The following is a 69,573-nucleotide window of genomic DNA, read 5'->3' as shown; positions in this document are numbered from 1 at the left end:
ATGCAGAACTTAAGCTAACCACAGCACAGCACACCTAATCCAGCCCCACTTCATACAGGCAGCTTTGTTTCACAGTCTGAACGTACCTCACTACTTGGGATGAGGCAGGGAGCAAAGGCTAGAGCCGATACAGCCAAGCGGGAGGAAGGATTCCACCTGAGTCAGTCACACTCTGATTACCACTTACTAGCAGTGTAACCATAGGCAAGTTACTTAAACTGTCTAAGCCTCAGTCTCCCCCTTTTGAACAAAGATTGTTCTAAGACTGACATGAAAATGCAGCTAAGCACTAACACGGTGCCTGGTTTGTGGTGTCTGCCAAATAAACGTTAGCTTTGCCAAATGAGCACAGGTATTTGAAATTCCTCATCTTTGTTCTAGTCTAAGGTCAAGAGTCCAATTAGTTAACTATCAATCTCCCCGCCATCACTAGGTCAGCGACATAGCAATGATTCTTCCATTAAAGCTCTTTGCAAAGCAAGTAGTGAGACAGGTATGTCCTCTTCTCCTGCAGAATGTAAAAAACCTTATGCCGTTCCTGCTCTGGGATTTAAAGAGGTCATTGACTCTATTTCTTATGTATGTGGATAAGGAATAGTCAATGACTACTATGTAGATAAGAAGGGTGGGGTAGCTGACCTGAGGGACAGTAAGGTTCCAGGAGATGGACTTGCCCCAGCCCCCACTGTACATCAGGAACAGAGCCTGACTGAGTTCAGGATGTTTGGCGGCCCTCCCCCTGCCCCATCCTCACTGCCTCCTTAAACTGGTCTAAAGCACCAAATGTTTCTGTCCTTAGTTGTGTGTGTTAAATACTAATAAAAATTTACAAATCCAAAGGAAAATCAAAGAACAGTTTTGGCTTAACAGAAATAATCTACTGACAATGAAAAGTTAGTTGGATTAAATAGCACACCAAAGGTACTCAGTGCTAGCACAAGAAAGTAGGTAAGATGAGTCTTTTTTTTTTTTTTGGTCTTCACTGTACAGAAGCAACATATACAGTCTTAGGAGCCTGGTCTGGATCCAGCTTTTCATTTTCCTGAGGTGTTATTTTGCTGTTGCTGCTCTGCCAGGGCTTGCTGAAGGCGCATCCGCTTCCGGGAATAGTGCTGCCAGTGCAGAATTTGCTGCTCATCAATAAATTTCGCACACTGAGCATTCACCAGCTCCTTGCGGAAGTGTTCGTACTGGAGTAGTTCTAACATGTGTAAACACTGAGGGTACCTGGGTTTAAGTTTATCAATTAATGATTGGCATAATTTAAGTCAATAACTCCAAGCTCTAATTCAGTTACTCATGAAATGATCTTTCAGCTACAATTTCTGTAACATTAACTTAGAACACTTTGGTAGCATAGTTCTTTTTTTCCTGCTCTGGCAAAGAAACTAGTGATTTTTAGTAATTATGTGTTTAATTGATAACTATTGGCTTTCCATCAATAATGATAAAAAGTCAGAGTCAATTTCAGAAAGAACTATGCACAAATATTATACTCTAGTTTTTAATCTACTCTGGTGGTTTCCAAAGTGAGGAATAGGAACACTTTTAATTTTTAGTAATACTGTGGATAAAGAGTCAAATTCCTGGCTATCATAAAAAGAAACATGAGGAAAGGGAGAAGGCAAGAATGGACCCTATTTTTGAGCAGGAACTGAAAACAGCAGTATGAACTCATGACTTTTTAGACAGAAACATAGAGCCAGACACAGATATGTGTTCTCAGTTTGTGTGCTGACAAGGCGTAGGAACAATGACATAGTGGTACTAACAAGCACAGTTTAGTGCCCAATTTGTGGGTTTTAAATAGCATTTTCCAGAGTTCCTTGGAGAAATGGCTGATTCCGGGCTAAGGCAAGGAAAACACAAGGTGAGCCTGGGATAGTGTGTAGTGCCAAAGAAAAGTGCTCAAAAATTATGTCAGAAGTACTCCAGAGACCATCTGAAGGGGCTCCTAGTGGCCATAGCTGGAATCACTAGAGCAAGGACATACATCACAATAATCTACAAGATAAAAATTAAGATTCCAAGAGTCCATAGTGATGTAACTTTTAAAAATGAATGAATAAATTGGGAACAAGGGAATGTTCTTTACAACTGAATTCCAACTAGTAAATGTAGAAAGAATGATGGAATTGGAATTAGAAAATCACCACAGTAACAATTCTTTGAGGCAAGTATCTTCAATAGATAATTAGTGGGTAAAAGTATGAAACATAGTTTCAAAGTATTTCCTCACAACATATTAAAAAGAAAAAATAGTAACTTGATATAGAGAAAACTGGCAGCTACCACCGAGTGATCAAAATTAACATCATCAGTGGTGGGTAAATTGACTTTTATGTCACAGTCATGGAGGAAAAAAAAGACTGACGAACTCAGATCGAAGGAGACTAAGACATGACAAAATGCAGCATATGAGCCTACACTGGATACTGTACCAGACATAGGGCATTAGTAAGACAGCCTGTGAAATTTGAAGTCTGTAGATTAGATAAGGTTAGACAGTATATTGTTAATGTTCTAATTTTGATCATTGTACTGTGGTTACATACGATTTTTAATATTTAGAATATATGGGTGAAGAATATATAGGGATGCTCTTTACTATTTTTCCAAGCTTTTGTAAGTAAAATTATTTCAAATAGAAAAGAGATAAAGTTTAAATGAGTAAATTAAAAAACACTAAATCAGCCCTAGCCAGTTTTGGCTCAGTGGATAGAGCATCAGCCTGTGGACTGAAGGGTCCCGTGTTCGATTCTGGTCAAGGGCACATACCGGGGTTGCGGGCTCAATCCCCAGTAGGGGTTGTGCAGGATTCTCTCTCATCATTGATGTTTCTATCTCTCTCTCCCTCTCCAAAATAAATAAAAATATATATTTTAAAAAAGTAAATCATATAGGGAGTACACAGAGCCAAAACTGGACCAGCGGTAGAAATGACACGTTTGGGAAACAGCATACTCCTGCAGTGCTCAAGGGAACCTCGAGCCATAGTTTAGATGACCATCTCAGCAGTGTGGTGAGTGAAATTAAACTTGTGGTGTCTAATTCAGTGTCCATCACTGAGTCTCTAATCTACATACATACATGTTGGGATCTAATAAAGTATTTTCTGTGAATTATTAAATGAATAAGTGGTTGTTTATAAAGAGCCAGGAAGGGTACAAAGGATCCTGCAGGCAGCTTCGTGAATCAATTATTAGACCAGTGGTTCCCAACATGGGGCACATGCCCCTTTGATTAAGGGGAACAATTCAAGAATGGAGTTATTAACAGTGAATTTTTTGCATTTCTTATGGTTCTAGGGGCTTCACATACAGTATATAAATATATATTGTGGCCGAAACTGGTTTGGCTCAGTGCTCTATTATATGTTTTGAAACTATTTGCTATTTTTTCATATCACTTCACATTTTTTTAACAATTTCTTAGTGATTTCTTCCTCAGTATTCAACTGTCCTTTTGTTCTTTTATTTTTCTCTTTCATGGACACCATGTTCTTTGGAAGCTTATCTAGACTTAGTGGTCTTTAGGCTTCCTCCATAGGAGTTCACTTTTTGAATAGTAAGAATTATATGGGGGGGGGCAGCATTAGGATTTTAGAGATGCTTAGGTGGGGCATGGCCAAAAAAAGGTTGGGAACCACTGTATTAGACATAGATCAGAAAAGTGACTTGGATAAAAAGTGCAAGTTTGAAACATTTTCCTCTCAAACTTTGTTTGTTTAGAAAAAAAACAAAAAGTTTCATTATTGCTTTTTGACTGCCTAGTTAAGACAAAGAGGCGTGAATTCAAAGTTTACTTTTTTACCAGCAAAAAGGAATGCTTGTGATTATAATATGCTTCTTGCAATTTAGTAACCATTAAAATGACATCTTTTGCACAACCTAAATTATGTGTGTGTGTGTGTGTGTGTGTGTTCATTTATTTTTAAAATGGGCACAGTACAGCACATAGGAGGCCCTAAAAAACCAGTAGCTATTAAGACGCTGGTAAGGTTACCTCCTCCAGAAAACCGTCCTTACAAGTACCCCTTTCTACATTCTTAAATTTTTAGCGTATAGCTCTGTCCCTGCATTTATAGAATGTGGGTTCCTTGGGGTCAGAAAACCAGTGAGATGGGGTGAATAGTACAAGATAAGGTCAGATAAGACAAAGCCAGATCATATAGAACTTCAGCTCAAGAGACTGAATTTTATTGTGGATGCACTGGGAAGCCATTGAAAGATTCTAAGAAAGGAACACGTTGTGATTTACATTTTTAAGAGGTCAATTTGGCTTATGTATAAAGAATTATTTTGCTTTGTTTGGCTGGGGGTGAGGGGGGCGGGTGGAGAAAAAAGGCAAGAGTGGAAGCAAAGATAACCAGTGGGCAGATCACTGCAATAATCCAAGTTAGAGATAAGTGTGTCTTATAAGGTGGTTGCAACTGAAAGTGGAGAAATGGGTAAAACTAAGAAGTCTGTTAAATATCAGTGTTCTGGAGTATAATAAAATATATACATATTTAGGACTATTAAAATTAAACTTACTTTAGATACTTGGCATATTCTGGTTCTTTCCAGTAAAGCAAGTACTTAAGATAATTAACAAAAGCTTTGTCTTTGAAGTAACCTCTTTGGGCAAGAACTGAAAGGCATAAAAAAAAAAAATGCATCTGTAGAGCAAACCAATCCTTGAACCACTGATTTGTGACTTCTAACAAAGAATTTACACACATAACATCCCACCACCAACACACATTGAATTCATAAAACAAGTCCCAGTTTGCTCAATTATATACAGTATATACACCAGTATAAGTGCAGCAATAATTCCGTTCAATTGAGAATGTATAAAAGCAGACACTAATATGAACTGCAACTCATCTGTCAGAAATCATTCATTCAATGAGGTGCTCAACAACTTACAATTAAGATAATTTGGGTTAGCTAAACACTGCACAAATTCCAACTCCAACTGAAACCGAAGTCGATTTCCAGCATCATCTAGGAGAGAAGACAACGAAAATCACCCAAAATAAAGGTAACTTTTTATATTAACTTGTAGAAAGAAAACAGCAGTAAAGAAGCCCGACTAATGCTGATACACATTTCTACATGAAGGGCAGGTGATGATGTTTTTTTTAAAACTGCGTGAGAGGGGATAAACCTTTACAAGGGTAAGAAAAGCAAAGCCCTGATTAAAATGATTATTTCTCTAAAGTTTAAAGTCATCAAAGAAAACAGGAACACACGGGGGGGGGGGGAGGGGCAGGACATATGTAGAGTGACCACTGGGGTACGTAGTAATAATAACTGTGCCTTCCCCTATATGAATACTGCGTTAAAATGTTAATGGGATTAAATTAAGCAAAAGCTAAGCGAATGCTAAGTCAATCAGAAAAGAAAGTTTAGAATTCAAGCTGAAAAAGAGACGGAACGTGTGCAAGATCAGGGAGCGCGTGGGTATGTGAGAAGCGTCAGTGGCAGAAAAATACACAAGTGTGGCGGCGATATTTCAAACTTATAGACAAGTTCATCTGAGACGCAGAAAACAAATCGAACGCCTCCGGGTTAGTCTCGCCCACGCCAGGAAGCCCGCGGGGTGGGTGTTTGACCAGCAAGTGAGGAAAAAGGCCTGCGAACAAATCAGCCTCTGGAAAGGCCAAACTCGCTTAGCTTTTCCAGCCGCGACAAGAGCCCTCACGCCCCCGGGTCCGCACTGTCACCCCGCGGAGATGAGGCCTGCACGGCGTCCCGGGAGCTGGAGCAGGTGTCCCGGCCCGGACCCGTCTGTCCGCGGAGACTCGCGGCTCCGAGCGCTACTGACCTGTCTCCATAGCGACAGCCGCGGCCATCACCGGCTAAAAAGCTCAGCTGCCTCCAGCCCCACACAGCCACCGCCAGGAGTGGAGGAGGAGGTTCCGGAAGCCGCGGCTCCGCCTTCCTGTCGCGGGGCAGTGTGGGATGCGGGGGCGGGCACAGCCTAGCGTGGGAGCGGGAGGCTCTGCCCATCCCGGGCCCGCCCAGGCTCGCCCCGGCTCAGCCGCTGACACGCCTGCGCGGACCCCCTAAAGGCGAGGGCGAGGAGCAGGGCCCGCGGAGCGCCGCGGGGCGGGGCCCGGTATTTGCAAGGGAGAGAAAAGCCCGACAGAACCCGGTGCCTGCATGCCATGGTGTTGGGGCACTCTCGTCCACCCCTGTGCCTGCGGTGACGTGACACGCCATTGTGACATCATCCCTTCCCTTGTGATGTAACCCAGAGGCGAGACTATCGGGGAGTGTTAGGCTGTTGGGCCTCCCGAGGTCTCGTGGCCTCCCACCTCCTTTCCACCCGTAGAATGGCCTCACCCCTTCGGGGAAAGACCGCTTCGCCCCTGGTGGAAACCACCCGCTACAAGGAGACATCGACGGTCCGCGTGGAGACCTCGTCCCACCGCGTGGAGACCTCCTCCCGGCGGGTGCACACGTCTTCCCGGCAGGTGGAGACCACCCAGGTCCCCTCTGGGAAGCGGCTTCCTCGCATCCTCGAGGTGTCCTCCCAGCACGTGGAGACCTCCTCGCAGCGCACAGAAACGTCCTCCCGCCACGTCAGGGCCTCGTCCTTGCGCGTGGAGACGTCTCTGCACCGTGTGGAGAGCCCTCCCCGGAGGGACAAGACGGCAGCCAGCCAGAATGTAAAAATGTCCCGATGAAACACTTCCCAAAGGCCACGAAAGGGCCATGGCCCTCGGCCAGGACCACATTGCCTCCAGTTTGCAGCCACCAAGCTGCCAGGTGGACCAATCAGAGCAACCGCCTATACATCAGCCTAAGAAAGGCCAATCCGCAGTTTCCGGACTCAGCCAACATTTATTGCCCACGCTGCACCTTGGACCTTCCTGCCTTTGACCCAGGCAACTGTTTTAACTGGAAGCCAGCACAAGTGTCCAGGTCCATTCTCCTGTATAAATTGAGTTGATGGATAAGAGGCTGTTTGAACCTCTGAACCAGGTGAGTTTGAGATTCATAGTCCCTTCACTGCCTAGGGACAGGATGCAACCAGAAATGATGCCAGTAGTATGCTTATATGCCTGCTAAAAACCTGAGGGGCGTGGAGCAGACTTTCACTCATTCAGTAATTGGCCTTTGTTTGTTTCAAAATAAGCAGGTTTTGGGTTTGTTTTTTTGTACTAAGCCCTGTACATGGTAACCCCAGCTGTACTTTTTAACATAGTTCTACTATAGTTAGAAATGAAGGTCACCAGTTAAGAATAATCTTAGAGCCCTAGCTGGTTTGACTCAGTGGCTAAAGCATCGGCCTGTAGACTGAAGGGTCCCGGGTTGGATTCCAGTCAAGGAGCACATGCCTGGATTGCAGGCTCGATCCCCAATAGGGGGCGTGCAGGAGGCAGCTGATCAATGATTCTCTCTCATTGATGTTTCTATCTCTCCCTCCCCCTCCCTTTCTGCAGTCAATTAAATTAAAATTAACAAAGTAAGATATTTTCTTAAAAAAAAAAAGAGCAGTGGTTCTCAACCTTCCTAATGCCGCGACCCTTTAATACAGTTCCTCATGTTGTGGTGACCCCCAACCATAAAATTATTTTCGTTGCCACTTCATAACTGTAATTTTGCTACTGTTATGAATCATAATATAAATATCTGATATGCAGGATGTATTTTCATTGTTACAAATTGAACATAATTAAAGCATAGTGATTAATCACAAAAACAATATGTAATTATATGTGTTTTCCGATGGTCTTCGGCGACCCCTGTGAAAGGGTTGTTCGACCTCCAAAGGGGTTGCAACCCACAGGTTGGCGACCCACAGGTTGAGAACCGCTGTCTTAGAGCCTTGGCTGGTGTGGCTCAGTGGGTTGAGCATCAAAGGGTCTCTGGTTCGATTCCCAGTCAGGGAACATGCCCAGTTTGCCGGTTCGATCCTTCGTTGGGATGTGTGCAGAGAATAATCTTAGAAGGGAAACCTGACCTGAGATATGAGGAGGTGGAGGGGAGGACATTTTGAGTACCTACTCTATCCCGGATGGAATTCTAGCACTAGAGCTATAGCAGAGAGCCAGATAGACAGGGTCTGGCTCTCCAGGAGAACAAGACAGTTCCCTATTATGATTAGCACTGTGGAGGAAATAAACCAGTAATGTGGTAGAGGATGGAGGTCAGTGGGCTCTTCAGATAGGATGGTCAGGGATGGCCTTGCTGACTAAGCATTATTGGAGCTGAGATTTCTGTGCATGAGCAGTGAGCCATGCAAAGATCTGGAAAGAGTGTATTCTAGGCAGAGGGAACAGCAAGTGCAAAGAGTGGATGGGTGCAAGCTTGGAATGTTTAAGGACCAGAAAAACCCGTGTGGCTGGAGTTTAACGAGGGGGAGTCATGGTATGGAAGAGAGGATGTTAGAGAAGTAGGCAGGAGCCAGTTCGTAGAGGTCTTGTAAGCCAGGCAAGGAGGGGTTTTACCGTAAGGTCAATGGAGAGACGTTGGAGGGTTTTCAGCCCGAGAGTGACATGATGCAATTTATATTTTTAAAATATCTTGCCTTCTGTGTGTAGGATGCAGGGCTGTGGTTCTCAGCTGGGGGGTGGTTCTGTCCCCTCACAATGTCTGAAGACATTTTTGTTTGTCACAGTTTGGGCGGGGAATGGGGGAGAGTTTTGCTCCTGGCATCTGGTGGTTGGAGGCAAGGGATGCTGCTAAACATCCTACAGTTCATGAGATAGCCCCTCCCCACGATATACACCAAACAAAGAATTACTTAGCCCAATATATCAATAGTGTGATATTGAGAAAACCTGATGATGTAGGGGACAAGCAAGAAAACAAGAACTAGTTAGGAAGCTAATGCAGTGGTCTGGTAAGAAATGATAGTGGCTCGTACTAGGGTGGCAGGAGTGGAGCTAGAGAAAAGAGGCAGATTAGGGATGGGTTTGGAGGCAGAGCTGACATGACCGATGGATATGGAAGTGAGAGAAAGAGAAATAGGAGAATCAAGGATGACTTTAGTTTGGGCTTGAGCAATTTGTTGTACGGTGGTCTGGCCATTTATGAGAAATACCAGAGGAGGATCAGGTTTAGGAGGGAAAATCAGTTCCGTTTTGGCCATGCTGAGTTTGAGATTCCTGTATAAGACCCAAATGGAGACATGGATTGGCAGTTGAATGCAAGAAGCTGGCTTCCATGAGGGAGGTGAGGATTGGAAATATAAAATGTGGACCATGGCTGGTGTGGCTCAGTGGTTGGAGTGTTGGCCGGAGCACTGGGGAATCACGGGTTCAATGCCTGGTCGAGGGCAGGTGAGGATTAGCAACAACAAAGAAATATAAAATGTAGGGTCATCAGTACATAGATGGTATTTAAAGCCATATGACTAAGCAGCTATCGTCTGCCAGCCTGTCTCACTCATTTTATGCTGCCCGAGTGAATTTGAGATCTTTTTCTCCAGTTTTCCCTGAACACCTCTTCCCTCCCTCTCATCCCCACAGGGCCTGGCTTGACCTACCTATTTTTTCCTTGCCTATTGTCCTTTGGCAGCCACTCATAAGTGAGAACATTTGCACTAAAATGTTAGATAAATGCTTCAGGAAACTTGACTTTCATGCGTCTTAAAACAAAGTTTAAAAGTTCAAGTTTTGTGGGGGGGTTTTGGTGGTGGAGGTGGGGCACATGGACATTAATGTGTAGTCCTAGCCCCAGGTTCTTATGGGTTAGCTGAAGAACAACGAAATTGATCTATGGCAGTGGTTCTGAACTGGGGACAATTTTGCCCCACAGTGGACACTTAGCAATGTCTGGAGATATTTTTGTCACAACTGTGGGGGTTGGATACTGCTAGCATCTAGTGGGTAAAGTTTTGGCTTGAGCAGTTTGGTATGTTGTATGCCACCAAACATCCTACAATGCACAGGTTACCCCTTACCCAGCCCCTGACAACAAAGAAACACTGGGTCCGAAATCTCTATAGGACCAAGGTTGAAAAACCCTGACGATTCTAAAGCATGATCCATCGAGGAAGCACCCCACTCATCATAGGATTATGCTATGGGAGAGGTTTACAGGTAGTGACCTATGTCACATCTCAGGCAGGAGCTCTCAGAGGAGAGGGATATGTTGCCCTTTGAGGAGACCATACATCTCTGCTTTCAATAATTTATGTGATATTTACCCCAGGAGGAAGCTGATCCCATCTAACAGGAAGTAATTGACCTTGATTCTGTGGGACCTTTTTGTGAGGTAGAGTACTAAGTGCTAAGTCATCACCCACATGACTTCATTTAATTACAGGGGAGGGCACTGGGCTGCCCAGTAGAATAGGGGCTCAGGCAAGAGGAAAGTTATGAACCCAGAGGCTCCCCTCATGCTCCTGTCTCATAAAACGTCTGCTGTTAACTAATAATTAGACTTTGGCATTTTAGTCTTCAGTGAGCTTACTGGTTCTTGTAAATATGACAGACCATGTACATTATATACAAACACTCTCTTGATCAGTGTTTTTTTTTGTGTGTGTTTTAAATGAATAAGGTAGTTGCTTTCTGTATCAGTGTTCTTTATTAATGTATATTACAGAAGTGATATGTGCTTAATGTAACAGATGAAATAATTCAAAGATGTGTAAGGAAAATTTAATAATTTGTCATCATCCCTTTCCACTTTCATCCTTTGGAAATAGTGTCAGCAACCTGGAGTATATCCTTCTAGACTTTACTGTGTTACCTGCTTTGATTCCCCCTTCTTAGTAGTACCTGTAAGACTGGTTGGAAGGTTACTGTGAAAAAGCCAAACGCTAGGTTTCTAGATGATTGATTCTCCTGGGAGGATACAGAACTATGGTACCTTCTTTCTTTTTGTTATCCTTGTTACCTAGGTTTCTTCCTCCAAATTTCACTTATCCATGTTTCAAAGCAAAAAGACAAGAGACATGAAGAAAAGGATGTTGACAAGATATTTGCCATACATACTGGTTTACACATCAGATCCCACAGCTCAAGATGATCCTGTATATTAAAGCAGCTTATATCTGTCACAGTTTTAATGTACCTGCTGCATATAATAAGCGTGTGCTGCGCATATTGTGTGTCCGCATTCTCCCCACAGAGTCCTCTCTCGGAAGCTTCAAAGGAACCCAGGTGCTGTTGTACCTGTGACCTGGTATATAATGCTGAGCACTTGTGTGCAATGAAGAGCAGAGCGCAATACTGTCCCCTCCATTGCCAGCTAAGAAAGCCGCTAATGGCTCCATCTACTAATCCCTCGGATTTGTTGAGCTAGGAAATAGCTGTCATTTGCCTTCGGTTGTTGCCAATCAGGTCACTTTGAAAAATTAAATAAGTACAAGTCAGCACCTGTCATTCTCCCCATAATCCGTTCATTTACATATGAGCTAAGGGCAGCTTATAAAATTCACATCTATATTTGCTGTCAGTTGTTGAAAATACTTCAAGTGAAAGACTGTTGTTAATAGAATACTCTTTCCCCAGATCACACAAGTCAGGGGAAGAATTAAGAGCCTGACCAGCAAGGTATTTGGCTCAAGTTCTCATTTAGATCTCCTAGGATTCCGGGTCCTCCATCCTTGCTTTTGCTCCCATCCCAGTATGGCTAGTACCAGTGCCCAAGCCCTGGATAGTTGACCCAGCCTCCATGGTTCCATGTGCTTATATGGGTTCAACATGTTAATAGGCTGGGGAAAAAGTCACTGTTTAAACTTTTTTTTTTTCCAAAACAGTTGACCTTCATGGTACAGATGGAAAAACAAGTCCAGAGAAGCCAAAATAACTTGCCACCACTATCCACTTGCAACCACTATTTACTGCCTCCCAGGATGGTTTCCTTTGATAACCATACAAAGGTAGGTGTAGTATCCTTATGTTTAATTTACAGTGAGCATAATAGATGATACTAAAAATAGAAAAAGAAGAAATAGAGACTCTATTTATATGGAATCCTGCAAAGCACTGTCATTCCTGTGAGGCCCCAAAAACATCTCGTTAGTATTTGGAAGATCTGTTATCAAGTGCATAAATATTTAGCATCATCATTTCTGCTTGATAAATTGGCCCCTTTATCATTATAAAATGACTTTTTTGTATCCTCCTCTGAGGATACTTTTCCATTGATTTTTATTATTTTACTAGAGGCCCGGTGCACGAAATTCATGCACCTGCACCCTCTCCAATCCGGGACCCCCTCAGGGGATGTCCGACTACCAGGATCGGACTTAAACCGGCAGTCGGACATCCCTCTCACAATCTAGGACCACTGGCTCCTAACTGCTCACTTGCCTGCCTGCCTGATCGCCCCTAACTGCCCCACTGCTGGCCTGGTCACCACCAACTGTCCCCCCCACCCCCCCGCCGGCCTGGTCACCCCTAACTGGCTCCCCGCCAGCCTGGTCACCTCTTACTGCCCCACATGCCAGCCTGGTCGCCCCCATCTGGCTCCCCCACCGTCCTGGTCACCCCTCATTGCCCCCCTCTGCCGGCCTGGTCGCCCTCAACTGCCCCCCACTGCGGGCCTGGTCGCCCCACGCAGCCTGCTGCTCAGTCATTTGGTCATCCCTCACTAACCCCCGACACAGCCTGTTCGGTCGTCTGTTTGGTTGTGATGGTTGCTTAGGCTTTTATATAGAGAGATTTTTAAAAATATATTTTTTGATTTCAGAGAGGAAGGGAAAGTAGAGAGAGACATAGAAACATCAGTGATGAGAGAGAATCATTGATCAGCTGCCTCCTGCATGGCCCCTACTGAGGATCGAGCCTGCAACCCTGGGCATGTGCCCTTGACCAGAATCGAACTCGGGACCCTTCAGTCCCCAGGCTGATGCTCTATCCACTGAGCCAAACCAGCTAGAGCTCCATTGATTTTTAGAGAGTGGAAAGGGGGAAGGAGGAGGAGAGAGAGAGAAAAAAAAGCCCCCACAAAACATCGACATGAAAGACACATCGATTGGTTGTCTCCCAGCAACCAAGGTACATGCTCTTAATCCCTTAACTGGGAATCAAACCCAGGACCCTTCAGTCTGAGGGCTGACACTCTAACCACTGAGCAATCTGGCCATGGCTGAAGTGACTTTCTTATTTCCCAATAATATTCTTTACTCTGAAGTCTATTCTATTTGATATTAACATAGGAACTCCAGTTTCCTTTTTAAAAAATCTTTATTGTTGAGAGTATTACAGATGTTCTCCTATTTCCCCCCCATTACCCCCCTCCACCTGGTTTCTGCCCCGCCCCATCCAGCTTTCTTTCTGTTATTGTTAGGATGGCGCATCTTTCCCCACCCTTTTACTTTCAGCCTACTTGTATCTTTATATTTAAAATGGATTTGTTGTATTATATAGTTGGATCTTGGTGCTTTTTAAATCCAACCTAATAATTTTTGCTAATATGGGAATCTTTATACAATTTATGTTTTCTGTAATTATTGATATAGTTGGGCTTAAATTTAGCTGTTTGTTTTCTATTTGTTCGCTCTAGTCTTTGTTTCCTTTTCTTTTGTGTTAATTTAATATTTTTTAATTAGTTCATCTCCTTTGTTGGCTTATTTACTCTTTTTGTTTTATCTTAGTAGTTTCAATAGGGTTTATAGTATACATTTTTAACATCATATTCTACCTTCACATGATGTTATGTTACTTGACATCTATAATAATAAAAGTGTAATATGCAAATCAACCAAACGGCCGAACAGTGGAACAACTGTTGGACTACCATGCTATGACACCCACTGGTGTCAGGCCAGCCAAGGTGGGTGTGATGCGATTGGTCAGAACATGGCCATCGCCCCATGATTGCCCTGCAGAGGGAGGCCCAGGCCACCGACCGGTGGGCTGTGGCGGGTGGGCAGGGCCTCGGGCCTCCCTCTTCGGGGGTCCCAGACTGTGAGAGGGCACAGGCCGGGCTGAGCCCCCCCCACCCCCACCCAGTGCATGATTTCATGCACTGGGCCTCTAGTATAGTACAAGAACCTTACAAAAGTATACTTCCATTTTTCCTGACCTTTTTTCTATTGTTGTCATACATGTTATAAACCTCACAGTACACTGTTAGCATATTTGCTTTAAACAGTTGATTAGCTTTTAAAGAAATTTAAATAATTTTTTAAAGCTCTTTATTCACATAGTTAGCAATTTTGGTACTCTTAATTTTGTGTAGATCCAGATTTTCATCTGGTAGCATTTTCCTTCTGCTTCAAAGACTTTTTTTAAATCCTCACCTTTGAATATGCATCATTGATCTTAGAGAGAGAGGAAGGGAAAGAGACAGAGAGAGATCACTCAGTTGCCTCCCACATGTACCCCGACTGGGGATTGAACTTGCAACTTAGGTATGTGCCCTGACCAAGAGTCAAACCTGCAATTTTTTGGTGTATGGGATGACACTAAACCAACTGAACCATACCAGCCAGGGTTCAAAGACTTTCTTAGTCATTTCTTCTAGTATAGGCTTGCTGATGATGAATTCTTTCAATTTTTGTATGTTCAATAAAGCCTTGATTTTGCCCTCATTTTTGAAATACAGTTTTTCTGGGTAAAGAATTCTTATGTTATTTTCCTTTTAGTATTTAAAAAGTGTTAATTCCACTGCTTTCTGACTTGCATTATTTCCAACAAGAAATCTTGCTCTATCCTAATCTTGTTCCTCTATACAAAGGCTTCTGTATGACTTCTTTGACTCTGTCTGTATATCATTAGTTTTAAGTAATTAGATTATGATGAGCCTTTGTGTGGTTTTCTTCATGTTTCTTGTACTTGGGCTTCATTATGTTTTTAGGATCTGTGGTTTTATAGTTTTCATTAAGTTTGGAAAATTTTGGGCTTTTATTCCTTAAAATATTTTTTCTGCCACACTATCCTAATGTATTCCAATTAAAGGTATATTAGACACTTAATGCTGTCCCACAGCTTACTGATGTTCTCTTTCTTTTTTCCTCAGTTTTTTATCTCTGTATTTTACTGTACAGTTTCTATTGCTATGTCTTCAAGTTCACTACTCTTTTATCTGCAAGTTTAATTTGTCATAAGTACCATACAGTGGTATTTTTTTTAAAATCTGAATAATCTCTCATAATTCATTTTGCGTCTTTTTCATATTTTCCATATATCCTTTTTATATCTGCCAGACATATTCCTTTCCTCTATTTCTTGAACATATGCAACATAGTTACAATAGCTATTTTATTGTCTTTGTCTACTAATTCTATTATCTGTGTTATTTCTGGGTCAGTTTTCATTGATTGATGATTCTCTTCATTATGAGTTGTATTTTTCTGTTTCTTTGCATGCCTGGTAATTTTTGTTTCCATACCAGACAAATTAATTTTACCTGGTTGAGTGTTGGATATTTTCATATTCTTATAAACATTCTCAAAATTTGTTCTAGGACATCCTTAAGTTACTTGAAACAATTTTATTCTCTTCAGGTCTTGCATTTAAATTTTGTTCAGTGGGGCCCTGGCTGGTGTGGCTTAGTGATAGAGCATCGGCCTGTGCACCAAAGGTTTGCTTCCCAGTCAAATGGATTGATTCTCAGTCAAGCATACATACCTGGGTTACAGGTTGGATCCCTGGTCCCAGTCAAGGAGGGTGTGGGAGGTAACCAATCCATGTGTATCTCTCACATCAATGTTTCTCTCTCTCCCTCTCTCTCTCTCCCTCTCTCTCTCTCCCCCTCCTAAATAAACAAATAAAAGGATTTTAAATTTTGTTCAGTAGGTCCAGAGTAGTGTTAAATCAAAGGCTGATTGTTTCACATTACTGAGGCAAAACTCTCCTGAATACTCTGATATTATGGGGTTTTCCACCTTGGCTGGTGGGAATAGGCACGATCCTCAGCATTATGTGAGCTTTGGGGAGTGTTCCTTCTCCTTTCCAGTACTTTTTTTTTTTCCTGTCCTCACATGGATGTGATAATCAGTACTCAGCTGAATACTCAGTGTTAGGTTTAATGTAAGGTTTAATCTGAGATTTAAGATTTAATCTGACCAAAGCCAATAAATTGACCAAGACAAGCAGGGTAAGAGCGAAATATCGCGTTTATTGGAAGCTCTCGGGTGAGGTCCCACGGTCTGGAGGTGCAGGCCGGGGGGAGTCACACCCGCCTATGCCTGGCAGAGATTTTTTGTGCTGCTGTTGGACCAATCAGGTTTATCTGAGGTAGCTTGTGGCGGGTGATTGATGAGCGGGAAGTTGGTGCAGCTGCACCCTGGCCATCTTGAGAAGTCTCCGGTGGTTATTTATTGGCCGTCAGCACAACAGGATGCTCTGGTGGGTCCCAGGATGGCAGCTATTGTCCAGCAGGATGTGGCTCGGCAGTTCTAGGTTGTTTTGTCCAACTCAGCTGGTGGGATCAGGAAAGACCCTATTTTCCCAGCCCCAGACCTTACACTCAGGGGAACCTCTGCTCATCTCCAGCTCTCTCTCTGTGCAGCTCTCTCTCTGGTACACTGGTTCATGGGTTGACACTCAACCACTGAGCCACACAGGTAGGGCTCTTTGTCTTCTTGAGGTTTGAATCATTTAAGTATTCTGAGTACAAATTCTCATTTGCATTGCAAACATATTTTCAAAGTTTGTGGCTTGGGGAATAATTAAATTTTTAATTATTTTTTTAAGTTTCAAAAGACAGTTACTCAATTCCTGCCCTGTGCCAGGTATTCAGGAAAAGTAAGCACTCTTTGGCCTTTATCTTACCTGGTTTCCTTCTCTCGTTTCATTTCTTAATGGCAGCAACGTGTTTCTGTCTTAACAGACTGCTATCCCCATGGCTTTTAAGCTTCCAGTCAAAACCATTAAATACTGGTGAACTCAATTTAGTGGGTCACAATTAGCATTTTTAAAAATAAAATAGAACAGAGCAGAAAATATCAGAGTACATCGCACCGTTAACACATTAAGCACCCAGTCAGTTACCAGTGACAGACACTATACTTTCCGTCTTGAAGACAAAACAGGCTGGGCGCTTAACGGAATGAATGGAGGGAGGGGGGAAGCTTAAGACAGTTTATAACTCAGTGTCAAAGTTCTTTTTTCTTTTCTTTTTTTCTTGGTAAGAGAACATTTATTAGGTAAATTACAGAGGTAGAAAAAGTAATTCCTGGAAGAAATGGGCTTAGGAAACAAGTTATAGAGGTAAAGGAAGGCGCTTGGGAGTGAGGGAGCTAATGGTAAGGTGCCTGGGTGTGGAGGGGAAGGGAAGGAGAAGGAAAAGGTGGGGGTGTGCCCCTGCGAAGCAGAGCCCACTGGGTCCTCTGTCCTAAGGGTTTTAAGGCTGGAGATTTTAGAGGAGGTTCCAGGGGAAGATTTCAATAGAATATCCAGTAGCTTTCCAGGTATGTCCATTCAGGGTTGTGGTCTCTATTGATTGATTGGCCGGCACCAGGGCAGGGGGTCATTATTCCACGCAGCTGGTCCTGAGGTCAGCAGTGGCTGGTTTTGTTGCTTTTCTGGGCCTGGAGCTGAAGTACAACTGAGGCCTAGATGTTATCTCTAGGGAGGAAAGGTCATGGGGTCCAGCTATATGCTAGGGGAGGAAAGGTCACCCTGGGGGCGAGGTCCCACCCTACAATGGATTGTCTGTTGCTAAGCACCTGGGTCTTTCCACCCTCCTGACCTTATTTCAATCTCATGGCAAAGGAAGAGGCTTCTACCTGGTCAATTCAACAAGTACCTATTGGGAAGGACATTGTATAGGAAAAGAGAATGGTTAGATAAGAAAAAAGTTCTGGTTAAGAATTATTAGATTTATTGAAAGACAGATAAAGGCCGTTGGGTCCCTCCCAAAGCTGAGCACATAGGTAACTGATTTCTCAGAGGTCTTATTACCATGAAAATTCACCAGAAAATTGCTTAAGCATTTTGTCAGAAATATATTTGATTCCCAAGAAGAGGTTTGTGGATTACATCCCCAAAACATCCCTGACCCAGCCCAAGTGTAGGGCAGTATTTTCTTTTACAGTATAAAGGTGTTTTGTGAACACATGTTTCAGTACGAATGTACTCTGGCTTGCCGTGAGCTTTATTCTTTCCTGTGCACCACTGTGAAGAGGTTTGAATTCCTTAGAGCTGAGATCTGATCAAGGCCTGGAGGATATGAGAACCTGCCCTGGTCTGCAAAAAACCTCTGTCTTTGCAGATCCCTAGGGGACATTGTCCTGGATGTTTTTACTCACCTTCATATCTGTTGGTTTCAGAGGGCTGATCAGAGCTTTGTCCTTTGTGGAGCTGGCCTGCTATTTGCCTGATAATGAGAATTCATTTGCAAAAGGGCCCGGATGCTAAAATAAAACCTTTGAAAACCATCAATCTATTCTAATATCTTTGTTTTACTTAATGAGAAAGCTGAGGCCCAGAGTGAGAGCACCTTGTCGGTCACTGAATATTTATTCAGTGTGTATTGGGGGGGAAATGCAGCTAGCCCTCAAATGTGTAATTTCACCACTATTTTACTTACGCTCTCGTGCAGTGGTTCTCAACCTTCTGGCCCTTTAAATACAGTTACTTATGTTGTGACCCAACCATAAAATTATTTTCATTGCTACTTCATAACTGTAATGTTGCTACTGTTATGAATCATAATGTAAATATCTGATATGCAGGATGGTCTTAGGCGACCCCTGTGAAAGGGTCGTTCGACCGCCAAAGGGGTCGCGACCCACAGGTTGAGAACCGCTGCTCTAGTGGGTGTTTAACAATGTTTCGGTGCACTGGTTTAAAGAAAACATGAGCAGTTAGCCTTCAGTGTGGCCGAAGGTGTGACAGGGACATGGTGCACACTGACTGGAGTTGGGGAACTAGGGAACCAACTCAGTAATGTCTCGTGAACTTCAGGAGAAAATCTGGGGCTGTGACACCAATTCTGTGGGTTGCAATCAGCATTTTTCTTATTATTGAAATAAAATAGAAAAATGTAGAGTCTATCAGAGTGCTCACACACATTAAAGATAAGAATGGCTTTGTGGGAACTTCGTGTACAGTTACCGTGTGAAATATATTCATACTGGGAGGCACTGTCAAAACAGTTGGAGAAAGTGCATGTCTGAGGTCTCATGGCCGTCTTCACGTTGGTGCCATGACACTCAGTGGACAGCAGAGGTCAGACCACCCTTGCACAGCAGTGAAGGCTGATTCTTGGACGACCAGAAACCTAGGCCGAGTGCCAAGCAGGACAGAGGCCCGAGGGGACAGTTGTTGACAGAAGATCCCGCTCACTTGCCCGCAGGAATGACAGCTTCTGAGGGGACTCTCCAGATGGCTTTGCTGCGGCCACTTTGCATTCTCCGTCCCGGACTAGGTTCTGGTCTCTGACTTTCAAACACCCCGGGGGTGCTTCCCGGGCCTTGTTTTTCTCAGACCAGCTTCCTCTGATTCAGGAGCGGGCCCTGGCCATGCTGGTTCCTCTGGGGACATCGAAGCATTTCCACGTGGCATGCCCACGTCGGTTTAGGCGCAGTGGTTCTCAACCTTCCTAATGCCGCGACCCTTTAATACAGTTCCTCATGTTGTGGTGACCCCCAACCATAAAATTATTTTCGTTGCTACTTCATAACTGTAATTTTGCTACTGTTATGAATCGTAATGTAAATAACTGATATGCAGGATGTACTTAGGCGACCCCTGTGAAAGGGTCGTTTGACCCCCAAAGGGGTCGCGACCCACAGGTTGAGATCCGCTGGTTTAGGGGAACTCCTGTGCTTTATATTCCCTTCCAAAAGGAGCTTTGACACCTGCGAGCAGTAAACATGCACCGAGCACTGACTTTCCCCTGGACACTGTTGGAAGCACTACATTCTAATCCACGCATCCGCGGGACCTTGGGGCAGAGAGAAGTGTCTTATCCAGGGTTACCTGTTAGGGAGGAGCAGAGCCAGGATTCAAACCCAGGCTGGCTCTTAACCACTCGTCTGCTGGTAGGAGAGGAATAGGTAGCTGTTCCCCTAGTAATGTATCTATGTTAAAGGCTAGTGAGGCTGCAGGGTGTTCAGGAGAAATCCTGGAGACCCCAAAAGAGCAGGGATGTTAAAGCCTGAGACAGGAAAACAAGGTGGGCCCACTGCCCTCCGCTGTCTGAAGGAAGCCTCAAGAGCAGGACAAGAATCAAAGGGTAAAAAGCTACAAGGAGGTGCATTTGGGCTCAGCAGAAGGAAGATTTTCTTAAACGTATTATGAGATCTATAGCCAAACACAGAAAGCCCAGCCCCATTGAAGTCCCAACACTGTGCCACGTCTGTGTCCGACCTCCAAGGAAAGCTTTTCTAACCGTGGAGCCAGCCCCACGATGGACGAGGCTGCCTGCCCGCCGTGCAGTAGTGCGCTGTCTCCCTGAGCAAGGACAGGTGGAGGCCAGGCCACCACTGGGGAAGAGATGCCTGTTGGGCAGGAGGGCGCAGGAAGCCTGAGGTCTGAGTGGGGAAAGGAGAAGAAAGAAGTGGGAAGTCCGTGGGGCACCTCTCCCTCTCCTGCTACATCTCCCCTGTTCCCAGCCTGGACTCCCTCTTCCCCATCCAACCCTATCCTACCCCTAAGCCATGCTTCATCTTATTTTATTCTCTCCCAGACTTCCTCCAAGAGCTGTCTGCCCTTGCTGCTTAAGCTTCCCCACCTGATGTCATTGTCTACCCCTGCAGCCTCGCTGCACCAAAGCTGTCCTTCCCAAGGTCTATTCCTACTGTGCCCAGTCTTAACTCCAGTGGCCTCTTCTCAGCCCCGTCCTCGCCGACCCTTCTGTAGCATTTGAAACTGGGAGCCATCCTTTCCTTGAAATGCTCTCCTCCGGTGGTTCCCATGCGCCGGCCCTGCGGCCCAGTCTCCTGTCCCTCCACCCCACCAGCCCCTGATGCCTTCTCCACCTTGCTGGCCTTCATGCTAATCATTAAATAGGCCAAGTTTATCCCTGTGTTTGCACTTTCCATGTGTGCTGCCTAGAATGCTCTCCCCCAGATTCTTTTAATGATGTTTGCCTCTTCACATCATTTAGATGTTAAATCAGATATTGATTTTACTGATTAAATACCCCCTCCTACTCCCCCACCTTCATCACTCTTATCCACTATTATATATTTCTCCAGTGTGAATTTATTTTGTCACTTGTCTGTTGTCTATTTTCCCCATTGGAAGGGCACAGACCTTGACTCGTCACTGTATCCCCCAGAACCTGCAAGAGTGCCCAGCACAGAGCAGGTGTGCAGTAAGTGTTTGTGATACGAGCAAACTAAGGAATGAATGAACGGTCATGGTCAGTTTCAGTACCCTCCGCCCTTTGAATCAGGCTGAGACCACCACTGCACTCTCCTCAGAGGTCTGGGCAGGATGGGTCGTTGGCAGGCCCCCAGGTGAGAAGCTGGGGAGGCTGAGGCGGACTCCTGCACTTGCCCCTGGCCCCTGATGTTCCTTCTTCCAGGTAAAATCCTGCTGTTCTCCAGGCCCTGCTCCATTTCTACCTCCCCAGGGAGCCTTGCTGGGCCCTCCACCCCATCCTGAGCCCACTTCCTGGGTGTTCTCACTCCCCAGCGCTGCAACCTCTTCACAGCACCCACGTGGTCGCTCCTTGAATTATTCTTCCTTGTTTACTCCTGCCTCTCCCTGAGACTGAAAGCACGTCAAGGGCAGGGACCATGATGAAGCCTCTGTGTTCAGTCCCTTGCATGGATTGAATGAACAAGGTTAGGCTTGTCTGGACACGGGCCTGGCCACTGAATGTCCTCAGCCCCTGTGAGGCAGGGACGTGGTTCCTCTGGAGCACCATTAAGGGCATGTTTGGAGAGCCAGACAGGCTTTGAATAAGCATTGTTTGGTGACACATGCTCATTCATGCCCCATGTGGTCTCTTCCCTTGTCATTCACCCTCGAGTTAGTGAGTTCTCAGTCACTGCCACTGCGGGGACGGCCACTAGAAATGAGGGGAAGAGGGAGAACTGGTGGTTCAAGTTCAGAATCCCAGCTGTGCCTCCTGGGGAGCAGGCCAGGAGGGGAGCCCCACGACTCCTTCCTCTGCCTGCAGTCTGTTCTAAAGTGCCTTCACCCCAGGATGCCCCAGCTGGGAGCCCAGACTTCAGCTGGCTTACACAGAGTGCTGTGCTCCCAAATAGCAAGACATTTCAAAGCCTGAAACATCACTTTATCCCTTTTCTTAAAGGAGGACCCGACTCCACCGCGTCTGTTCTGGTTTGGCTCCGTGAGGTGTGACATTGGAGTGACCCAGCGGACATCACCCAGACGCCTCAGGACCCCAGGGCAGCTGCCTAGGTGGGCAGGCTTGGCCAGGACTGTCTCCCCACCAGTCTGAGGTCTGTGGGTTAGGCCTCTTGGTTAGAGAGCTCCAGACGGGGAGCGGCAGGGAGGCCCCTAGGGAAGACAGGAGTGTCTGTGTGGCCAGCGGGCGCCAAGGACCACCGGTCACCAGCAAGGGCGGGGCTGCCGGGCATCCAGGCGGCTGTTTTGTGTCATTGTCAATTTCATACGGATAGTGTTATTGTCTGCTTTTTGCACATATCATAAGGATCCTTAAATGCTATTATTTAGCCTTCATATTCCCTATTTTAAACACATTCCCGGCGCCTATTGACCATAACGGATAACACTGCGCTCATCATCTCTGATGGACAAGCCTGTCATTTTTCTGTTGAATTATTTCCTCGCAACACATTCCAAGAAGTGGAATTACCACAGAATGAGAGAGGAGCATTTTAATAGCCCTGGAGCCGTATTGCCCAATTTCTTGCCTAAAAGGCCAAGCTAATTTACAGGGCCATGGGCGGTGTGTTTAAGCTGGTTTTACCACAGCCTGGCAGCTGAGACGGTATCATTTGGTTAATGGGTGCTAATTTAGTAGGCGTAAAGTGGCACACCGGCTCCTCTAATTGCGATTCCCTGATTGCAGCCAGGATGAGTGTTCTGGGCGCTGGTCTCCTGGGAGTTCACTCCTGGGATGGCCTCCCTGCCCGCGCTGGGCCTCAGCCTGTCCCTCTCCCCACCTCTGCCCTTGCTGTGTGTCATCTCGTGCTCTCTCTCTAAGCCTGTCTGTCCGCCATGGTCTTTCAGCTTCTGATTCGGGGACTTCCTCTGGTTTCTAACTGGGCAGGCACGTGGCTGGTTCGTGGCGGTCCTGGACAGGCCCTGACAAGCTGCTGGCTAGACCCCTGGCCTAGAGGGCCTCTCTCCCCCACCGAACTCATATGGGCCCCTTTCTTCCTCCGGGGGCTCTTCAAGAACCCCTTTTATCTCTCCAGGTGGCCTCATCTGGGCTGATCTCCCGAGAAATGGCGGGAGTGACCAGGCTGTCCCTCAGTGACCCCCTCCAATGAAGTGTTCCCAGCTCTCCACCTTCAGAACAAATGGACCTGCTTGTCCTGGCAGTGGGGGATGTGGGTCCCCAAAGTCCAGATGTGGATAGCAGAGGGGCCCACAGCGGTGACCGCAGCTCAGCCTCTCTTCCCGCTCCGAGCCCCTGGCCTGAGGTGGCAGAAAGAGCTCCCTTCTCAGGCGAAATCCACTTGTCCCGGTGGATGCAGTGGATGCGCGGCCACCAGCACTCCATGGTGCGGCAGGGACAGAGCGGGCTGGCGCACTGCCCACTTCCAGCGGCGTTGAAGGTTCCCAGGCACCTGGGGAGATTTCAGGAAGACTTCAGAAAGGCAGCTGACCTCGCGGGAAGTCGGCGCAGATGCACGTGGGAGCCTGTGGCCGGCGAGTTGCCGACTCCGGGCACTGGACCTGCTGCGCGTCACTGAGGCAGGCGGTCTCCACTGTCACCTCTCAGACACCGTGGACCTTGCAATTGGAGGCCGTTAAAAGCTAGAAACTCAGACATCGAGTTCTAGCTTCTCATTTTATTTAGACCATTTTTAACACTCATCTCTTTTAAAAATGATTATAAAGTAGTGCATGCCTATTCTAAAATATTTGGAAATACAGAAAACAAGACGAAAATATATAACCCTGTAAGGTCACCAAAGATAACTGCTGCTATATTTCCACCTCAACTTTTTTCCTGTGGTCGTGTATGTTTTTATTATCATAAAAACACATATAATTTGTATCTGTTTTCTTTAAATATAAGCATTTTCAACATAAAAATGTTCTTTATAAACACTTCTAATGAGTGCCTAAGTGTGTTTTGAGTGGATACACCATGAATACTTACTGTTACCTAAATATTGGGCATTTTATATTTTCAGTTCTTCGAGAGCATAAAGACACATTGAAGTAAACATCTTTTAAACATACATCTTTGTCCACAGTTTGACTTTTCCGTTAGGTTCGATTCCTACTCCTATGATATAAGCATGTTTTGCGTGTGTATTTCTACTTTGTTTCCCAGAGGCTGAACTAATGCTTGCCCACCTTACAACACAACCAACTACACCAAAAAATACCACTTTAAAAACATTTACCAATTTGAAAGGCAATTAGACTATTGATTCCTTTTACCAGGTGAACGGAGACTTGGTGAGGGAAAGGGACATGCCTAGGGTCACCATAGGAGTGTGTGACCTCATTCCACCCTCACGACAGCCTGTAGTCGTAGTGGAGGAGCTGAGTCACATCGACAAGGTCACCTGCCCAGACCCACACTCAGCTCACCAGCCGAGAGGCCTGAGTGTGACCCATGTGGGCCACCCCAGGTCCCATGTCCTCAGAGCTGCTGTTCCCAAATAGGTGCTGAAAGGTGGTTTGGGGCCAAGAGATGAAGGGACTTGGGTTTGGATTTACCCTGTAGGCAGAGGGGCGCCATGAAGCATCAAGGCTGTGTTTTACAAAGATGTTTTTGGTGGACTGGCCGGGGGAGGCTGGAGAGAGGACGGCCAGTTGGGGAGATACGACATGCAGATGATGTGAACAACAAAGAGACTGCCCAGACGCGTGTGGGCTGTGGGCTGTGGGCAGTCAGGAGCGTCAGGGGTCCAGGGAGGCCTCCCGCTGTGTCCTTTCCACTTGGCAAGGGCCATGTTTATCTGCTACACGTCAGGCAAAACCTGTGCCAACCACCAAAGACTCCACCTCAAGTCTAGCAAATAAGAGAGAGGACGGTATGGATTACGTTATATTTAAAACAAGCCCACACAATGCCTGTAATTTTTTATCCTGACTCCGTAATTATAGCTCGAGACCAGTTAGATCATAGTTATCCCTACACTGACCTGCTGTTGGGACACGTGGAATTAAAGGCTTTGCCGCGCGAGATTCTATTTTGGATGCCGAGCACTGGCAGGTAACGGGCCTTTCGCAAGGCCCATCTTGTTGGCGGTCCTCCTGGGCAGCCTGCATCAAGGCCAAGTCAGCACCGGCGCTCGAGGAGACCACCGGTGCTGTGAACAGTTGGGGTGCTGCAGCTTTGCCCTGCGGAGTGGGGGTCTGGAGATCAGAGGAAGCGCCATCCCTGGAGCAGGCCAGCCTCCCGGGTCAGTCCCATCTCAGAGCCTCGGCCTCCTCCCCAACTAACTGGGGTCAGATGAGCCAAGTCCTGGCTGTTGGGGTACACTTGTCACAGACAGGCTGGCATTGCCCAAATTCAGAAGAGAAAAAGACAGAGGAGCCAGGCTTACGCAGACAGCCCCTGTGACAACCAGGCCTGGGTCAAGGCAGGCAACCCTCCCATTGGGGTACACCCCTCCCTGTTCAGGGACCCACCAGAGAACACCACCTCTCCGCATAAAGATACCCCTGACAGCAAGGGTGGGCTTGGGTGTATAGACCACCGTCCCTTCCTCCAGGGGCTCTCCCACGACCAGTCCTGCCTCCTGTGGAGGAGAGAGAACAGCGTCTCTTTATCAGCAAACTGCAGGAGACCTTGTGCACACGTCTCATTTACTCACATCACTCATGCCGAGTTGGTGTGACCACTGTTACCATGAGCACATGGAGCTCAGAGAGGTGAAGCGGGGGGCTCAAGGCCACCCAGCTTGTACGCGAAGGAGTAGGAGCTGGAATCCCATTGTTCAAAGCACACGGCTCATCCACGGACAACTGGACTGAAAACACCAGTCCCACACACTTGGCTGCTGGGGCAACGCGCTAAGCAGTTGGACCTAAGAAAGCCCAATCCAAGTGCCTATTTCTTTTTTAAAAATATATTTTTATTGATTTCAGAGAGGAAGGAGGAGAGAGATAGAAACATCAATGATGAGAGAGAATCATTGATTGGCTGCCTTCTGCACGCCCCACACTGGGGATCAAGCCTGCAACCCAGGCATGAGCCCTGACCAGGAATCAAACCATGACTTCTTGGTAATCAAACTGTGACCTCTTGGTTCATGGGTCGATGCTCAACCACTGAGCCAGGGCGGCCAGGCCCAAGTACCTATTTCTTAGCACAACTCTCCTGCTGCACACAGCTCCCCTGGCCTCAGCCACGCCCAGGACAAGCCAGCCCCTGTTCTTATGTCCCCACAAAGAATGGATGGTCCCTCCCCGACCCCTGATGCATCTTACACTCACTTCTATTTTAACATTTAAGACATTGTTGTCACCACTCACATGACTGTCCTGCTGGACTTCTCAGGGCAGGGCCCGTGGCCTGTCTCTCTGTTCCGAGTTTGACACCCAGCACATAGTAGGGGCTTACTGTTTGTTATAAGAAATAAAGGAGACTCTGAAAAACTCATATTCATCCTTCAAAGCTCTGATTACACAAGACCCTGGAGCCTTTCCTGGTTGGCAAGGGCCGAGTTAACCTGTCCCCCCTGTACAATCTGGAGGAGGCCTGCCTCACCCTCGGGGGCAGGGACAGGACCTGCTTCTTCCCGTGACCCATTCAGCACAGACCAGGCCCCCACGGGCAGTCAGTAAAGGCAGAACTGGATTGCCCTTTGCATCTGACACCAGAGGAAGGGCACCTGACCTGACTGGTCAGCCGCCCGTGTCGCCAGGCTGAAACCACCACGGACTGGCACGCTGGTTGTTTGCTGAGGAAGGGAACCCTGAAATAAATCCCAACTTGAAGAGGAAACACACCCAACAGGTATTCTATTTATATGAACATCAGCTCCGTTTTTAGGTATCTGCCCTCCTGCCTCACCTCCCCAAGGTGGGCCCAGCCCCCCTCCCATGGGTGCCTCCACACCCCACCCAGTAATCATGGCCCTACCTGCCCCCACCCCTCCCCTGTTTGCTCTCTGGGGTTTCCCTCGATTGCAGGGTGTGAGCTTCCAGACGCCCAGAGGCCTGTCTCATGCCTGGCCCCAGACTCCCTCCCTCTCAGACCTGCTCTTCTAGTCCCAGAGTTCCCAAAGAGCAGGCAGAGCCAGGGCCAGGTGGGGAGGGTAGGAGAGGAGTCCATCTGTACACCCCAAAACTGAGTCAAAGTAGGCAGATTGCCACTGGGTGCCCAGGAGCCAGGCCCTGCTCCTCGCAGGGCTCTGGCAAACCAGCAGGACCCCAGTCCCCAGTTCAACAAAAGTTGGGGTCCACTTGGCACAGGCTTTGGAGTCAGGCTCATGGTCCTGCTCCAGGCTCCACCGAGGCTGCCAGCGTTCAGACAACTTGCTTCCCTCCCTAACCTCTCCCAGCCTCGGACCCTGCGTGCTGAACAGAGACACATCCATCTGCTGAGAGGAGCACCACGAGGCTGGGGAGGCCGCTCTGGCATGGGGCTGCATGGGAAACCCCACAGGGTAAGGGATTCACATTGCAGAACAGCAGCTGGATGTTTCCTGTTTGCTTATCAAGTAGCAACCCCCAGGCACCCAGCCCTGGCTGTAAGCCCCTCTCCAATCTCACCCTCACCCTCACCCGCTCCATCAGCTCCCTGTCCCAGAGACCCCTGCGACACCCACTCTCTGGCAAGGTTCCCGCTGCTCATGGAGGCCCGTGTGGCAGGGGTGCCGGGGGACCCTCCACATCCAGCAGCTCCTCCAGAGAGCAGGGCCAGCCCTGGGCGGGGGTTCCTGGGAAACTTCGGAGCCTCCCTCAGCTCAGCGCTCAGGCAGGCACCCAGCTCACCACAGCTGCGGTGCAGAGAGCCAGGCCTCCGCCAGGGACAGTAAACTGAGAAGCCTGCAGCTATAAATGTGAAGTGGGGAACCGCAGGACACTGCCATGGCCCCATGGGGCCTGCCGCCTGCCGCCCTGGGAGCCGCAGGGCCCCGGCCAAGCCTCTCAACAGCCCAGACCTGCCTGCTGCGTGTCCTGACTGGGCTCTGAGCAGAGCCACCGGGGCCCCCATGGTCCCAGGCAGACATGACACAGCGCTTTGTACACCAACAGTCAGCACCTAAGGTCTTGCCTCCCCAGCATATCTTGTTTTATGTTGACTTACACAGGAGGAGGGAGCTGGGTGCTTCCACGGGTCTTCCTCCTGCCGCGGGTGGCTCTGGGTCACAGTTTCAGGCCCTTCTGAGGCTGCCTCAGGCACAGTCAGGGGGCTGGGGTGGACTGCAGCTAGCGTGGTCCTGACAGCATCCTCATAGGGACTGCCGGAAAGGACACCCTGGAGACTGGCATCCATGGCTGACGAAATAAGGACAGCCTTCTCCAAAAAGTGCCCAGTGTGTGCCCAGCCCAGAGTTCTCAGAACCTCAAAGGGTTCTTGTGGCCATTTCCCAGGAGGAGGGTCCAGAGCTGGCCTCTGCCTTGCGTCTCCCTACCACTCCCAGCTCAGGCCTGGGCGAGAGTGCAGTGCGAGGTGGGGAGCAGGGGCCCATCTGCCAGGATCTGGGGAAACAGAGGCAGGGAAGGAAGGCCCTCATTCTCGGTCCTCTCAGAGGCTGCCAAGGAACATCTCTCCTCCAACACCCTACTCCACTGAACAGACCGTGCCTATCACAGCCCCTCCCAGCAGATTAGGGAACCAGCCAGGACAGGTAAGCCCCCTTGGGAGCAGGAGGGGGATGGATGCTTGGGAGGCTCCATCAGCCACGGCAGAGGCCCTCCCAGGAGACTGAGGAAGAGCTCTGGACTGGGTGGTGGGGAACAAGGGGCCTCCAGACATCACTGCAGGCCCCAGGGTTACCCTCCCAGAGAAGCCACTGCTGACAGCCATTCCGCACCCACGTAAGTCAGGCAGTTCCGCTTCCCAAGTCCACTAGTAAGAACACTAAAAACCAGTCTGGGCAGAAGTTTACTATAAAAATCATTTGGAATTTCTTATTTGTAAGAAACTTTAAAATTGTACAGGAAGACATACGTAAAAGTAAGCTTTAATATATGGAAAACACCATTTTACTGTGTAGGATGAGTCAAGATGTCATCTCTCCCCTAAGCCAACCTACAAGTCTATTCTTCCAACTCATTCATTCATTCAATATTTATTGAGCACCTACTATGTACCAGGTGTGTTCTCAGCACAAGAGAGAACAAAATAGATAAAAATCTTGGCCCGTGTGGGACTTATACTCTTAAAGGAAGGGGAGAGACGGACAAAATAAAGGCCTAAAGGAGTAAATTATATAGTATTTTAGAAGATAAAAAGCGCAATAAAGGAACATCAGGAACAGTATAGAGAGAGTGGGGCAGGCAGGGGAACTGTGGTCTGAAATAGGCTGAGAAGGAACATTGGAGCAGAGATTCAGAGGAGGCAGGAGTGTGCTCTGCCCGCTCTAGGAACGCTGAGGAGAGCCATGCAGCTAATCAGAGCGAGTCCCTCAGAAGTTTGGCACTGCCTGCCCACATTTTTCATTGTCACAACCAGGGTGGGGGGGGGGTGGGGGGGTGGGGAGGGGGTGTAGGGTTGCTATTGGCATCTGGTGAATAGAAACCAAGATGCTGCTGAATACCCCACAGTGCACAGAACTGCTCCCGACAAAAAAGGAATTATTGGGTCCCAATGCCAATAGTGCTGAGGTCAGAAATCCTGGAGGGAGAAGGAAACAGTAGTAGGAGAGAGAGCCAGAGGGGTAAAGGCCAAGCAGGTTGTTTTTGAAACTAGAGAAAGCTGATTCAGAAATTCTTATGGAAAAATATGTGAGAATAGGTAGGGGGAATAAATTAAAAAGAATAAACAGTAACTAGCTTCACCAGAGCTTAACATAAACTATAACTTCCTGTGACAAATGACTAATTTCCTTAATATATAAAGAGTTCTTACAAATGAGTAAGAAAAGGCCTTTTAAAAACTCTCAAAAATGAGAAAAAGAGGGAGTTTACCAAAAAAAGATACACAAATGGATTATGAATATGTGAAAAATGTTCAATGTTATTTGCAAATCATGAGATGGCATTTTTCAACTATCAGCAGAGACTGGGAAGTTTGATACACACAGAGTTGCTAAGGGTGTGGGAGAGTAAGGTCTCAGGCACAATTCTTGAGAATATATCCTGGCACTACATCTTTGGAGAGCAGTTTGGCAATATCTGTCCCGTATGTAAATACACACACTCCCCGAGCCAGCACTTCATTCTAGGAAAGTATTGTCCTCACATAGGCACACACAGAAGCAAACACAGACGTGTTTAATTACAGTACTAGAGGCCCAGTGCACAAAATTTGTGCACTGGTGGGGTGTCCCTCAGCCCCGCCTGCACCCTCTCCAATCTGGGACCCCTCGGGATTAGGCCTAAACCAGCAGTTGGACATCCCTCTCACAATCTGAGACTGCTGGCTCCTAACCACTCACCTGCCTGCCTGCCTGATTGCCCCTAATCGCTTCTGCCTGCCAGCCTGATCGCCCCCTAACCACTCCCCTGCCAGCCCAATCGACACCTAACTGCTCCCCTGCCGGCCCAATCGCCCCCAGCTGCCCTCCCCTGCCAGCCTGATCACCCACCCACAACTGCCCTCCCCTGCCAGCCATCTTGTGAATACATGGGAGCAGCCATCTTGTGATGACGTGAGGGTGTCACACGAGGGTGTGAGGGCCACCCAAGCTTTTATTAGTATAGATTAGCAAAAGGCTGGAAAAGGCCCAAATGCCCATCAGTAGGCACTTGTTTCTTATATGGTATAGACGCACAATGGAATGCTGTGCAGCTCTTAAAAAGACTGAGGCTTATTCATGGGCATATGTACAAGAGAAATGAAAACATATCCTCAAAGAAACTTGTTCAGAGAATTTAATAACAGCTTTCTTCATAATAGCCCCAAACTGGAACAACCCGAATGCCCATCAAAGGAGAACAAACAAATTGCGGCTTATCCATACAGTGGAACACTCCTTAGCAACAATAATAAAAGGAATGAGTGGATACACACCACAACAGGAACGGATTTCAAAAGCATTTTGTTAATCACACACAAAAGAGTATGTACTGTAGGGTTCCATTCATAGAAGGTTTAATGGGCAAAACTAAGCCATGGAGCCCTAGCCGGTTTGGCTCAGTGGATAGAGCGTCGGCCTGCGGACTCAAGGGTCCTAGGTTCGATTCTGGTCAAGGACATGTACCTCGGTTGCGGGCACATCCCCAGTGGGGAGTGTGCAGGAGGCAGCTGATCGATGTTTCTGAGTCTCTCTATCCCTCTCCCTTCCTCTCTGTAAAAAAATCAATAAAATATATATTTTTAAAAAAACACAAAAAACTAAGCCATGGAAACAGAAGTCAGAACAGCGGTTGCCTGGGGAAGGTGCAGACTCCTGGAAGGGGCAGGAGAACTTTCACGGGGGGGAGGGGAGGAGATGGAAATGGGGTGTTGCTGACACAATGGACACAGTTGTCTACATCACTGAATTGTACACAGGAACTGCATTTAATTCTGGCTCCGTTTAACAACAAAATTTATTGAATTAAAATAAAACACACCCTAGTCAAACTTCACATGTCCTGAAATGGAACGATCCCCGAATAAATGTAGCAGGGTTGGGGTGTGGGCATGGGGTGGGCGGTGGAAGCAAGGGCGGGAAATGGGTATGGTGCTCCCGTCTGTGACAGAGGATGTGCACCTATTCCAGAAGCTCTCAGACGGTACCATCTCTGGGAGGACGCGGAAGGCACTGCTGACGGTGCCTGTCTCTCTGGGGGATGGAGGCCTCAAGCCTGAAGTGGGAGGGCCATGTCTCAGTACTTTTTGTACTGTTAGCATTTCTTTGACCCTGTTCATATTTTTTTAAATATAAAAATTAGTTTAAGCCCAGAGGGTGTGGCTTAATGGTTGAGCATCGTCCCAGGAACCAAGAGGTCACCCATTTGATCCGGTCAGGGCACATGCCCGAGTTGCAGGCTCCATCCCCAGTAGGGGGTGTGCAGGAGGCAGCCCATCAATGATGTTTCTCTCTCATCAATGTTACTATCTATCTCTCTCTGTTCATCTGTCTCTGAAAAATCAATATATACATATATATATATTTTTAATTAGTTTAACTTTCTTGATAGGATAACAGGGTGCTCCGAGATTGAATTTGAGTATTCCCCTCCCCTCCGGAGCTGGAAGCAGCGGCTACGTGCTGCTCTGGAACTACCAGGGGTCGTGGCTTGTGTCTCTGAGGGAGGAGGGGTGTTTGGACAAGCAGATCCAGGAGAACATTCCTTGGGCTGGGAAGTGAGAACGAGAGCCCTGAATCACGACACCAGGGGAAAGAAACGGAAGATCTGATTGCAAGGATTTCAGCCTGAAATGACAAGCTTTCTGTGAAGGAATGTGAAAACCCATCCCACGGTGAGGGAGATTCATCTGGATGTAATATTTTTTTTAATATAAAAGACGCTTCCCTGGTGGGTTGGGGGACAAAGCTTTTAAGAGGCTGTGGGACTAGGGGGAGAGGGTTCTTAGGTAAGATTAGGATGCAATGTCTGGTTTTTAATTGATCAGCATTTGGTCTTTATTTCTGCAAACAGGAATGTGCCATCAAGGGCCTTACCCAGGAATGTCCGTATTGATTTTGAGAATTGGAGTGCGCTACTGACATGATTCCCTGCTTGGAGTCCAGACCAAACACCTCACTATCCATTATTTTTGTTGGTGTGTGAGATGAGAGGGAGGAGAGAGAACTTCACGTGTCCCAGGATGTGCCCTGCTCCCTGGTCCTGCCACAGGAGGAGGCCCAGGCCTTTCCCTAAGGAAGTTCTCAGGTCAGAGGGTCAGGGAAGGATCCCACTTGGGGGATCAGAGCGGAAGGAACCCCAGGTTCTGATCTTTGGAAGGCATAGGATCCGTGTGGGCTCCTGGAACACAGTTGAGAGCAGTCCTGGTTAGGATTCTGTGTTCAGCCTACCTTGGGCCCAAATGACTGATCCAGATGCCTTAGAGCAGCGGTTCTCAACCCGTGGGTCGCCAACCTGTGGGTCGAGACCCCTTTGGGGGTCAAACGACCCTTTCACAGGGGTCGCCTAAGACCATCGGAAAACACATATATAATTACATATTGTTTTTGTGATGAATCACTATGCTTTAATTATGTTCAATTTGTAACAATGAAAAGACATCCTGCATATCAGATATTTACATTATGATTCATAACAGTAGCAAAATTACAGTTATGAAGTAGCAACAAAAATAATTTTACTGTTGGGGGTCACCACAACATGAGGAACTGTATTAAAGGGTCCCGGCATTAGGAAGGTTGAGAACCACTGCTTAGAGCAAGCATGTCAAACTCGCGGCCTTCTTGTTTATTTGGCCTTTGTTAGCCTTTGAGTTTGACATGCTTGCCTTAGAGAGAACTGAAGGGTCTTGGGTTGAACCTCTTTACCAAGTGTAAGAGGCAAGATAGGTCCTTAGGAAAAGGTCTGAAAGGGTTTTCAGCAAATGGCTAAGACCCGGATGGGCACAGGGTGGGCTGTGCAACAGAATCCCCATGAGACCGCATGGGGACTGCATCTGGCCCAAGCAGATGGAGGAGCAGATGGGGTAAGGGAGACAGGACTTACACATCCTCTGGTCCAGCCCCTTCCTGATAGAAACTGAGGCCCAGAGAGTGGACTGACTGGTGTCAGATGTCAGGACCAAGCTCAGTTCATGACTCAGGCTCTAGCCTCCCAATCCAGTGGGTCCCCTGGGGAGTCCTGGCCTTTGGGAACTGGAAGCAGAGCTGACGCGAAGCCCTTGACCAGACAACCAGGTACTCTCTTTCCTCCTAGGCACATGTTTCACTGAGTCCCATGGAAAGGCAGCCACTCAGGCAGCCTGGAGTAAGGGCTCCTCTGAAAGGGTCCTAGCACCCGACCGTGGACATCACCTACCCAATAGCTCCCCCTCTTTTTTCCAGCAGAACCCAGGTTTTGTAGTGAGTGGAAATCTCTTCATTTCAGGAAACAGGCCAGTTCCCCAAGCCCAAGAGACGAGTCCTAATTAGCCTCATGGTATTCCAATAGCATTCCAATTACCCTTTGTCAGTGATTGGCTAAGGGTGGGCATATGACCTAGTTCTGGCAAATAAGATATGAAGGGAAGTCTGTAAGGGCTTCTGAGAAAGTTTTTGCTTTCCTAATAAAAGGGAAAGATGAAGCAGACACTGTCATGCCCCCACCCCACACCTCTTTCTTCCTGCCTTCAATACAGATGTGTATGTAGCATGAGGGTCAAGCATGGAGTAAAGAAAGGCAAAACACCCTTAGAATGGCAGAGTGGACGGTAAAGCCCAAGCCCTTGGTGGCCTGAGTGAGCGGCTGGACCAATATCAGCAGCTGTCTACCTCCAGACTTCTTGTTAAGTAGACATTAAAAGCCCTTATGGTTTAAGCTACCGTTAGCTGGGTTTCTCTCTTACTTGTAGCCAAAAGCAATCCTGATTGGCACTGGCCATAACTGTTAGTGTGACTCCAACCAACTTCAAGAGAAGTTGTATAGAAGCAGCCTTTGGTCAGCCTCTCCAGCCGTGGGATCTGCTGTCCTGAAGCCCCAACCCAGCTTGCTTGTCATCCGTGGAGCACATGGAGTCCAGTAGAGCCCTCCACCCACCTCACCACATGCCCTCAGCAGCCTGGCCAGTCCTACTCCTCTTTCAATGCGAACCTTGGATGGCCTTTACTGACCTTGCCCTTTACCACAAAACATACAGCTAACAGACCTCACTGATCACTTGTTTATTTACCAATGACACGTATGGTGGCCTGCTCTGGGTCAGTCACAGAGCTGGCACTGGACCAGCAGGCAGGGTAAGTCCTCAGGAGCCCTGAGGCTGGTGTGGCAGACACGTCCGCAGCACCCGAGTAGAGAGCAGAAATGACAGAATGGATCAACTGCTTTGCTTTTTTGGGCAAAGATCAGCCCTTTCTGCCCCAACAGTGTCCTGAGCCCGTCTCAGAGGAGGTGGCAGAAAGGGGCTCTTGTTGGGTGATCTTCCCTGAAGTGGCAGGGCCTTGGGTGGACGTGCTCTTGGCCACTCACTTTTCCACACAGGCCTTCTAAGGCCAAGGCCCTTAATGACTCGAGGAAGGAGCAGTGGTCACGAAGGCTGAAGACCTAGATTGGAACCCTAAGTGCTACTAACTAGATGTGTGACAGGACATATGACTTGCTGGTTTCTCAGAGCCTCAGGGTTCTTGAGAGACAACCAAGGATACTAACACCTGCCTGTCTCATAGGGCTGATGAGATAAATAGTGGATAAGGTCAAATGAGATAAGTGGTGGCTGCACCAGGGAGGCTGACACAGGAGGTGGGCAGTGAGTAGTGTTCATTCATCCGCCGGCCCCTCCCCACCCTCGAATGCCAGACAGGCAGCACCGTGCACCTTTTTGTGGGAGGCAGATGTGGTGGCCACAGTCATTCTGGGGTCTTTGCTCCAGCAATTTCATGCAGGTTCACTCATGGGCAGGGACTGTCTGCTCAGGGACCACTAAGCACTGTCATTCTCAGCGATGCTCTGTCCCCACCAGGAGTGGCTGTGAAGGCCAGTCAGCAAAGGGAAGGTCTTCCCCAGGGGAGCTCAAACTCTAGATCTAGGACAAACTCCGAAGGGACGCTGCTCTAGGCAATTCACAGCTGTATCCGCTCTGGGTCTTCAGGTGAGGGAGGACCTAGATACCTGACTGTGTTCCCAAAGAAACCATCGTGCCCATACCTGGAGTGTGATCCCAGCTGTGTGGGGTGGCAGGAAGACCAACTCCCAGGAGAGCCAAGCTGACCTGGCTGGGAGAACAGGGGGTGCCAGAAGGCCCCAGCCAGATCCCAGTGAATGTTGGCCCAGACAACAAAGGGACCTAGGAGTTGAAGGAGGTGCTCTAGAGAGCGGGGAAAGGGCTCTGAACTGTCAGTTCAATGGAGCAAGGTAAGGAGAGGAGCTGGTAGGCCAGTGGTGTACCATGGGTGATGTCAACCGGAAGTTATCGGTTCAAATTCCTCATCCTTTGGTGTTGGCATTATCCTCCTGGTGGTTCCAGGAGGCTCTGAGTCCCACTCTCACTCCAGCAGCAGGAAGCTTCCCAGGACCAGACGTTCTGTCCCTGGGCTGGGTTGTCCCTTCCAAGTGACAGGAGTGATCCGAGGCAGCCCAAGGTCAGCAGCAGGAGGTGCAGGCTCTGGAAGGTCATTTTTCACCTCCCAAGCTGGGATCTGATCCCCATTTAGATGACCCTGAGACTAAGCAAGTGGACACCAGAACCCAGCGTGCAGGCTGCCTGTCCCAGAGTTCGAGGCATGACCCCGGAAAGATGGAAGCCATCTGGGTCTTGGGACGCTCCCTTAATTTCCAAACCGGCCCTCCGCCACCTGTCCCCAGCTGGGACCTGGGCCTGGGGTCTCTGTGGGGTGAGGGCATCATCAGGTCACTTTGGGGTGTCAACCCCAAAGCTCTGCTGTACGGTGTGCCGGAAGCTTCGGAAGTCCTCAGGAAGGCGGGGCTGTGTTATGCACTTGAGGCTCTTCCTAAGTCTCAATATGAGTCACATTAGCCCAGTCAGGAAAACTGTCCAGGTCAAACATGACCCGTCCCCAGGTGTTGACCGCCAGAAACACACATAAGACTCCAATTATGTTCATCATTATTCCTGTTTTCACCTGGGGAAGATCAGGGCCAAGAGTCAGCAGGATTCAAAAGAGAGGTGAAAGGGACACTGGGAACTAGTGCTCTCAGAGAAGGGGCTTCCGGCTGGTTTGCTGGGCCCCATCCCTGGGTCATGCTCTGTGCTCACCTTACCCCACAGACAGAGCAATTTCATAGCCAGTAAGTGTCATCGGTGCTCAAGCATCCCTGGGAAACAGGCATGATGGTGGGTTGTCTGCCTGCTTGAACATTTGCAACACTGGGCCTTAGGGAGGGACATGAGGCAACAGCCCAGGCCACTCAGAGAAATATTGGGGGAGCCTATGTCTGAGTGTAGGGCCTGTGCTCACCCTGAACATTTGTGTCCCTGAAGCACCTTCTGGTTTCTCAAGAACCTCCCTGGCTCTTTCTGATGCCAGTTCTTTCTTCTCCCTCACTACCCACTGCTTCAAGCCCTGTGTAGATTTTTCACTGGGGATTGGAACTGAGTTTGTGGTCCGTGTTTCTTATTAAGAATGTTCCACAGACTCCCAAAGATACCCAGCGGAGGCTCTGAGATCACTCACACCTGACTGGACTGAGAGAGGACCCTCCCTTCCTGCCTGTCCGCCTCTGAGACTGGCCCCTTCTCCTGGCAGAGGCGATAGAGCCCAAGGAGAACCTAAGAGAGTTCCTCCTCCAGCTGCATCTGTTTCCAAGGCCCCATCTCTCCCAGGCACTGCCTCTCCCTGTCCCCACTTCCATGTCTGCAGACACCTCTGTCGGTCAATCTCTGTCATTAGTATCCACCCCCTCGACCCATCTCAGCCTTGTCCCTCCTGACTGTCCTTACAGGTTCTTGCTAGTTGGTGAAGTCCATCTTGGCCATGGCAGGCTGGGGCTCTTAGGTAAGATTAAAAATTTCTTCCATGCCTTTAGTGCCAGACCCAGATCTTCATCACTATACATAAACTAACTGGAAATGCTGCTTTTGATTCTGAGTATAGGTATATCCGGAATTATAATTTCAGACTTTTCTTAATATAGCAAAATGATAGCTGTAGAATCTAGGTGTGTTCCCTGTATAATTCAACTTTTCTGTGTGTCTGAATATTTTCACAAAATAAAACAAAAAAGAGATAAAGATAAAAAAGGGGTGCCCCACTGCCACCCTCACCCCTTCCAAGTGCTCAGCGAGGGCTCCCCTGGTGGCTCTTCCTAAGTCTCGGGCACCTCCAGGTGGGAGATTCTATCACCCCCTCTCAGCTTTGGGAGACAGGACAGTATGAAATGCGAGATGATTTCAAAAAGGAAGAAAAACTGCACATAAATGCAAATAATGAGGGTAGGGCTGGACTTTGGGTGGTATTCCCAAATTACATGATATCACAAGTCATTAATAAATAGGGTGTCCCTCATGACAAAAGCATCAGAGCTGATAGGAGGAAATAAAAGCAGCTGCATTACCATGTCAGAAACCTTGAGGTGTCCGTAGGCAAACACGATGGCGTTAGGTGGGGTGGCCACAGGCAACATGAAGGCAAAGGACGCACTCAGGGTGCAGGGGAGCATGACGTACAGCGGGTTGAGGCCAATGGAACGTGACTGGGGGGAAACACAGCACTGCAGTGTCACATACACAGAAAACAAAAGCTCCTGGGACCATCACTCTGAAAGCATCCCCCTCATGTACGGTGTGAGTTCCCACCTCCACGCCTTGGTCCTTCTGGGGGCTCTACCCTCTGCCATGCCTCTGGTGATAACTCTGCTGGACCCCAAAGGCTGAGCTCAGAGCCATCTCCCCGGGAGGCCTTTCTGAACCCCCTCCATTCATTCAGCACATAGCTCTAGGGCACCTACTATGTGCCAAAGACCATGCTGGCCACTTAGATAGCACTGAATCTGGAAGTGTTACTGCAGCCCACCTGTGCACACACCTGTGTGTGCTGCCGCAGACCGCCAGAGCCTAGAGGGCAGGGACCACGTCTCACCTATAAATACATCTGTGTCTGCATGTGTTGTTGTACATTTTGAATATGGAATTTGGTATCCATCTTTTTTACCCTACAGCTTAAAATTCAGCCACGTGTAGCAAACAGCACCCAGCACAGAGCAGAGACACTCATTAAATATTTGCTAAATTAATGAATGATATCATAATATAACTCATGTTAGTTACTACCTATCAAAATTAATAACTAGCATGCAGATTTACAAACACACGAGGGCAGACACATATGCAAAGACGTCCATTGCAATCATAACAGCAAAACACACAGGAAACTGACTCAGTGGCCATCAGCAGCAGGCTGGTTAAATAAAATATGTATACACACAATGACTCGTTTGCAGCTGTAAGGAAGAACTGACTGGTTTTATGTGCTAGCATGCAAAGATCTCCAAGACCTATCGTTAGATTTTTAAAGATTTAAGGTGCAGAACAGGATCATAGAATGATACCATTTGTTTAAAAAATGTCTGTATGTGTGTGTAATACATCCAGAAAGATACCAAGAAATTAATAACAGAAGTTGTCTCTAGGAGGAAGCTAGAGGGTAGGGCCTATACTCTTTGGTATTATTGGACATTTGTAAGCTATGTATATGTATTACATTTTCAACTTAAAAAAGTGTTAACCCCAGCTGGATGTCTCAGTTGATTGGAGCATCATCCCAACACACCAAAAAAAAGGTTGTGGGTTCAATTCCCAGTCAGGGCACATACTTAGGTTGCAGGTTCGATCCCCAATTGGGGCATATGTGGGAGGCAGCAGATCAATGTTTCTCCCTTTCTCTTTTCCTTCCTCTCTCTCTAAAATCAATAAACATATTCTCAGGTGAAGATTTTAAAAATTATGCACATTCCCAGTTTATAAACTGCCCTTCAAAACTCTGATTTTTAAAAATTGGCTTGATAATAGTACATCGTATGAGTGTATAACTTATTTCATCCATCCCTTTTATTTATTATAAATAAGTATTTATGTGACATACATCTGGCTTTAGGAAGACTTGTTTGGATGGGCCTGGCCGCCCCGTGGGTTAAGATATTCATTTGTCTGGGCTGGGGCCCTCAGGACTCAATGCTGGGGCTGGAGGTGACAAAGTCAAACCTTTGCTAGAGAAGGGAGGCCTCACCACCCCATGCCCAGCAACAAAGAATGCTCCTTGGCATAGGTCTGGGCAGCCTGCCTAGGGGAGGGGGAGATGAGCCACCTTGCTATTTCTACCACTTTCATCTTCACTTGGATTGAAAGGAGCAGCCACTTGGGTTTGCTTTTTATACACATGGACACCTTGGCAGCCAAGGTGAAGTTTACCAACAACAATCCTGTGCTCAGGTTTTGTAAGTCTGTCTCCCAACTCCAGAATGGCAACCTCAGCCTCTCCCAGGCTTGTTTGCAATCTACAGAGGATTTTCACAGCCATCATCTTTCTTGACCCTCAGCACAAGTGTAGGAGGAAAGAGCATAAACCATATGTTCTAGGATCCCAGGACCTGAACTCAGGTCTCCTGACTCCAAGGCCAGGGCTCTTCTTGTACCACCTTGAGGTCAGTATTGCCATGTCATGAGTGACAGGAGAAAATGCACGAAAAGATCACAGCTGATTTTCCTATTGGCTCTGCTTTCTTCTAAGTCCCAGCTCAACAACATGCTTGACCACAGTGCACTGATTCCTGATCCCGGGGCTCAATGCAAGGCTTCTAGGGGTTTTCAGTCATGCACTCACTTCCTTTATTTGGACTCTCCACCTTCCCAGACTTTCCTCTCCCCCAAACCATCCCCAAGCCCCACCTTCCCAGCCAGAGGTGTCCCCAAATCCCAGCCAGTGGTGTCCCTCTGATCTGCAGTCCTCCTGCACACCTGTGTGCTGGGGTCCAACCCCAACAGGTCCAGGGGTCCCAAAGGTGTGGAGGTTCTCCTGCCATGTTTTCTTGCTAGGTTCTGTTTCTAGGATCTCCAGCCAAGTCCTGTCTCTAGGTTCTGTCTAGGATCGCCAGCCAAGTCCTGTCTCTAGGTTCTGTCTAGGATCGCCAGCCAAGTCCTGTCTCTAGGTTCTGTCTAGGATCGCCAGCCAAGTTCTCCATCCAGGTTCTGTCTAGGTTCTCCTGCCATGTTCTCTCGCTAGGTTCTATTTCTAGGATCTCCAGCCAAGTCCTGTCTCTAGGTTCTGTCTAGGATCGCCAGCCAAGTCCTGTCTCTAGGTTCTGTCTAGGATCGCCAGCCAAGTCCTGTCTCTAGGTTCTGTCTTGGTTCTTCAGCCAGGTTCTCTCGCTAGGTTCTGTTTTTAGGTTCTGTGTAGGATCTCCAGCCAAGTCCTGTCTCTAGGTTCTGTCTTTAGGTTCTCTCTCTAGGTTCTGTGTAGGATCTCCAGCCAAGATTCTGGTCGGAGTTCTGGTTAGGAACTGATGAGGATCTGATGTTTATTGTCTTGTTACATCCATATTTATACCAGCCGATTTTAATCCTGTCAATTTCTATTACAAAGGTTAGGGCGTTTCTTATCTCCATTCCAGGGAGTAAAGATTATGTAGCTTAACTACCCGCCTGGCACTTAATCAAGGGGTTGTATCCCCTCCCTAACCTCAGGGAAAAATCCCCACCTGGGGAAACAACCTTTCTCGGAGAGGTGACCTTGGTTAAAACACATGGCGCTAAAGAGAGCAAACATATTAAGAACAATATGCTATATATGCCAGGTCCCTTGAAACATATGCTGTGCAGCTGTTTCTTTCCTGCAGCGACTGTGTCAAGCAGCAAGGATGGACCGGCTCCCGGCAAATACTGACTCTCAATATATAGTTAAATTATTTCCTCATATTGAGACCGCCTCTCTCCCACAAGGAAGAACAGCCATTTTCTCTTTGTTAACTCAGCTACAAACTTACATTCATAAACGAGAAAAGGCTTTCTATATTGGACATATTAGAGCTCATTCCTGCCTACCAGGACCCTTAAGCGAAGGAAATTATCAGGCGGATTTACTAACTCGCCCAGTAGTTTGTACAGCTCTAGAAGAAGCCCGGCGGTCTCATGCCATTCACCATCAAAATGCTTCTGCTCTCCGTCTATATTATCGCATATCTAGAGAAGCTGCTCGAAGTATTGTGCGTGACTGCGGCCATTGTCCTACTCATTTTCCTAGCCCTGCTACTGGAGTTAATCCAAGAGGACTTAGACCCTGTGACTTATGGCAGATGGATATTACTCATGTCCCATCTTTTGGCAAACTTTGCTATGTGCATGTTTGTATTGATACCTTTTCTCATGTTATCCTTGCTTCTGCACGTACAGGAGAAGCCTTTAAAGATGTAAGCAACATTTATTCCAATGTTTTTCCTACCTAGGAATACCAAGGGCACTTAAAACAGACAATGGGCCTGCCTATACCTCTAGAGCTTTTAAAAACTTATGCTCTACATTTGGCATCGCACATACTACAGGAATACCCTACAATCCTCAAGGCCAAGCAATAGTAGAAAGGGCTCACCAAACTTTAAAAACACAAATTAAAAAATTACAAGAAAATGAGTTTAAATATTCCTCTCCTCATCATGTTCTACAACATGCTCTATTTGTAATTAATATACTAAATGTAGATTCTGAGGGAAATTCCCCAATGTACAGGCATTGGAACCCTGATCTAACTAAACCTAAATTCCTCGTCAAATGGAGAGACTTGCTTACAGGAGCCTGGAAGGGACCTGATGTACTTTTAACCCGGGGGAGAGGATATGCTTGTATATTTCCACAGGACGCAAACTCACCTGTGTGGATTCCAGACCGTCTAGTTCGACCTTATGTCTCACCGCCCTCCGTTTCCACCTCACCCTAGCACACCTGACCAGTGTCCGTCTGTAGCAGATGTGCAGCCCTGAGCTGGAACAATCTGTCCATTGGGAGGATCACATGTGCCTCCATATGTCCCAGCTTTGCCCCACATCTTCTTTCCTTTTTTCCTTTTTTTAAAATCTAACTACTTGTTTGCTGGTTCTTTGGCCTTTCTCCTTCTCTCCTGAACACAGCCTTTTCTAGAATCTCCCTACCCTACTGTTCCAGGAAGGGCACCTCCCTTTTATGCCGTGACTAGGGGTGTCTGGTATATGCCCCATACGTGGAGTTGTCTTGTGCCAAGAGCCTGACATCCTGGGCTGAGAAAGCCCTGTCCTGGGACTCTCCTTTGTCCTGTGTTGGCCCCTCTTACCCTCGTGTCAAGAGGGACCCTCTTCTTACAATACAATTGACTATAGCTATTGCCTGAGCTCTCTGTTCATGCTGAGGTTGAAGCCTCATGGTGGCTGGTACCATGGATCTGTCTCTAGCCCAATGGCGTGAGCTGGGCCCTCCCTGGAGAAGAAACCTGGGTTCCCCAAGATATGTGATTAATGTCAGGGCCCTGCCAGCAGGCGAGGGGATCCCAAGGCAGTTGCTGGGCGTGGAGGCCACGGGGGCGTAGGCTACCAAGGAGACAGAACTGAACCTCACATCACCCTGCTTGGCCCCGGAGGATGGCTGGTTAGTCAAAGACGGGTAAGATTCCTCAGGGAGGAACAACCTAAGACAGGCACAGTCGCAGAGGGGCCGGCAGGAGAGAACTTGGGGGTCAACAAAGGTGGGGCACAGATCCTCACCCCCCCAACTATGCAGGGGCTTGAACACTCGCCCCTTCTGAGGGAGGTCTCCTGCCCCCATGGCTGCTTCCCGCTTCCCACGCCCAGCTCAGATCGGGACCCAGATAACAGAAAGAGACTTGGCCCAGCTCAGATCAGGACCCAGGTAAAGACAGAGACTGGCTGACAGCAGCTGCCCTCTCACTGCAACAGGACTTGTTTCCCATTTCTACCTTGGACCACAGGGAAAGGGGCAGCTGAAGGAAAGGGTTGTGTCAGGATGCTGCCTTCTTCCCTTTCTTCTCCTTCTTTTTTCTAAACACTTCCATGCCTTGTAGTTCTTTTGCTTTCTTTTCTTTTTCTCTCTACTACCCTCCATACTCCATAACAGCTGACCCAGAGGACACAGCTTACTCCTCCTTGGACACCAACATCACCATCAAGCATGGCCGTGATGGACCCTTTGATGCAGCCCTTCAACTCGCTAACACTTCGGGAAGCCCGATCAACAAGGACAACCAAACCACCAACTTGAGGACAGCTGAAATCCCTTGACTAAAAGGGCCAGCAACCTTCAACAGGAACAAGGCTCCTTGTGCACTCCATCCACTGTGTTTATAGCTATGCTCGCTATCATTGCTTGTCAGTCTTCTTCCGAGTCTTAAACAACCCAATCCAAGAGGTGGCCGCTGATTTACATGCGCTATCATTTAAAGAATAAAAAAGGGGGAATTTGCCGGGAGCCGGTCCATCCTTGCTGCTTGACACAGTCGCTGCAGGAAAGAAACATCTGCACAGCATATGTTTCAAGGGACCTGGCATATATAGCATATTGTTCTTAATATGTTTGCTCTCTTTAGCGCCATGTGTTTTAACCAAGGTCACCTCTCCGAGAAAGGTTGTTTCCCCAGGTGGGGATTTTTCCCTGAGGTTAGGGATGGGATACAACCCCTTGATTAAGTGCCAGGCGGGTAAAGCTACATAATCTTTACTCCCTGGAATGGAGATAAGAAACGCCCTAACCTTTGTAATAGAAATTGACAGGATTAAAATCGGCTGGTATAAATATGGATGTAACAAGACAATAAACATCAGATCCTCATCAGTTCCTAACCAGAACTCCGACCAGAACTTTGGCTGGAGATCCTGGCTAGAGGTCCTGACTAGGCTGCTGATCAACTGAAGGCTGTCTTCGTGTCATTCCTTCTTCGCCGACTCCGTCCACACCTTTGGGGACCCCTGGACCCGCTGGGATTGGACCCCAGCACCTGTGCTACATTCTCAAAGACCCTCTGTCATTCCCTCATGGCATTGGTCCACTCCTCCTTGGCCCACGTCCAGTCAACCCATTTTGAAAAATAAGCAGTTACATTTATAAATACATTATAAGAACCTGGCTTATGCTTAGTGCTTTGGCCAGCATGGGGGATACAAAAAAAACAGCAAAACATTGATGGTAGGCCCACGGTCATCAAAGGCACACAAGTCCTATCAGAGGCTCAAAACCCTGGTAGGGCTCTGGCCCCTGATTTCACAGCCTCGCTAAGAACTTAGGACATAGTCCTGGGTTGATAGCTTCTAATGAAATGATGGCTGAGCCTCCTCCTCCCCCAGCAGGGTTACTTACCATGGAGGCAAAGATGGGCAGGAACAGGGTGGTGGTGGCCACGTTGCTTGTGCACTCAGTGAATACAGCAATGAGCAAGGACAAGACCAAGGAGATGGCTGCTGGGGGCAGAACGTGCAAGGGCTCCATCTGCGTCCCCATCCATTCAGACAGCCCCGAGGCCTGGAAAGCACCAGAGGGCAGTCACTGAGGGGCTAATGGCTACAGTGCCTGCAGGGCCAGGAGAGACCCTCATCTTTCTCTCGGGAGCTCAGCCTCTCCCCTCCTACGTATTCTCTCTGCATAAATGCCACAGGTGAGCTCATCCATGCCCACAATTTCAATCTCCATCCTCATTCTGCTGTCTCCAAGATCTGTGTTTCTAACCCAGCCGGTCTACTATCCAGATCTCAACATCCATACTCCTTCTAGAAATTTCCACCCAGGTGTCCATGAACATGTCAGACTCAACAAGGCCCAACCTGCATTCATCCTCTCTAGCCCAGAGTCTACCACTCCCCCTGGCTCCCCAGCTTGGTGCATGGACTCACCATCCACCTGCTGTCCTAGAAGACCAGGAGTCATCCTGGGGATCTCTATCCCCCTCATTTCTTCCACTCAATCAAGTCACCCAAAACATCTCATGTCCATTGTCTCCTCTCAGTCTCCCACAGTCTTTAAAGTTCAGGAGAGAAATCTGAGACAGAAATTGGGATCTGGATTTGGTGCTTTGGGCTGAGAAGAGATTGTCCAGGGGAGAGAATGAAAAATGAACAGAGAAGGTACCAAGGACAGAGACTGGAGGAACATTCATATTAAAGGGAGGACAGGAAAAGTCAGTAAAGAAGCCTGAGCAGGAATAGTCAGAGTTAGAAGGAAACCAGGAGGGAATGGTTATCTTGGGGACCAAAGGAGGAGGGAGTTTCAAGGAGACAATGGTCCATGGAGTCCAGTATTGAGACTGAATTTAATGAAAGCTATAGAGCACCTACTGGGTCTCACTCAAACCAGCCCTGCCCAGGCTTCCACTCTAGACATTAAAGTGATTTTCCCCAGTACAGTTCTGACTCAGTCACCCTCTGGCCTCAACCCTTCAGTGGCTGCCCCCTGAATTCAGTGCCTGCATAATTAAGTCCACACTCCCTATCTTGAATTCAAGACCCTCATGGAGTGGCTTCTGGGAGCCTCAGTAGCCTCATCTTCTGATCCTCAGCTAGGTACCACACACTTATTCCTTTACCAACGTGTCACTTCTTCCCTAAATGCTCTCCCATATATGTCCCCTCTCTAGCCTGTGATGGTCCTGTGAACAAGCACCCTATTTCAATCTCCTCTGTAAGTCCCATGCCTGGACTAAGAGGGGCATAATAGAAATGTTTGGTGAAAGGAATGAATGCTAGATGGATGGATGACTGGATAGAGAAGTGACTAAATGGATGGATTTGTTCATCCAAAAATATTGATGCGCCTGCCATGCACCAGATGCTAAGGAAACAGAATAACAGGATAGACCCAGTCTATCTATCACATTCTATTCCTGGGTGGATAGACAGATGGACAGGTGCATGGATGCAAGGAGGATAGCTCGCTCATCTCTCTCTCTGGCTCACTTTTTCCCTATTATGGAAGGGGGAGAGGTAAGAAGGTTACATTTTTTAGGTGGTTTTTCCCAAAGGCTGTTCCTCTCCTTCTACACTGCTATACGCTTAGCTAGAGAAAAATTTAAACTGGCAGCCATATCAACAAAGAGTTCAGGGAGTAGAAGAACCAAAGGTAATGGTGGAGATTTCCACAAGGACTTGAAAGGAGGATTTCCCTAGAAGAAATCAGAGTAAAGATCCTATTGCCAAATCCCAAAGGAGACCTCACAGCATCCTCTGCCTCTCTTGGCTAACCCGGGGTTGCCTAAATTCGCTATTTCCACAATCACTCAAAGAGTATTTCTCTAGTCTAGGCACTAATCGTGGCCCAGGGTTCCTACATGACAAGACAGAGTCCCTGTTCTTGAGAAATGGGCAGTTAGTGGAGGGAACTGACACAGAACCAGCCCAGGGTGCAGGGGTACAGGAGTGCAGGGGTGGAGCAGTTCGTTGGCCACCCTCTTGGTGAAAGAAGGAGGCCCTGGGCAGCCCACAGCTGGGGAAGTTACCTCGCATCCTTTAGCCAGAGCGAATCCGCCCCCCAGCAGCAGCACAATGCCCCAGGGAACTTTCTCCTGGGTCACCTTCCAATCCAGCAGTGCAGGCGGATAAAACGGAGTCTTTCTTTCTGAGAAGAGACAAGAAAAACACACATACACAACCCAGAGCAGCCTTATGAAGCCCAAGACATCTGATCAGGGGAATAAAAGCCTGTATGGACAATGAGTACCATCTCATATCTAAAAATTAGCTAAAATTTACAATAATTACTGCACCCATTGCTGGTGAAAATATGGCAGAACTATCACACACTCCTGGCAGCATTATAAATTGGTGCAATCTTTTTGGAAAGCAATTTGACATCCTACAAATTTATCCTGAAGAAGAAACACCTTAATTTATAATAATGAAATTTCAAAAGAGCCAGAATGTCCCATAATAGGAAAATGGTTACAGCCCCCTGACTCAATACAATGCCGTTATTAGGGAAGATAAGTTTGAAGACTGGGGCAAGAGCAAGAAATGTCTCTATAGTAACCCGGTCAAAAACATGAAAACAGAAACAACAAAGCAAGAGGATTCAAATGGTGTGTTTTGATTATAGCCATCTAATATACGTGCTTATTAGTACAGACTGGGAGGAAGCGAGAAACCAAAATAATACTGATGGTGTTGTGGGAAATTCAAAACATTTTTCTGCTCCTGATGTAATATTAATACGATTTCAAATGTTTAAAAAGCAAAAGAGATGTTGCACTAAACAATAACCAGGGAGGGCTGAAAATGCCCTCTGCCCAGACTGTGCCATCTTGCCAGTCCTCTTTGATGGAGTGGGCTTTTCTCCCCCCTAAGCCCAGGGACTCGCATGGAGAGATTCTGCTACCAGGCCCCCAACCCTGATGAATGCAAGGCCAAGACAGGAGCATTACCTTCCTCAGTCTGGCTGCAGAAGTTGAACTTGGGCTTCTGCGAAGGCACAATGAATAGTAATATGGCCACGAAGATGGCCACGGTGGCGTCGGTGACATACCTAGGTGGGGAGAGGGCATGGATGAGCCAACTCAGCTGCAGGAAGCTATGCCACAAACCTGTGCCTCGTCTACGTGCTCCTGCATGAAGAGGCAGGCTCAGCTGGGCATGAAAACTGGAACCCCAAAGGCCAAGGTCAGGAGTAGTGCGGTAGACTGAATCCTGGCTAGAAACCAAGACCCACCCCCCGCCCCCCCCATCCTTGGCCTGCTCTGCCACCAGTATTGGGCGACTCTGGGCAGCTTCCTTCCCTCTCACATCCTGTGTTGTTCCATGGGTGAATGTCGTGACCTCTTCTAGGCCACATTCTCTAGAAATCTGGGTTCACCAGGTGATCACCAGCAGACCTTCCAAAAGGAATCAGTAGCCCTGACCCCTGTTGCACAGTAGTTAGAGCATTGGTCCACCCAGCAAAGGGTCACAGGTTCAATTCCCAGTCAAGGGCACGTACTTTCCATCCCCACCTGGTTGGAGCGCATGCAGAGCCCACCAATTGATGTGTCTCTCTCACATTGAAATTTCTCTCTCTCCTCTCACTCTCTCTCCCTTTCTCTCTCCCCGCTCCTTCCCTTCCACTCTCTCTAAAAATTAATGGGAAAAATATCCTCGGTTGAGGATTAACCAAATAAAAATAAAAAATGGAATCAACAGTAACAGGCAGCTGTCTCCCAACCCACTTCCAGGAATATGCACGTTGCTCAGCCTTTCTTCCATGTAACATCTTAGCCTGGAGAGAAACTACATATACCCCCTTTTTGCCAAGTCTCTACCTAAAGAAGCATCTGGACCCCAGGATCTGTGTCTTTAGATACTTGCCCAGATCTAAAGAAAGATGGTGGGGGCTGGGGGCAGGGATGGGGAGATGATGGAGGAGAGATTTGGAACCCAGAGCTCTGGGAGCCTCACTCCAGCCCAACAAGTCTCTCTTGACCACCACCCTGGCCAAGGACTTTCTGCTCAACCTGTTGGGGAAGGAGGGGCCACAAGGACATATCTGTGGGCTTGTCCTGAAGATTCGTGAGGAACGACTGAGTCGGGAAACCAACAGAACTCAACTACAGAGCAAAGGAGGACACGGCAGGCGCTGCAGAACCAGTGACTTACTTTGTCTCGCCCTCCATCCAGGCGACCGACATCCAGCCAGGCATGAAGCCTGGGTCCCGGGAGAACCACAGGGTGACCAGCAGGAGGAAACAGAGCAGGACGTTGCCTTCGGCGAAGGAGAAGGGTCCCAGCTTCCTGTACTCCTCCTGCAACACCTCGTAGGCAGCTTTCTCGCTACTCTTTTTCTCCAGACCGCAGCCCCAAGCCTTTTTAAAACTAGAGGATAGAGAGAAATAGAAGCATGGAACAGACCATCAAATCTCAGAGGGAAGGCACGGGAGGGTGGGTTGGGATGGGGTAAGAGATGAACCATAGGACTTGTAACTATGCATATGAGCATGACCAATGGATACAGACAACAGCGGGGTGGGAGCATGTGCTGGGGGGCGGAAACGGTCAGGGAGAGGTCAATGGGGGAAAGAGGAGACATATGTAAAACTTTCAACAATAAAGAATTAAACAAAAAAACTAGAGGAGACACAGAAAGAAAACAGCGGTGCAGGTTGGTTGGCTCAGGGTCTGGTCAAATGGAAGCCTGAATGTTGGGCAGCAGAGCGTGGTGGGAAGGCCTATGGTGCTGCCCATCGTCTGGGGTGGAGGGTGCTTGAGTGCACCCCTTCCCCACTCCATGTCTCTCACATGCCCACCAGGCCTCCCAGGACCTGTTATGTGTGCTAGCACATGCCCAGATGGGAAGATGCTCCCATGAATCATAATGTAAATATCTGATATGCAGGATGGTCTTAGGCGACCCCTGTGAAAGGGTCTTTCGACTGCCAAAGGGGTCATGACCCACAGGTTGAGAACTACTGCTCTAGTGCCAAACTGCCTGTGTTCAAAGCTCAGTCCCATGGCTTCCAAGCTACACAGCCCTGAGCAGCCCTTTCCCCTCTCCGTGCCTCAGTTGCCTTACCTGTAAATTGGGAATAATAGGAGCACCTACCTCACAGGTTGATGTGAAGATTAATTAATATATGTAGAGTCATTAAAGTTGTGTCTGCGACTTAGTAAACACTCAACAGATGTTGGTCATTATTATTCCCATGGCCCCATGAGAGGCAGGACACCACCTGCAGCCTGCGACAGGTTAGGGGCAGGTCTCCCGGGGCCCGCTGGTCCTGAAGCAGGTGTGCAAAGCAGGGCAAAGAGCTTCCCTCAAAGCCAGGCTGTGCCCCAAGTGCCCATGGGAGCAGCTTCCCTCTCACGTGAGGCCTGCACACGGGTGGCATATGAGGATGCCCACTACTATTATGATGTCGTTGCTATGACTACTTATGATTATATAGAGATTTCTTTTAACTGCAGTTTCCAAATCAGTTCCTCCTTCAGAAGAAGACTTACAAAAATCCCATTTTCCCCCGCTAACTCCCTGGGTTTGGGGACACTTTTGCCTCTCGGCTCTGAGATCTCCCTGTGGCCAGATAGCCCCTTGTCTTTGGCTCTAGCTGCCTGTGATTTAAGGCACAGAGCACACGCTCACTGCTAAGCACTTTCCATACTAATGTGAGAGGGTCCCCTTAGCTCCCCAGATAGATATGTGTCTTTTAAAATCACAAGAGTGTTTTTGAGGCATTTGTCAGCCACACACCATGGTTTCTGTCCAAAGACTGGCTGCTGTCAAGGTTGACTCTTGGTGAACTTGGGTTGGGTGTACTGGGAAGAGGAAGATAAACTTCCCAGAACGCGCACGCTGCTGGGAACATGGCAGGTGTTCAGTAAGAATCTGGACATCGGCGGGTGGTGTGCTGTGACCCGACCCAATGGACACATACAGCCAAGTGGGAGTTGGTCCAGAGTATCGATTTGCTCACGGGGACAAGATTTCCTTTAATTGCTTTGACTCACGTTGATGGCACACTTTCTCCCTGGCCGGGAGCTGGGCTGGGGGCAGGGGACAGAGAGGACTTACCACAAGCCCCAAAGGATCTCAGGTCAAGGGTCAGGGGACAGGGGCAGTGCTGGAACATGGCAACAGGTACCAAGGGTCAAGGCCATGGGGTGCCCAGGGAAGCCCAGAGGAGCAGGCATGGGGTGGGGAAACGGGCTGGGGAAAGTCAGGAAACATGTCCCTAAGGAAGCAGCATTTGAACTGGCCTTGAAGCCTGAGGAGATTGAAAGGTGAGAAGATAGGGAATGGCATTCTAGAAAGAGGGAACAGCATGTGCAAAGGCACGGTGAGCAGCCCGAGGTGGCCAAAATGAGAGGGCAGACTAGCAGATGATGGGGCTGTTGAAATGGGGCCAGACAGGAAGAACTCTGTGGGCTCGCCTATTGGTTCTTCTGCAAGGGCGTGGCAGGTTAGACTATTCCGGAAGCAGTTCAACTTACTTGAATCCCATAAAAATACACTGGAGCCAAAACCAGGCGAGCAGCAGCATGATCAGCATGTTGGGGAAGGCAAATCCAAACCAGGAGGCGAAGTTCACGGTGTCTTTGCTCTCAGGAAACAGCCTGGAGAGAGAAACACGGGTCCACACCTCTACCAGATGCTGAGTCTCAGAGTAAGCAGGTCAGGCCGGGTGTGTACCAGCTGACCAGTAGCTGGACCCTGAGAGGTGGTCTGGAGCAGAGTCCCATCCTCCTAAGGTCCAGCCAGCCATGCCCACCGCCCGGTATTATCCTAATCAGTTGGGGCCCCAGAACAGAGTCATGCCCAATACAAGCCGGAGGGGTGACCAACTGACCATCATGGGGGTCCAGACCCTGTTAAGAAGCTCATGAGAGTCATGGCTCTTCCCTCCAGAGAAACACAGCTTTGTACACACGTAATTTGGTCAATAGCATCAGGAGGTCCACAGATGCCGCAGAACCCTCACCCTGTGGGCTCCTACAAGGGAAGGCCCCCTTAGGAAAACAAATCTCCCAGGCCTCCCAGGGTGGGACCAGAGAGGGTTCTGGGGACTGGAGGAGGGTCTCTTTCACGCCAGGCTCCACCTCCCACTCCAGACTTGCTCACTTTAGCCCAAGGGTGTGAACGTAGACACAGAGCTTTCTGCACTCAGCGGGAACTCCAGGGAGAGGCTATCATTACAGAAAACATCACAGGATCAGAATAGTCTGCGTGTCCACCTCAAGAGTCTGCTTGGCCAGGCTCCAGGCCTGCCCTCCCACCCCCTAGCTGCCCTCCCACCCCACCTGTCTTGTCTGCACAGGACGGGCATGTCATACTTCTCTCCTTCCCTGCGCTCACTGCGTCAGTACTTTCCTTCACGCATTTACATGTCCTGCCTAGAACTCTCCAGGCATCTGCTACCCTCAGCAGACCATGAGTATCCCACAGACAGAGCCCAGGTCTCCCCCTCTTCTGTGATTCCAGCCCCACCCAGCACAAGGCCAGCACACAACTGGGTCCTCAAGGCCTGTGTCCCTTTGTGGCCAAGGAAAGTTCCAGACCACCACTGTGGTCCACCTGGGGCCTCACAAGGGCACAGGTCACCTCAAGGACAGTGAGAGGAACTGTAGTGAACGAGCTGGTGAGGCAATGAGTGGCCCAACCCCTAGCCCTTTATTGCATCTCCAGATCCCCAATATCATAGGGCCATTACCATTCACGACCAAGGTCGGTGAGCCAGTTTTGAGGAGAGCCTCTATAAGGGTGTCTATTTTCTGCAAGTTTTAAACAAGGACCCAGCATCTAAAACGATATTGTCACTTCCCATGACTTTAGCTCAGAGTTCAATCACACGACCTGTCTGAGCGAAAATACTGCGCCCAGGACAGAAAGCAGCCAGGCCTGGGGACTGTCATCAGCTCCCACCCTGAGGAGTCCTGAGCAGGTGCAGCAGAGGCTGATGGGGGCACAGCCTCCCGCCCCTGCCAGGCCCCAGCTCCAGGGCCCAGCTCAGGAGATGGGAGAGGAGGCTGAGTCCATCCAACCCAGGGCCCAAGTCATTGTCCCCAGAAGGTATGGCCAGTGACTCACTCGTGCATCTGGCCCAAGAGCACCACGTTGGGTCCTGTCCCGGTCAGGGTGGCAGTGCCTCCGATGCTGGCCGCGTAGCACACGCACAGTGTCATGGCCTTGCACATGCTCTTCCTGTTACAATTCTCCTGTGGCCCCATAGCAGGGCCTTCAAAAATCACTTGGGTCCCTGTAGTGACACACCTCCGTGAGCAGAGCCAGTCCAGGGGGCCGCGGCTCAGCTCCAGCTCCTAGCTCTGCTGCTGACCTGAGGTGGGACGTGCTGGCTCTGCAGGCTCCCTCCTCGGGTCCTCTCAGCCCACAGCCCAACTGTGTAGTCTGGCCCTGTCTGTCTTCCCTGTCACTTCCCACAGCTTCCCCAGGCTCCTCCATGCCCAGGGCAAATGCAGCTGCCTCAGACACACCCCTTTCTTCCCTGCTTCCTAGCTGTTGCTCCACCTGTTCCCTCAATCCAGGGGGTGTCCAAATCTATCTGAGATGTCCGAACCTCCTAGTGAGCCTCCCCTGTCTGAGCTCCTTTGGTGTCTGGCTTATGGTATCCCATGGCTTCCCCCAATTCAGAGGAACTGTGTGAGGGGCCTCATTACCCCACCCCACCCGGCTCCTTGAGTCTGAAATATGGGTGTGTCCACTTCATCTCAGCAGCCCCAGGACCTGCCCCAGGATCTGGCAATCGGGCCATCAGCATGGGCCCTGAGTTCCCCTGTGCTGGGCCCTGGGGACGGGGTACAAACAAGGCAGATAATAAAACAGGCACCCTCTGAGTTCCCTGAGCTGAGTGCCTGGTGGGGAAGCAGCATGGGACAACCACCCCGATGCCTGTGGGAGCAGAGAGCAGATGGGAAGTGTGACCTGTTCAGGGGAGGCCTCCCCGAGGATGAGTAGGAAGAAAAATGGGTGAGGGCCCCCAGTGAGTGCTCAAAAGATGCTCAAATGCATAATCAAATGAACACCTATTGATTTCTGTGATTGGCGGGAACCAAGGGTTGAAACTTGCTATAAGCAATACTAACGAATTTAACTTTCCTGCAATAATTACATTTCCAAAGGTTACAAAAACAGCAGTTTCTAAGTATTTCTCTTTATGCCTGTTTAAAGGTGGGCTCCAGGAGTCAGGGAGGTGGCTAAAGCTGTGGACCCAGCAGCACCTGGCAGGGGCTCACCTGGCACCTCACCGGTCTTGCCCTTGTCCACCAGCTCCAGGGCGCCCAGGCCGGCCTCGCTGGCTGTGCTCGTGGCCTGCATCTGCTGCAGCACGGCCTCCACGATGGGCACCATCATGGCTGTGGTGGCTGTGTTGCTGATCCACATGGAGAGGAAGGCGGTGGCGCCCATGAAGCCCAGCATCAGCCTGCAGAGGAGGAGCAGGAAGGGAAGCAGAGAATCCCCATCCCCACTGACCCAAGCCCTCAGGGAGCAACAGGGGTTAGGTCCCCTGCAGGGATGCCAGGGGTCAAGGCCAAGGTGCCGATGCCAGTTCAAGACTGGGTAGTCCAGGAGAGGATTATACTTTTAGTCCCTCCCTCTTTCCCGCCCTTTCTCCCTCCCTCCCTTCTTTCCTTCTGTTCTCCCTCCTACCTCTCTCCCACAGACATTACTGATGTCTACCCTGCTGGCTATGGGGCAGGTGGGGAGGGAAGACCAAGACGCCTTTCTCAGACCCAGTCATGGTTCTGAGGAGCTCCTGTCCAGCAGGGGCAGCACAGGCATCCAGAGGGTGTCAACCCAGGGTGGAGGTTGGCCCTAGTGTGTCCTAAGGGTGTGCTGGAGCAGCCCTATGGGCAAGCAGCCCCAACACCCCACTTCTATCTAGAAGATTCCCACCCACCCCAGACCCTGCTTCTCCTCTCATAACAGGGTGAGCCTGGGAAAGTGGGACCTCTCTCATGGCTGACCGCCCCACCGACTCTCTCTGCACACACACCTGTACTCCCTCCACTCTGCAATGGACCAGATCAAACAGTATTCAGAAAACATGTTCCCTTCCTTTATTCCCTGTCCTTCCACCGCTGTCTCACCTCTGCCATCTGCCTAGAGCACCCCTCGTGGTTCTTCTAATCAAAGTCCCTCCTCTGTAGCCTTCCTCCCGGTGCCCACCAGGCAGGGGTGGACACACCCTCCTCCAGCCCCACCAACACTCATCAACGGCTGGATTTGGAGGACCCATGCCCATGTCTGCTCTCCCCTTGGTGGTGAGCAGGGAGGAGAAGAGCTGGTTCTTCTCCATGGCTTCCACACACCCGGCACAAGGCCAGGAACAGAAGGAGCTCAGGGAGGGCTGGATGGATGGAACAAAACCACTCTCAGTCTCCATGCCCCTCTGCGGCCAGGCCTCTCCCCGGGGCCACTAATGTGCCTGGAGAAGGGATCTGGGAGCTGCACTGCACCAAGGCAAGGTCCACGCCGGTGTCCATCCAGGCTGACTTCACAGACCCACAGAACACAGGCCTGGGTCCGGGCTGGAAGGAGGAGCGGAGTTTTCATGAATGAGGTTTTGACCTGATGCTTCAAGGCACCACGTAGGCCTCAACATCAAGGTCTCCCCGGGGCAGGCAAGTGCCATGGACCTGGAAACCACGCTCAGAGGAGAAGCCCGGTGACAGGAAGGAGCAGAGAAGCCTGCGTGAACTTCCTGGGTTTGGAACCAGTGTCCTTCAGCTCTCTCAGAATGAGGACCACCTGCTGGTGGAGGAAGGCTGGCCGCTCAAAGGATCCTGAGAGCAATTCTGAGGCCACCGAGGTCTCACACTTCTAGAACATGCAATGGCCTTTGATTTGACCCTGTAGACCAATCACTGGGGGGATTGATACCACGTAGGGTAACAGACACCAGAGAGTCCCAAAGCTTTCTGCTCAGCGGAGCCTGAGGTGCCAAGGGAACCAGACATCAACTCCTGGGGGTGCACCGGGCTCTCTGTGCGCGGGGCCCGGCACAGTCCCTGGCACATGGACATCTCAGGAGGGATTTGCTGTGCAGTAACCAACCGCTGCCTTCCCAGGGCTGGGCTGGGCACGCCATCATTTAGGGAGGACATTGCCTCAAAAGAAGGTACCTCCTGGGGTCTCTACTGGAGATTAACTCAGGGGTCAAGGCCTCATTTCACAGCATTTAACCCCTCTCTGTCTCAAATGCCGCATCTATAGAACCTGGTGGAGGGATAATACCCAGCTCTCAGAGTTGTGGTGAGAGTTAACTGAGGAGATAAATGAGCTCCCAGAGTCATGCCTGGGCGCTGCAGGTGCTCAGTACCAGGGGAATCTGATGTCAACTCCATGGGTTGGTTGGAAGCTGCCTGTGGTTGGAGGGGAGATCTTAGAGAGAGGGGAGAAGCTGAGGTTCTAAGTGACATGGGGAAGATGAGGTCAGAAGCTTCTCTACAGAGGCTAGCTTTGTGGGTGCTAGCTTTGGAAGGATGACCTTTCTGCTCCTCCTGAGTGGGGTAGTTGAGCCACCTCTGGCCTGCTTGCCCCACAAATGCCCTATCAGGCATGGCTGGATCCAGCCTCCACCCACCTCGTTCCCTGTGGAGCCCTGCAGCCCCTCCCTCAGGAAGTCCTCTTTACATGCAGGGGCCCTTGCTGACCAGTCTCCTCTGGATTCAGAGAACCCTTACCTACTGCCACTCACCACAGGCCCCACCATTGCCCATGCATCTGGTGTCCTCAGCTAAGATTGTCACATACCCCACCCAGGGGTCCCCCTGCCTGCCAAGCCCAGGTAAGCCCATGGGCAGCCCTTGCCAGTGGGTGACTGGGCTGTGCCACAGCTCCTCCCCAGCCCTGGGGCCCGCAGGGAGCCCCGTGGCAAGAAGAGAAGGCGTAATTACTGTGCAGGCTTGGTCCCCACCCAGAGGAGTGTGCGCAGGGCGATTCTCTTGTGCAGGTTCCAGCGCTCCACGGCCACGGCCACGATGAGGCCTCCCAGGAACAGCATGTTAGTGTCCTTCATGTACTGGACACACACCTGGAAGGTGGTGGCATGGGGGCCCCGTCAGGGCTGCCTCCTGGCCACACATTGTTTGGGGTCTCTACTGGAGATTAACTCAGGGGCCCACCCAAGTCCCCAGAGACAGGCGAGCAGAGCAGATGCTGACGTGAGGGTCAGCCTGGAGTGGGATGCAGGGTCCAGTGGCATGTCTCCGTGCCAAAAAGAATCCACAGGGAGCTTATCTGGTGCCCCGGGACCTAGGCTGCTCAGAGAGGGGCTCTGAGAGGAGCCCATGGGAGAAGCAGGAAGCCACCAGGATCCCCTGGGTCGCTCACCTGCTTGGAGTCCAGAACCTTGAGGAGTGGGAAAAGCAAGGCAGGCAAGAGGGCGGTGACAGCCAGAGGGATGACTTCTGTGCACCAGTAAGTGGCCATGACGATGATGACGTAGGCACACCTGGCAAACTGAAGAGACAGCCCTGAGGCCTGGGCACGCTGCCGCCGCCCTCCGTCTCCCCACCTGTTCAAACGTGGGCAACAATACCCACCTCCCTAGGTGGTTTCATGTTCCATCAGCACTTTTATCAGAATCATTATTAACTACCAGGCTCTGCCCTCTCCCTCATTCCAGCCCAGCCTACTACACCAACCCCAAGACCTATAGCTTGTAGCCCTTTATTCTCTGGCCTCTTCCTCCTCCTGCCCTCACCCCAGGGCACTGCCTTTGTTCAGGACACACTTCCTCCAGCCTGGATGGTGGAGATGATCTTCAATTTGACCTTCCTATTGTATCACTAGGCACAGAGGCTCCCTCTTTCTCTTTTGCAAATCTGATCATATCACCCCCTGCTTCAAAGCCTCCTGTTGCCTCCAGGACAAACCCCCAATGCCTCAGCATCGCTTAGGAGACCCTCTGTGATGGAGCAGGCCCTGCACCCCGCCTCCTGCCAGCCCCATCTCCTTGCCCACTCACACCCGGAGTTCCAGCTACCCCAGGGCACTGCGGTGACTGAGCCTCCGCTTACACACCCCAGCCTGGTGGCAGTCTGTGTTTCTCCTTAGGCGCCTTCCCCGCCTCCCCCACAGCCTGGGTCTGTGCCCTGCCTCTGTGTCTGCTCCCGCAGCCCAAGCAATTGGCACATGCGGTTGCCATTGTTATTTCCTTAACTGTCTCACCATCATCACCACCACCACCACCACCACCAGAGAACAGGACCACCAGAGAACAGGAAGCACCTGAGACCAGAACCAGGGTTTGTGGATTCACTCTGTCCTCAGGCCTGACACTGAGGAGATGTTCAGCAAATGCCCATTCAGAAATGGACTAGCACAGTTTGAGCTATGGCAACGCTGCTGGAGAGACGCACCTGTACACTCTCACTGCTTAGGCATCACCCCAGAGGCACGTGTTACGTGGACAGGATGTTGGGTGAAGACAGAAATTCTTTGTCAGGACTATGTTAGCTGTCATAAAAAATGTATCTTCCTTCGGCACCCCACGAGAACCTCAGGACCCCTCGCCCTGCCTGGTGCGGGGTTTCTCAGCCTTTCCACTGTGGACATTTTGGGCTGGAAGACTCTTTGCCGAGGGGTGGGGTGCCCCGTGCACTGTAAGACGTTCAGCAGCGTCCCTGGCCCCCACACCACTAGTGGGCGTAACTCTCTCTCCAGCTGTGACAACACGAACGTCTCAGGCTTTGCTGATGCCCCGGCTTGGGAGGCTGCAGGCGCCAATGCTGACGGCTCCACGGGCTCCAGGCAGGACCGAGGTGTGGGCAGGAGCCCAGGCTCCACACCAGGCAGACCGACCAGTGCCCACTGTCTGCCACTGGCTGGTCAGCCGTCACTCAACAGGATGCTAAGCAGGATCCACTTAGGTGCCTGATGGATCATTGAGAAAATACTCGTCTCACTCCCAACCTGGCCTGTCCCTGCTTGTTTCGTGTCCTCACCTGTAACCTGAGGAGGTAGGAGTACCCTTTGTAACATATGGCACACAGAAAGCGCTGGGTGAATTTTTATTATTTAAACTTTGATACAACCAGTGGCACCTGTAACCAATATTCACAGCACAGTTCCTGGAGGCCCCAACGGAAAAGACACGCTTAACTGGCCCCTCGCCGCCATCCACTATCGAGGCCCCAGAGATGCCCCGTCACGGAGGCGGACTTGACCCTCCTGGTCTAGCATGCTCCCACGGGAGGGCTACGTTAGACTGGTCTGAGGAGGGGCGGTCACCACGGTCACCACGCAGAGTGAGGTGGACTCTGCCCGAGAGAGGAGCCTGCTCCCTGGGAGTAAATAAGCTCAGAGCGCTTCCTGCCGGGAATGTGGCTGGCCAGGCACTAGGAGCCCAGACAAAGGGGAGTGGGACTTAAAAGTCAGCAGCCAGCACAGTGCCTAGCACATCGTAGGGATCAACAAATACAAGTTAAATGGACAACTGAATGAACCCGTGTGTAATTATTAACAGACTGCCCATGACATGTGCCTAATGAAAATGAATGTAGGAAGAGAACTTAAAAATGAATGTAGGTAAGAGAACTTCCTCTGTGTGTTTGTGTGTGGGGGTGTGGGGGGGGGGGGTGGGTGTAGAAAGAGAGTGAGTGAGAAAGCGAGGGAGAAAAAGATGGATTGATTTCTGAAAAGATGGCCATCAGAATGTTAATAAGTTATGGGATTTAAAGGTATTTTCATTTTTACATTATACGTTACAGACTTGGAAAATATTTTTTTACAATTTTAATAAAATCAATGATATGTTTACAATAGACATATCATTGATTTTATTAAAAAGATATTTTTAAAAAGGGGTGCAAGAAAGGGCAGAAAAAGTGGGGCCAAGATGAAGCCAGACAGGAAGTTGGTTGGAGGAGAGGAAGAAAAGAGGGGAGCCTGTGGGGGAGGCCGGGGCACGTGCCTTCTGATTCACCGCCCCCCTCAGACAGTGCCCCACAGGCTGCCAAGTTCTCGCTGGCTGCCCAGCCCCGCTGGCCCATGCCAGTGCCTCTGGGTTTCCTTGCACAATGGTGTGGCCGTGGGGGCGGGGGCAGGGAGCTCTTTGGTGGTGACTAAAACAGAGGCACAAAGGGAGAGACACCAGGACAGGTCCAGGCCCCTGTCACCTGTCCCAGCGGGAGGGAACGCCTGTCCCAGGAGAAGGGGGCCTTTGGAAGGACTTTCCCAGATGCCCCTGTTCCCTCACTGAGCCTCACTCCCAAGGCAGGTTAATGACACTCAGAGACACTCCGAGCTGAGGGTCCCAGCTCAGGGTGTGGAGGGGGGTGGGGTCTCAGTCACACTGTCCCAGAGCAGGAAGGTCAGCCAAGTTGTATAATCATTCCAGGGAACATCACTCGCACCAGCAGAACTAAAATCACAGCTCTCCTCCCCAGCTCCCTCCCACGGATAGTAACAGCCCCAAATCTCTTCCTACAGGGGAAATATGGCAGCTCACAGTTGGTATGACAACAGAAGAGCCACCCCAGTTTGTTGGGCCATCCCTGGCTCATCCAGGGCTGTGCTCAGCCCACTGGAGGGCTCCTCTCGGCCTCCCCTCCCCCATCCTAGGAACCAGCATAGACCCTTTGGGACCCAAAGCCACACCTGTCAGAACCAAACCACCCTGCCCATTGTACAGACAAGAATACCAAGGCCCGGAAAACTCAGAGGCTTCACTAAAATCACAAGGAAGAGTGAATGAAGTTGGCTTCTCTGCAGATTTGGCCTCCTGATACCCCAGTCCTCCGGGACTGCCCCAGCGTATCCCCGAAAGAACCCCTCTGTTTCCCAAACCTGCCTGGAGGGACAGGGGACCCCGGGGTTTCCTGTCTGGGCTGAGAGTGAAAGGGCTGGAAGAGGGAGTGAGGAAGGAGCAGCCAGCAGCCACAAAAGCCTTCAAAGGCCTGGGGTCTCTGCCAAACAGGCTCCACACAGCCCAGCGCAGCCGGGGCCAGGGCTCCCAGCACCGCCCTCACCCTGTGGCCAAGACCATTCATTCTCTGCCTCCCTCCCAGGAGTGCTAGGAGGCCAGGACATGGGACAAGCCTTCCCTGCCACCCCGAGTCCTGCCACCCAAGGCGTGAGCTCTGGGAACCTGGCTGCTTCCTGCCACAGCCACGGCCACAGCCACAGCCACAGCCACAGCCACGGCCACAGCAGGCAGCACGCAAAGCAGACCCACCCCGACCTGCCTTTCCGCCCCAGGAGGATTTGACTCAGCCATGGCGTCCAGGGGATCCGAGTTGTAAAGAAAAGTGGGCCATAGATAGGGAAACTGAGGCTCAAAATAGGGCCAGAGGGTGACAAGGACAGCACTTGGGGTCCACTTAGGTGCCTGACTGGTCTTGGAAGTCCCCATTCACTAAGGAGAGAAGGAGAGAGAAGGAGGGAAAGAAGCGCCAGGCTCTATAGGCACCATAGGCTCTGAGCAAGGAGAGGGGTGGATTCGAATCTCTGGGGAGATTCAGGCCAGGCTGAGCCTGTGGATGTCCTGTGTGGCGAGATCTGTGCTGACGGCTAGGTTCCATGCTTGTTGGGACGGTTCTTGTGTCCTGGGATCTGTAAACCCCAAGGTTGGGGTGCCCCTTGAAATTCTCTACAGGACACCTCCCACCTGACGCCCTGAGCTCGCAGGGGAGCTGTGCCCGCCTGGGAATCCCTGCGCTCCCACTGGGTGCCCCCGCGTTCAGAGCCTGTCACTGGGACCGGTAGCCTGCAGTCCCCGGGGCTGCAGGAGATGCAACTGACCTTGGTGGGCACCAGAATGATGAGTGGCAGCAGCAGTATCGGGGTGAAGAACAAGATCAGGAAGGACTTGAACTTGGAGACATAGCTCAGTGCCGAAGCCATCGTGCTGGGGGGAGAAGCGGGAGAGGCAGGTTAGGCGGCCAGAGGCTCCGCGGGCTTAAGAAGGGGCCACAGTCTCAGGGGCTGGTGGAGCGCCGGCAACTCCGCCCCCCACGGTGAGGCCTCTGCCAGGCTCCGGGGCGGGGCCATCTCGCGGGGTCGGTGGGGCCCGCCTGCCCCCAACTCCGCCACCCCGCGGCGGCTGGAGGCGCCGGCGAACTCCCGCGCCCGTCGGGCCCGCCCCCCAGGACTTTCCAAGCCTCTCCTGCGCTGCCCTGGATGCCCAGAGGCGCGCCCCGGGGCTGCCAAGCGCGAAGGGATCGGTCATTTATTCCGATGGCTTTGGCGTGTGGCCCCTCTTCTGCGTCCGCAGGGTCCCAGGTGAAAGTCTCCACGTGCCTTGGGGTCTCTGAGATCTGTCTTCCCAGTCCCTGGCCCCTTTCTTCCTCATTACTTCCGCCCCTCGCACCCACATCTCGAGGGGTCTCTAGCAGAGGCGATGGCCCTGCCCCGCGCCGGCGGCCCCAGGCAGTCCGACCCGCGGGCCTCTCCTACCCGCATCTCACTCCTGGCTTCCTGAGGCGTCCGTGCTGCTTTGGGCAACAGACCTCTTCCCCCGCCTCCCCTTCCCCTCGCGCACCCTCTCCCAGCAGCGCGTCCGGCTCTCTTGGGCGCTGAGGAGGCGAGGCTTCTGTCCTCTGCAGTCTGAGCGCCTTCAGCCCTCCAGGGACACCCGCGCAACCCGTGGACCTGCGCATTGACTTTGATGGGCATCAGAATGATGGGTGCTCCCCTGGGGGCTGGGGGGGGAGGGGACGGGACTGAGCCCCAAGAGCCACCGCTGCCCTCCTGATCAAGCTGCTACTGCCATTTTACATAGGGAAACGAGTGCGGCAAGGAAGGGACTTAACCAAGGCCACCCTGAAAGGGCCTTTCATTCATTTGGCCACCTGCCAAGTCCTGAGCACCTATTCTGTGCTCAGCCCCATTTGGGGTGCTGGAGATACAAGGATGCAGGCACTGCCACCTCCATCCCTTTCTTCTTTCCTTCCTTCTCCTCCTCTGCCTGCCTGTCTTCTCATTCTGCAGCTTTCTTTTGGGGAGTCTTGCCCCTGCTTGAGGTTTAACCACAGAGTGCTCCTTAGTAATTACCGCCCTCTGTCTTCAACCCAGCCATGATATGGGAGTCCCACATCTCCCTATTTCCAACCTTTTGAGCCTGGGTCCTCAGGAGCCCTAAAACTCAGCATATCCTACCTACATCAATGCATGACTCTCTTCCTGTACCTCCCCTAAGAACACATATTCCCCCAGACCCTTCCTGTATCTGCCTGCTGATGCCCTCCCCCTTTGTAATTCTATCCTCTATCTGGATTTCCCTCCCCCACCCCCCCTCTCAGGGCACTTAACACTATTGGTGCCTATATACTTACTGGTGTGATTTTTATTTAATGTCTGTTTTATTCAACACCATATGTTCAACCAGCACGTTTCACAGTGCCTGGTTCAGTGTGTGCACTCCTAACATTTTCTCTGGGATGTGTGAATGAAGGCATGTGAACCACTTCAGGACAACACAACTGCTTGAAAGAGAATATCACAGGGTGGGAGCATGGGCTCCGGAGCCAGCCTGCCCGCATCCTCTCCTGGCCCTGCCTCCCCCGGGCTTTGTGCCTTAGACAGGCTGCCCTCTTGGGCTTATTTTTTTCATAAATGGAGAGACTAACACCAACTCTGGTTTCAAAAGGCTGCTTTGTAAATTACATGGGTTAATGCTCAGCGAGTGCTTCACACAACGCTCTGGCGTGTCGTAGGCAATCAGTAACTATTTCCTTTTGCAATTAGATGACAATTATAATAAATACTCTGAGTGGCAGGAGCAATGGGGGAAACTTCACCCAGGAGGTAGCATTTGAACTGAGACTTCAAGGCAAAGTAAAAAGTTGCCAGGTAAGCAGTGGAAGCCAGTCAAAATCACCAATGAATAAGAAAGTATTAAAATTGTTGAGGAAAAATCCCAAGGTAATTCAGGAATACTGGAAACTAAAGTATAACAGGAAAAAAAAAAGCTAAATAAATGGGAAGGTTATACCAAGTTCATGGTGGGAAGACTAAACATTGTAAACATTTTCATTTCTCTCAAATTAATCTATAAATTCTAAATACAGTCCCAAAAGAATTTTTATTTGACAAGCTAAATCTAAAATTCAAACTTTTTTTAAAAAATATTTTTTATTGATTTTAGAGAGAGAGGAAGGGAGAGAGAAAAAACACATCGATATCAAAGAGAAACATACATGCGTTGCCTCTAGCACACACCCTGACCAGGGATCAAACCCAAAACCTGGGCATGTGCCCTGACCAGGAAACGAACAGGCAGCCTTTTGGTGCATGGAGAACCATGCTCAACCCACTGAGCAACACCGGCCAGGACTAACTCCAATCTTTTTGTTGTTGCTGTTGTTTTTTGTTAATCCTCACCAGAGGATATTTGGCCATCGATTTTTTTTTTTTTAAGAGAGAGAGTGGAAAGGAGGGAGAGAGATAAAGAGAGAGAAACATGGATGTGAGAGATACACATCCTTTGGTTGTGTAGCCACCCGGTCAGGGATGGAGCCTGGGACCAAGGTGCATGCCCTTGACCAAAATCGAACCTGCGACCCTTTAGTCTGCAGGCCAATGCTCTACCCATTGAGCCAAACCAGCTAGGGCTAATATTGAAACTTTTTCAGGAATACGTAAGACACTTCTGGAGAAGTGGAGTGGAAATTGCTTATCTGAATTCAAGATTCACAAAGCTATAGTAATTAATGTAATCATTAACTATTGGTATAAGGACAGAAAAATAGATCAGTAGCATAGGATGAAGAGCCTAGAAACAGACCCATGCTTACACGGAAACTTGATATACTAGAGAGATTGCATGGACTATTTGATGCCTACTGGCAGCTGCCGGACCAACTGGTTTTAAGCAGTAGAGACATCTTTCTTTCACTAAAAATGTTAATCACATAAGAAAGTTTGATCATAATATGTAATATTTAATAAAGTTATTCTTTTTTATTTGAGTCATTTAATTATTCTCGTAAGCTGAAATAAGAGTTTAATTTATGCATGCAAAATTTATTTACCAAAGAAATGCTCTGCTTTTATCATTCTCCCACTTCACGAATAGCTTATAATTTAGCCACATATTACATCTCATGATAACAAATGAAGTCATGAAAAGGAGCATGTCAGTTTACGTCTTGTAGTGATTAACTTATCATAAAGAGTATTAATTCGGTGTCCATCACTTTATCTCAATGTGGCTGCTTTTAGTAACCTGTCATCAGGATGTGTTCTATATTTTATTTCTTGGGTTTTAAAAATAATATTTCTCAAAATATGAATCCAAACACTAGAACATATTTTTTGAACTTAAAAAATAAATAATTCCCTAACTACAAAAGGGACATACATAAACCAAAATTATTTTAGAATATCATAGTATATAAATTGTGAGGCAGTTCTCATTTGTATATAAATAATTTAATAGAATTTTCATCTTAAAACTGAGGTAGTAAAAATCTATTTTTGGTATAAGATTTTTAAAGTAGGTGTGTTTTATCAATCAGTTTTAATACACAGTTATTACTTTCTGGTCAGAATTAATTGAGTTTGATATGACATCTCTCTACAAAGTCATTGATTTACAAAACCATCCATTAAGCAAAAGGATGGATTTCCAAAACAGTCAGTTCCAAAAATACACCCAATTAATTTTTTATTGAGAAAAAAATAGCATATAACATATTAGTTTCAGGTGCACAATATTATGATTCTATATTTGTATATATTGCAAAATAATCAGTACAATCAGTTTAGTTATCTATTAATATACATAGTTACAAAACTTTTTTTCTTGTGATGAGAAGTTATAAGATCTACTCTCTTAGCAATTTTCAAATATACAATTCAGCATTATCTATACTAATAAAAGGGTAATATGCTAATTAGACCGGACATCTTCCGAACGTCCTTCCAGACAAAGCTGCAGCAGCTGCTGCGAGAGCCGGGCCAAAGCTCAGGCAGCCACAGAAGCTGGCAGTGGTGGCAGCAGTGGCATGATGGGGGCGTCACCTTCCCCTGATAGGCCTGGTTGCCTCCCACAGAGGGAGCCCAGAGGCGGCAGCAGCCAGGGGGTCATGGGTGCGGTGCCTTCCCATGATCAGCCGGTTGCCTCCCGCAGAGGGAGGCTAGACTGTGTCTTAGGAAATAATGCTAAGCTGTCAGTAGGACATCCCCTGAGGGCTCCCAGACTGTGAGAGGGGTCAGACCGGGCTGAGGAACCCCCCCTAAAGTGCACAAATTTTTGTGCACTGGGCCTCTAGTTTATAATAATCACCATGCTGCATATTATATCCCCTTGATTTATTTATTTTATAATTGGAAATGTGTAACTTTTACTCCCTTCACCCATTTTGCCCACCCTCCCACCCTGCCTCTAGCAACCACTATCTATTCTCTGTACTATGAGTTCTCTTTTTTCAATTCCACATATAAGTGAGATCATCTAGTACTTGATTCATTCATACTGGATAGCTACTGTTGCATTGGCTATTGTCATTTTTTTATTTGACAGTCTAGGAGAAAAGAGGTCTGTGTCCCTGATTAAAAAGTCAGGTAGTGCATATTTTAAAAATTCTTGCAGCACACCGGTTGAAAAATCACTACTTTAATCTATTTTTTTTTGTCTTTTTAAAAATTTATTAGGATGACATTGGTTAATAGGGGCATATAGGTTCCAAGTGTACATTACTATGATACATAATCTGCATATTGCATTGTGTACCTCCAGTCCAAAGTCAAATCATCTTCCTTCACTATATATTTATCCTCTACCAAGCCTTCAGCCAATTTCCTCTGGTAACCACCATACTGTTGTCTGTCCATGTCTGAGTTTCAGTTTTATATCCCACATATGAATGAAATCACATGGTTCTTAGCTTTTTCTGACTGACTTATTTTACTTAGCATAATATTCTCAAGGTCCATCCATGTTGTTGCAGATGGCAGTATTTCATCTTTTCTTATGGCTGAGTCGTATTTCATAGTATACATGCACCACATCTTCTTTACCCAATCCTCCATTGAAGGATACTTTGGTTGTCTCCATGTCTTGGTCACTGTGAATAATGCAAAAGGAACATAGGGTGCATATATCTTTGCGAATATATGTTTTTACTTTTTCGAGTAGATACCCAGAGGAGGGATTGCTGGGTCCGTCATATGGTAACTCTATTTTTGTGTGTGTGTGTGTGTGAAGAACCACCATACTGTTTTCCATAGTAGCTGTACCAGTTTACATTCCCAACAGCACTAAATGCGGGTTTCTTTTTCTCCACAACCTCTCCAACACTGTTTATTACTTATCTTCTTGATATTAGCCATTCTTACAGGTGTGAGGTGGTATCTCATTGTAGTTTTGATTTGCATTTCCCTAATAGTTAGTGAAGTTGAACATCTTTTCAAATATCTGATGGCTGTTTGCTTGGCTTCTGGGGATTAATCCATTTTGAGTTCATTTCTGTGTGTGGTGTAAGATAGTGGTCCAGTTTCACTGTTCTGTGTCTGGCTGTCCCATCCTCCCAACACCATTTATTGAAGCAATTTTAGTTATAATTGCCGCACGCTAGAAACAATTCACATGTCCTCAACAAGTGAATAACCAGATAGTAAAATACTACTCAGCAGTAAAAAAATAAAAAATACTTGGTTGGATCTGAAGGCCATTGTGCTGAGTAGGGGGCAAAAAACAATCTCAAAAGGTCACTTATGGTGCTATTCCATCTCTATAATGTTTTGCAAGTGGAAATATTAGAGGGACCAGTGGTTGCCAGGGGTTGGAGTTGGGAGTGAATGTGACTATAAAAAGGCAATTAAGCAGTTTAATACCCTAATGGTGGTGATGGATACACGTATACATATGATAACATTTTATAGAATTACAGATACACATACACGCACAAACTGTGCATGTAAAAATCGTTAAAGCGAGGGAAAGTCTGTAGTTGACTTGCTAGTATTGTACCAATGTCAATTTTCAGTTTTGAATAATGCTCTGTGGTTATGCGGAATGATGTATTGGATCAACCTGGAGAACGGGGATAGGGGAACTCGGTACTGTTTTTGCAACTCCTTATAAATGAGTCTATGCTAAAATTAAAAAATCATTTATAATTGCAGTAAATAAAAAATATACTTTAGACTGATGAGTCCCGCTCCTCCCAGTTCATATGTTATGACTGACATCATAGCAAAGAAAACGGTAGCACTGGGAGATTGCGATGTGCATAAGGCATGCCTAGGAATCAGATTTCTTGAACTTTGAGCTTCTTTGTGCATATTTGGGCTGGATGCGTCTTTCTACGGAGAGGTTTGCTCCATTTGCTCCAACAACTGGTCACAAGACTGGTTTCTGCCCTTTCACTTGGAAACACTGTTTTATTTGTAAACAAGCTTGGGCTGCTAAAAAGTCAGGGCCTGATTTGCTCAGCTATTGGATGTTGCTATTCAAAGAAAGCATTGGTCAGCTTTCACTAGGTGAGACTTGCAACGGCAAATATTTACTCCCCGCTGCAAGTTCACTGGGAGTCGGTGGTTTTTGCAACCCTGCTCCTGGCTGTGGGTAGACTGTGGGCAGCTCCATGCTCTCCCCACTCAGCACTGTGGGTCAGCTCCACCTGCTCTCTCATCCCAAGACTCAGCCTGGGGAGGTGGACACCCTCAGGCGCCACTGCTCTCCTGCCAGGAAGCAGGAGCAAGAGGGCGGGTGGGACTTGCAGCACCTCCGAAGCTTCTGGTCGGTGCGGCCGTCCCACTTCTCTCCCCGTCTATTAGCCAAAGCAAGTCCACGGCCAAGTCCAAAGTCAATGTGGTGGGGAAATGTCCTCTGCTTCACGGAAGGATTGCAAAGGTGGGGAGGGAATTAATCATTGTAAGCAAACAATATGACCTACGGTGACGGAAATCAAGGTGTTTCCACTTGGGATGCTCTATTCAAAAAACAAGACATGGTTGTGGCAGGTAGTTTTATTTCCTCGAAGCAAATAAGGGGTTCAGGGGATTCGCATCCAGAGTTCGGCCTCCCCAAAGGGAGGCTTAGCCATTGCGTATACAGGCTGGGTGTCCCCCAAAATGTATACACACTCACAGCTGATAGCTCAATTTTGAAAATGAAATGTATTTTAATAAACACTGCCTTTATAATTCTTCAGAGTGCTGTATACATTTTGGGGGGGGGGACACCCTATCTATACTATTTGGTCAGTTACATGTTGGTTTCTTCTTTGCAGTTGGCTGTTTTCATCAGTTGAATTCCTGTCAGCTCATTCTGTTTAGAGCTGCATCTTCAAAATACTATGCTACATTTTAACATTTAGCAAGAAATAACATTTAGTTAGAGCTTCCCAGACCTTGAGACCCTTGTCCCATCTAACACTACTACACAGGATAAATATTATTAAGTCCGGGAAATGATACTTATATCTTTTAAAAGTCGTGTGTGGACACACGATCAACTTACGTGAGTTATATGAACTCGGGTACTTGAGTTACACGAATTCAGACATGAGATGTTGTTACAGGAATTGCA

The 69,573-nt window shown here is 48.7% G+C and overlaps 3 protein-coding genes across 8 annotated transcripts in view; 1 reads left to right on the top strand and 2 right to left on the bottom strand.

Moving 5' to 3' along the window:
- Window positions 1-5,937, bottom strand: part of MED31 (mediator complex subunit 31) — a 7,350-nt gene extending 1,413 nt beyond the window's left edge. Inside the window, exons 1-4 of the mRNA XM_006100669.3 lie at window positions 5,815-5,937; window positions 4,914-4,991; window positions 4,536-4,632; window positions 1-1,227 (exon numbers count right to left, since the gene is read on the bottom strand). The exon at window positions 1-1,227 is cut by the window's left edge and continues 1,413 nt beyond it. Of these exons, the coding sequence (XP_006100731.1) occupies window positions 1,035-1,227; window positions 4,536-4,632; window positions 4,914-4,991; window positions 5,815-5,842 (396 nt within the window). The 5' untranslated portion in view covers window positions 5,843-5,937 and the 3' untranslated portion in view covers window positions 1-1,034. The remainder of the gene's footprint in view (window positions 1,228-4,535; window positions 4,633-4,913; window positions 4,992-5,814) is intronic.
- Window positions 5,938-6,053: 116 nt separating this feature from the next.
- On the top strand, window positions 6,054-24,058 carry CUNH17orf100 (chromosome unknown C17orf100 homolog). Of its 3 annotated transcripts, XM_023764227.1 has the most exons (3): window positions 6,054-6,977; window positions 22,116-22,266; window positions 23,209-24,058. In XM_023764227.1, the coding sequence occupies exon 1, from the start codon at window positions 6,326-6,328 to the stop codon at window positions 6,677-6,679; it is 354 nt and encodes a 117-aa protein (XP_023619995.1). In that variant the 5' UTR covers window positions 6,054-6,325; the 3' UTR covers window positions 6,680-6,977; window positions 22,116-22,266; window positions 23,209-24,058. The 3 variants fall into 3 exon arrangements, 2 of the variants coding, with proteins under 2 accessions (XP_023619995.1, XP_023619996.1); XM_023764228.1 differs by lacking the exons at window positions 22,116-22,266; window positions 23,209-24,058 and adding an exon at window positions 11,710-11,833; XR_002832104.1 differs by lacking the exon at window positions 6,054-6,977 and having other exon boundaries at window positions 22,074-22,225.
- A 12,471-nt stretch (window positions 24,059-36,529) lies between these two features.
- On the bottom strand, window positions 36,530-61,969 carry SLC13A5 (solute carrier family 13 member 5). Of its 4 annotated transcripts, none has more exons than XM_006100660.3 (12): window positions 61,839-61,969; window positions 57,426-57,554; window positions 56,990-57,126; window positions 54,326-54,513; window positions 53,163-53,331; window positions 51,569-51,691; window positions 49,241-49,456; window positions 48,037-48,137; window positions 47,116-47,234; window positions 44,988-45,149; window positions 38,216-38,353; window positions 36,543-36,783 (listed from the first exon to the last, which is right to left on the bottom strand). In XM_006100660.3, exons 1-12 carry the CDS (start codon window positions 61,938-61,940, stop codon window positions 36,652-36,654), a joined length of 1,716 nt encoding a protein of 571 aa, XP_006100722.1. In that variant the 5' UTR covers window positions 61,941-61,969; the 3' UTR covers window positions 36,543-36,651. The 4 variants fall into 4 exon arrangements, with proteins under 4 accessions (XP_023619990.1, XP_006100722.1, XP_023619991.1 ...); XM_023764221.1 differs by having other exon boundaries at window positions 36,652-36,783; window positions 54,326-54,462; window positions 61,839-61,940; XM_023764222.1 differs by lacking the exon at window positions 57,426-57,554 and having other exon boundaries at window positions 36,530-36,783; window positions 61,839-61,959.
- Window positions 61,970-69,573: the final 7,604 nt, after the last annotated feature.

This window comes from Myotis lucifugus, unplaced genomic scaffold, assembly GCF_000147115.1.
Source record: "Myotis lucifugus unplaced genomic scaffold, Myoluc2.0 scaffold_322, whole genome shotgun sequence".
NCBI lineage: Eukaryota > Metazoa > Chordata > Mammalia > Chiroptera > Vespertilionidae > Myotis > Myotis lucifugus.
Note: the sequence above shows the minus strand (reverse complement) of the source record. Positions and strands in the feature narration are given on the sequence as shown.

Bases quoted from the DNA above. Each gene is read 5' to 3' on its own strand.
- CUNH17orf100 (XM_023764227.1), top strand. From the start codon at position 6,326: ATGGCCTCACCCCTTCGGGGAAAGACCGCTTCGCCCCTGGTGGAAACC.
- SLC13A5 (XM_006100660.3), bottom strand. From the start codon at position 61,940: ATGGCTTCGGCACTGAGCTATGTCTCCAAGTTCAAGTCCTTCCTGATC. The intron at 54,514-56,989 runs GTAATTACGCCT...CCTCCTCTGCAG, and splicing joins GTGGGGACCAAGCCTGCACA to GCTGATGCTGGGCTTCATGG. The intron at 47,235-48,036 runs GTAATGCTCCTG...GTCTCTTCTCAG, and splicing joins CTGCAGCCAGACTGAGGAAG to AAAGAAAGACTCCGTTTTAT.